At 33.5% G+C, this 72,089-nt stretch overlaps 5 protein-coding genes, 2 long non-coding RNA genes, 1 other non-coding gene and 1 pseudogene across 9 annotated transcripts; 5 read left to right on the top strand and 4 right to left on the bottom strand.

Annotated features, from left to right (window-relative positions):
- Positions 1-3,188: 3,188 nt before the first annotated feature.
- Positions 3,189-3,296, bottom strand: LOC148766917 (U6 spliceosomal RNA). Its single transcript, XR_016034582.1, has one exon. It is a non-coding gene; the product is annotated as a U6 spliceosomal RNA (small nuclear RNA).
- A 22,080-nt stretch (positions 3,297-25,376) lies between these two features.
- Positions 25,377-27,875, top strand: LOC148766916 (putative LRR receptor-like serine/threonine-protein kinase At1g67720). The gene is made up of 4 exons (XM_088825859.1): positions 25,377-25,381; positions 26,195-26,234; positions 26,326-26,399; positions 27,401-27,875. The coding sequence occupies exons 1-4, from the start codon at positions 25,377-25,379 to the stop codon at positions 27,873-27,875; spliced, it is 594 nt and encodes a 197-aa protein (XP_088681985.1).
- Positions 27,876-27,908: 33 nt separating this feature from the next.
- LOC105970733 (putative LRR receptor-like serine/threonine-protein kinase At1g67720) lies at positions 27,909-30,982 on the top strand (annotated as a pseudogene). Its single transcript, XR_016034212.1, has 12 exons — positions 27,909-28,078; positions 28,157-28,228; positions 28,313-28,381; positions 28,606-28,677; positions 28,786-28,854; positions 28,965-29,128; positions 29,226-29,463; positions 29,616-29,742; positions 29,837-29,902; positions 29,981-30,167; positions 30,264-30,396; positions 30,488-30,982. The product of XR_016034212.1 is annotated as a putative LRR receptor-like serine/threonine-protein kinase At1g67720 (transcript).
- Positions 30,980-33,280, bottom strand: LOC105970694 (putative glucose-6-phosphate 1-epimerase). The gene is made up of 8 exons (XM_088825196.1): positions 32,616-33,280; positions 32,359-32,433; positions 32,167-32,214; positions 31,829-32,004; positions 31,620-31,754; positions 31,450-31,552; positions 31,251-31,356; positions 30,980-31,146 (listed from the first exon to the last, which is right to left on the bottom strand). Exons 1-8 carry the CDS (start codon positions 32,859-32,861, stop codon positions 30,980-30,982), a joined length of 1,056 nt encoding a protein of 351 aa, XP_088681322.1. The 5' UTR covers positions 32,862-33,280.
- Positions 33,281-35,491: 2,211 nt separating this feature from the next.
- On the top strand, positions 35,492-36,563 carry LOC148766915 (uncharacterized). Its single transcript, XR_016034321.1, has 2 exons — positions 35,492-36,189; positions 36,345-36,563. It is a non-coding gene; the product is annotated as an uncharacterized LOC148766915 (long non-coding RNA).
- On the bottom strand, positions 36,508-38,579 carry LOC105970739 (SNARE associated Golgi protein family). Its single transcript, XM_012995565.2, has 2 exons — positions 38,122-38,579; positions 36,508-37,091 (listed from the first exon to the last, which is right to left on the bottom strand). The coding sequence occupies exons 1-2, from the start codon at positions 38,439-38,441 to the stop codon at positions 36,662-36,664; spliced, it is 750 nt and encodes a 249-aa protein (XP_012851019.1). The 5' UTR covers positions 38,442-38,579; the 3' UTR covers positions 36,508-36,661.
- A 5,205-nt stretch (positions 38,580-43,784) lies between these two features.
- Positions 43,785-44,752, top strand: LOC105970716 (uncharacterized). The gene has a single exon (XM_012995540.2). It carries the CDS (start codon positions 43,948-43,950, stop codon positions 44,641-44,643), a length of 696 nt encoding a protein of 231 aa, XP_012850994.1. The 5' UTR covers positions 43,785-43,947; the 3' UTR covers positions 44,644-44,752.
- Positions 44,753-50,823: 6,071 nt separating this feature from the next.
- MCM2 (minichromosome maintenance (MCM2/3/5) family protein) lies at positions 50,824-56,542 on the bottom strand. Its single transcript, XM_012995556.2, has 17 exons — positions 56,068-56,542; positions 55,781-55,959; positions 55,250-55,428; positions 54,944-55,133; positions 54,621-54,840; positions 54,319-54,526; positions 54,106-54,240; positions 53,822-54,013; positions 53,540-53,712; positions 53,105-53,293; positions 52,903-53,019; positions 52,305-52,389; positions 52,046-52,198; positions 51,815-51,940; positions 51,534-51,716; positions 51,286-51,447; positions 50,824-51,200 (listed from the first exon to the last, which is right to left on the bottom strand). The coding sequence occupies exons 1-17, from the start codon at positions 56,310-56,312 to the stop codon at positions 51,084-51,086; spliced, it is 2,853 nt and encodes a 950-aa protein (XP_012851010.2). The 5' UTR covers positions 56,313-56,542; the 3' UTR covers positions 50,824-51,083.
- Positions 56,543-67,346: 10,804 nt separating this feature from the next.
- Positions 67,347-69,061, top strand: LOC148766914 (uncharacterized). The gene is made up of 2 exons (XR_016034466.1): positions 67,347-67,784; positions 68,825-69,061. It is a non-coding gene; the product is annotated as an uncharacterized LOC148766914 (long non-coding RNA).
- The last annotated feature ends 3,028 nt before the right edge of the window (positions 69,062-72,089 follow it).

Raw genomic sequence — 72,089 nt, 5'->3', positions numbered from 1 at the left:
GGGGGAGAGTGTTAGAATCTCGGTGGGATTCTAAGTCCACAACACCAAGTGGAATCTTATGGAGATGTGTATTAATATGAGGAACATATTTTCCTTAGTTATCACATTAGATAATTTGAGACGAAATAAATTATCTCTCCATATTAATCACCTCAACGTGTATCTCCAATAGAGAAGGAATTTCAAATTTTTAATATTGTGGTTATTGTCATTAATTGGTTTCCTTGTTTGATATGGGAATTGGTTTCCTTAGTTCTTTGTTGCTCTTCCGGAGTCTTTTTATCGAGAGAAAAATTCACATAGAAAATATTATTTGCGCTCGTGTTTATTGCTCCATTCTGATACGTGATAGAAAATATATCGGCTTCAAGACTTTGTGGTGAAGACACCAAGATTCAAGGATTATCACAAGTTTGCTTCTTCTATACAAAAAGAAGATCGGTTCTTCGGGAGAGGGGCTTAAACAGATCTCGGGAGGAGATCGCTCCGCCGACTGAGGGATTAAGCGTTGAAGGGAGTTCAACCGAGCGGAGCAAGGGACGTGCTGCAAATTGAAGATTTATAATTCAGCGTAGTATACAAGAACGGCGTCAACAAAGAGGGAGTCTTTGTATTTTGATTAAGTCCTACTATTGTATTCGTAAAACTAAAAATTAGTAAATTTTATTTGCAGGTCCCCGTGGATGTAGGGTACAATTGTATCGGAACCACATTAAATTTGTGTCTCGTTTATTTCTGTTTTTACAAACTGTTTCACGAACTGTTGCAACACTTCACGCTATAGTAACGAAAAACTGAATCTGACACAAATAATTTAATATGCACGAAATAAATTCTATCAACTCTGACTTATCAATCAATGTTTCACAATTGATTGTTGCATCTTCACATACCAAGGTTTTTGCTTCTATATAAGCAACAGGTCGCGGTTCCACTCTTTGATTCCATTGGTTTTGGAGGTTTAGATCTTGCTTCCGCGTAACGTATTTGGATCTCTTAACAAGTTTTACGGGGTTCGTATTAGGACGTGAAATTTGGACAATAGCTTCACGACTCATGGATATACCATTCCTTTGAAGGAGTTGTCTATCTAGTCAGTAATTACGAAGATATTGAAGTCGGAGCAGACCTGAAATTTCAGATCTGAAAACAGTTTCAACATACGCACCGCTGCACCACCACCGCCAGTCTAATCAGTAGAAGTGGGAATAGCATCTTCTCGAGTGGGAAGTTCGAGTGTTTTTGTGCATGTTTATTTAAGCATAATTATGTCCTAGTATTGTAGTTCGTGCTTCATGAGTTTTTTTGAGTGAGTATTGTTGTGCATTGTTTTTTACGTGTATTTTTGTTCATGTTCTTATGTGCGAGTTTCTTTGCGCTTCCTTGATGCGTATTCATGTCCTAGTACTGTAGTGCGTGTTTTCGTAACTGTTTTGGCGCATGTACTTTTGCAAAAGTACTATCTGTATTGTTTTGTATGTGAATTTTTGTGCATGTTTTCATGTGTGAGTGTCTTCGTGCATGTTTGGTGATGCTTATTCAAGTACGAGTATTGTAGTTTGTGTTTTCGTTAGCGCTTTTGCGCATGCACTTTTGTTGCGACGTTTCTAATATTGTCGCCATATTGCGACGATAAAGTATCGAAAACATCGCAACATGCAAAAACCCAACTAAATAGAAAAACCCTTGCGACGAATATACAGAATCGTTGCAACATAGCAACGAAAATTAAACCAGCGTCGCAAATGTCCACAAAAACAAATTTCTTACTTGATTTGCGACGATATATTAACAAAATGTCGCATATAATAATAATTGAACTTTTAAAATGAAACCATTGCGACGGATAAAGAAATTGGCTGCATTTCTATTGAATATTTAATTTATTATTCGCGACTAAATATAGAAACGTTGCAGCTGAAAACCAAAAATTTGATAAAAAAATCGGTATTACTGCAACGAATATGTACAAATTGTTGCAACATTTTATGGAAAATTAATTCCCATTTAAACAGTTGCGATTAATATTTATAAACGTAGCAAAGGAATGGACAAAAAAAAATCATGCTTCTGTTTGGACGAAAGACGAGAAAAACATCACAATATTTGTCAAATTTATTAAAAATATGAAATTCACCAAAAAAAAATCCCGCTTTTATTTTGAGCCAGATATGAAATAATCCCACCTTATGTTCGACGAAAGTGAAACAACGTCGTAACCACTAGCCTATTTTTAATTATTGCGACGATATTTAATGAATAAACGTGGCAAGAGTTTTAAGTTAACCCTAAATTAACACATCTTCAAATCCTCTTTCCTTATTCTCTCTCTCTCTCTCTCTCTCTCTCTCTCTCTCTCTCTCTCTCTCTCTCTCTCTCTCTCTCTCTCTCTCTCTCTCTCTCTCTCTCTCTCTCTATTATGCACCCACATCGGCACTGTTGTTCCCTCCGCCGTCGTCGACGGTATCCCCGTCGTCGGCATCTCTCCTTCATTTTGATTAGTCCGAGTGTGTTTGGGCAAGTTTATTCATGCCTAGTTATGTTCGTCCTAGTATTGTACTTCGCATGTTTCATGAGCGTTTTTGCACGAGTACTATTGTGCATAGTTTTGTACGTGTATTTTTGTTCATGTTTTTGCATGCGAGTTTCTTTGTGCTTCATTGATGTGTATTCATGTCCAGGGCCGGCCCTGGACCAGGGCGAGCGGGGCCCAGGCCCAGGGCACATTTGTAAATGGGGCCCCATATTTTTAATTATATATTAGTAGATATTTTTATAAATGGGGCCCATTTGAATTCCTATTTCTATTTTCAGCCCTCATTTCTTCTGCTAACAAGAAAGACCATCATTTTTATTTAATTTTGACTTTTGAACTCCCTCCCCTCTCCACAAATGTTTTTACCCAATTTCTTTAATTTTTAAATCTCACCCCCACTTTCTCCATTTATGTCTTTTTACTCCAATTTTATTTTCTCATTGTTGAACCCGAGTATCATTTTATGTTTCTGTTTTTCTATAATTTATACTTTAATTGTTTTTTTAATCATTGTTGGTTTTTTATTTCCTAACTTTAAACTAGTTTTGTCAAAGTATTTTTTTTTCTCTAATATAATTTTATTAAAAAAAACAATTGGCTAAAAAACACTATTTCATAATGAGGCAAACCCATTAAAAAACTTGATTACCATAAAAATTTGGACCATATCTCGATTTAAAGGTCTCATCCTTGCGCAAGCCCATGCTAATCTTCTTGATACCGTCCCAATTTTATAATTTTATTATTAAATATGTTTATATTTTACATACATATTTTTCAAAAAAATCGGAGATATTGTGCTGAATCCTGTATTATTATACTTTTTTTGGGTACCGAACCCCGTAATATTTAGGGCCACAATTTTATGTTTTGCCCAGGGCCCCAAATACACCGGACCGGCCTTGTTCATGTCCTAGTATTGAAGTTCGTGTTTTCGCTACTGTTTTTGCGCATGCACTTTTGCACGAGTACTTTTGTGTATTGTTTTGTATGTGAATTTTGTACATGTTTTCATGTGCCAATGTCCTTGTGCATGTTTGGTGATGCTTATTCGTTCGTGTTTCCGTTAGCACTTTTGAGCATGCACTTTTGTGTGAGTGTTTCTAAGAAAAGTTTTGTGCGTGCATGTTTGTGCATTTTTTTTTCTTTGTGCGCCTTTTTTTTGTGCATGTTTGTTGATGCGTATTCATGCCCTAGTACTGTAGTTCGTGTTTTCATGAGCGTTTGTGCGCATGCACTTTTGCAATATTACTGTTGTGCAATGTTTTGTATGTGTATTTTCGTTCATGTATTTATGTGCGAGTTTCTTTGTGATTTCTTAATGCGTATTCATGTCCTAGTATACTAATTCGTGTTTTAATTTTCGTTGTGTGCATGCACTTTTGCACGACTACTTTTGTGCATTATTTTCTACGTATATTTTTGTGCATGTTTTCATGTGTGAGTGTCTTTATGCATGTTTGGTGATGCGTAATCAAGTTCTAGTATTCTAGTTTATGTATTCATTAGCTTTTTTGCGCATGCACTTTTGCGTGAGTGCTTTTGTGCATTGTTTTGTACGTGTATGTGTGTGCATTTTGTTACATGCGAGTGTTTTTGTGCATGTTTGTTCATGCCTATTGATGTCCTAGAAATGTAGTTCGTGTTTCATGAGCATTTTTTCGCAAGTATTGTTTTACATTGTTTTGTACGTGCATTTTTGTTCATGTTTTCATCAGCGAGTGAGTTTGTTTGTGCTTCCTTGATGAGTATTCATGTCCTAGTATTGTAGTTCGTGTTTTCGTTACCGCTTTTACATTGTTTTGTACGTGTATGTTTATGTATTTTGATTAGTGCGAGTGTTTTTGTGCATGCTTGTTGATGATGTATTTGCGCAAGTGTTTTTTTGCATTGTTTTGTACGTGTATGTTTGTGCATTTCTATTAGTGCAAGTGTTTTTGTGCATGTTTTTTTATGTGAATTCATGCCCTAGTACTGTACTTCGTGTTTTCATGAGCATTTGGGCGCATTCTTTTTTGTGCAATTACTGTTGTTCATTGTTTTGTACGTGTATTTTTGTTCATGTATTTATGTGTGAGTTCCTTTGTGATTTCTTGATGCGTATTTATGTCATAGTGTCGTAGTTCGTGTTTTAATTTGTGTTATGCGCGTGTACTTTTGCACGAGTACTTTTGTGCATTATTTTGAACGTGTATTTTTGTGCATGTTTGGTGATGTGTATTCAAGTTCTAGTAATATAGTTCGTGTTTTCATTAGCACTTTTGCGCATGTACTTTTGCGGGAGTGCTTCGATGCATTTTTTATACGTGTATGTGTGTGCATTTTGTTAAGTGTTAGTGCTTTTGTGCAAGTTTGTTCATGCCTATTTGTGTACTAGTATTGTAGTTCGTGTTTCATGAGCGTTTTTGCGCGAGTACTGTTATACGTTGTTTTTCACTTGCATTTTTGTTCATGTTTTGATATGCGAGTGAGTTTGTTTGTGCTTCCTTGATACGTATTCATGTCCTAGTATTGTAGTTCGTGTTTTCATTACCGTTTTTGCGCATGCACTTTTGCACGAATACTTTTGTGTATTGTTTTTTATATGAATTTTTGTGTACGTTTTCTCGTGCAAGTGTCTTTGTGCATGCTTGGTGATGCTTATACAAGCTCTAGTACTGTAGTCCGTGTTTTCGTTAGCGCTTTGCGCATGCACTTTCGCGAGTGCTTTTGTGCATAGTTTTGTAGGTATATGTTTGTCCATTTTATTTAGTTCAAGTTTTTTTGTGCAAGTTTGTGGATGTGTATTCATGCCCTAGTATTGTGGTTCGTTTTTTCATGAGCGTTTGTACGTATGCAATTTTGCGTGATTATTGTTGTGCATTGTTTTGTACATGCATTTTTCTTCATGTATTTATGTACGAGTTTCTTTTTTATTTCATGATGCGCAATCATGTCTTAGTATTGTAGTTCGTTTTTTAATTTTCGTTTTGCGCATGCACTTTTGCACAAGTACTTTTTTGTATTCTTTCGTATGTTAATTTTTGTGCATGTTTTCATGTGCCAGTGTCTTCGTGCATCTTTAGTGATGCTTATTCAAGTTCAAGTACTGTAGTTTGTGTTTTCGTTGGCTCTTTTGAGCATGCACTTTTGCACGAGTGCTTTTATGCATTGTTTTGTACGTGCATGTGTGTGCATTTTGTTTAGTGCGAGTGTTTTTGGACATGTTTGTTCATGCCTATTTATGTCCTAGTATTGTAGTTCGTGCTTCATCAGCGTTTTTGCGCGAATACTGTTGCGCACTGTTTTGTACGTGTGTTTTTTGTTCATATTTTTATGTTCGAGTTTCTTTGTTCTTCCATCATGTGTACTCATGCCGTAGTATTGTGGTTAGTGTTTACATTACCACTTTTTAGCATGCACTTTTTAACAAGTACTTTGTGTATTGTTTTGTATGTGATTTTTTGTGCATGTTTGGTGATGCTTATTCAAGTTCTAATGTTGTAGGTCGTGTTATCGTTAGCGCTTTTGCGCTTGCACTTTTGCGCGAGTGCTTTTTTGCGTTGTTTTGTACGTGTATGTTTGTGCAGTTTTTTAGTGCGAGTGTTTTTGTGCATGATTGGTGATTCGTATTCATAACCAAGTATTGTAGTTCGTGTTTTCATGATCCTTTGTGCGCATGCACTTTTGCGCGACTACGTTTGTGCATTGTTTTGTACGTGTATTATTGTTCATGTATTTATGTGCGAGTGTTGTTCTACATCTTTAGTGATGCGTATTCAAGTTCTAGTATTATTGTTCGTGTTTCATTAGCGCTTTTGTTGTACTGCTTTTTTGCATTGTTTTGTACGTGTATGTGTGTGCATTTTGTTAAGTGGGAGTATTTATGTGAAAGTTTGTTCATGCCTATTGATGTCCTCGTATTGTAGCCCCTGTTTCATGAGCGTTTTTGCCCGAGTACTGTTGTGCACTATTTTTTACGTGTATTTTTGTTCATGTTTTTATGTGCGAGCTTGTTTGTGCTTTCTTAATGCATATTCATGTCCTAGTATACTAGTTCGTGTTTTCGTTACCGTATTTGCGCATGCACTATTGCACAAGTACTTTTGTGTATTGTTTTGTATGTGAATCTTTTTGCATGTTTTCTTGTGTCAGTGTGTTTGTGCATGTCTAGTGATGCATATTGAAGTTCTAGTATGAGTTTGTGTTCTCGTTAGCGCTTTTGTGCATGTAATTTTGCGCGAGTGCTTTTTTGCATTGTTATTTACGTTTATGTGTGTGCATTTATTTAGTTCTAGTGCGGTTGGGCAGGTTTGTTCATGCCTATTTATGTTCTAGAATTGTTGTTTGTGTTTCATGATATTTTTTCCGCGAGTGTTGCTGTTCTTTGTCTTTTAAGTGCATTTTTTTTATGTTTTTAAGTGCGAGTTTCTTTGTGCTTCCTTGATGCATATTCATGTCCTAGTATTGTAGTTCGTGTTTTCGTTACTATTTTTTAGAATGCACTTTTGCATGAGTACTTTTGTGTTTTGTTTTGTATGTGAATTTTTCTGCATGTTTGGTGATGCTTATTCAAGTTCTAATATTGTAGTTCGTGTTTTGGTTAGTGCTTTTGCGCATGCACTTTTGCGCTAGTGCTTTTGTGCATTGTTTTATACGTGTATGTTTGTGCATTTTGTTTAGTGCGAGTGCTTTTATGCATGTTGATGCATATTCATGCCCTAGTACTGTAGTTCGTGTTTTCATGAGCGTTTGTGCGCATTCACTTTTGTGCGATTACGTTTGTGCATTGTTTTGTACGTGTATTATTGTTCATGTATTTATGTGCGAATTTCTTTGTGATTACTTGATGCGTATTCATGTTCTAGTATTGTAGTTCGTGTTTTAATTAGCGTTTTGCGCATGCACTTTTAAACGAGTACTTTTTTTGTACATTGTTTTGTACTTGTATTTTTGTGCATGTTTTCATGTGCGAGTTTCTTTGTGCATGTTTGGTGATGATCATTCAAGTTCTAGTATTATAGTTCGTGTTTTCATTAGCGCTTTTGCGCATGCACTTTTGCGCGAGTGCTTTTGTGCATTGTTTTATACGTGTATGTGTGTGCATTTTGTTTCGTGCGAGTGCTTTTGGGCATGTTTGTTCATGCCTATTTATGTGTGTGCATTTTTTTGTACGTGTATTTTTGTTCATTTTTTTATGTTCGAGTTTCTTTGTTCTTCTTTCATGCGTATTCATGTCCTAGTATTGTGGTTCGTGTTTTCGCTATCGTTTTTGCATATGCACTTTTGCACGAGTACTTTTGTGTATTGTTTTGTATGTGAATTTTTGTGCATGTTTTCATGAGCCAGTATCACTGTGCATGTTTGGTGACGCTTATTCAAATTCTTGTATTGTAGTTCGTGTTTTCGTTAGAGCTTTTGCGCATGCACTTTCGCGCGAGTGCTTTTGTTCATTGTTTTGTATGTGTATTTTTATTCATGTATTTATGTGCGAGTTTCTTTGTGAATTCTTATTGTGTATTCATGTCCTAGCATTGTGGTTCATGTTTTAATTTTGCGTTTTGTGGATGCACTTTTGCACGAGTACTTTAGTGCATTGTTTTGTACGTGTATTTTTGTGCATGTTTTCAAGTGCGAGTGTGTTTGTGCATCTTTGGTGATGTGTATTCAAGTTCTAGCATTATTGTTCGTGTTTTCATTAGCGCTTTTGTTGTAGTGCTTTTGTGCATAGTTTTGTACGTGTATGTGCATGCATTTTGTTAAGTGGGAGTGTTTTGTGCGTGTTTGTTCATGCCTATTGAGGTCCTAATATTGTAGTTCGTGTTTCATAGGCGTTATTGCCCGAGTTCTATTGTGCGGTGTTTTCTACGTGTATTTTTGTTCATGTTTTTATGTGTGAGTTTATGTTTTGTTTATGTGTTTTCTACGTGTATTTTTGTTCATATTTTTGTTCATGCTTTTGTTGTAGTGATTTTGTGCATAGTTTTGTATGTGTATGCGTGTGCATTTTGTTAAATGGAAGTGTCTTGTACGTGTTTGTTCATGCCTATTGATGTCCTAGTATTGTAGTTCGTGTTTCATGAGCGTTTTTGCGAGAGTACTATTGTACAGTGGTTTCCTATGTGTATATTTGTTCATGTTTTTATGTCCGAGTTTGTTTGTGCTTCCTTGATGCGTATTCATGTCCTAGTATTGTAGTTCGTATTTTCGTTACCGTTTTTGTGCATGCACTACTGCACAAGTACTTTTATGTATTGTTTTGTATGTGAATTTTTCTGAATGTTTTCTTGTGCCAGTGTCTTTGTGCATGTCTGGTGATGCTTATTCAAGTTCCAGTATGGCAGTTTGTGTTTTCATTAGCTCATTTGCGCATTCACTTTTGTGCGGGTGCTTTTTTGCATTGTTTTGTACGTTTATGTGTGTGCATTTGTGTAGTTCATGTGTGGTTGGGCAGGTTTGTTCATGCCTATTTATCTCCTTGAATCGATGTCCGTGTTTCATGAGATTTTTTGCGCATGTTCTGTTATACATTGTTTTCTACGTGCATTTTTTTCATGTTTTTATATCGAGTTTCTTTGTGCTTCCTTGATGCGTATTCATGTCCTAGTATTGTAGTTCGTGTTTTCCTTAACGTTTTTTAGCATGCACTTTTGCACGAGTGTTTTTGTGCATTGTTTTATACGTGTATGTTTGTCATTTTGTTTAGTGCGAGTGTTTTTGTGCATGTTTGTTGATGAGTATTCATGCCCTAGTACTGTAGTTCGTGTTTTCATGAACGTTTATGCGCATGCACTTTTGCGCGATTACAATTGTGCCTTGTTTTGTACGTGTATTATTGTTCATGTATTTATGTGCGAGTTTCTTTGTGATTACTTGATGCGTATTCATGTTCTAGTATTGTAGTTTGTGTTTTAATTAGCGTTTTGCGCATGCACTTTTAAACGAGTACTTTTTTTGTGCATTGTTTTGTACGTGTATTTTTGTGCATGTTTTCATGTGCGAGTTTCTCTGTGCATGTTTGGTGATGATCATTCAAGTTCTAGTATTATAGTTAGTGTTTTCATTAGCGATTATGCGCATGCACTTTTGCGCGAATGCTTTTGTGCATTGTTTTGTACGTGCATTTGTGTGCATTTTGTTTCGTGCGAGTGTTTTTGGGCATGTTTGTTGATGCCTATTTATGTCCTAGTATTATAGTTCGCGTTTCATCAGAAATTTTGCGCAAGTACTGGTGTGCATTGTTTTGTACGTGTGTGTTTGTTTATGTTTCTATGTTCGAGTTTCTTTGTGCTTCCTTCATGCGTGTTCATTGCCTATTATTATAGTTAGTGTTTTCGTTACCGTTTTCGCTCATGCACTTTTGCACGAGTACTTTTGTGTGTTGTTTTGTATGTGAATTTTTGTGCATGTTTTCATAGTTATATGATATTTCTAATGAGTTAAATGCAAAATACTCCATGTGTTAATCCTAAAGTAAAGACCAAAAACCCCCCTGGGATACACAAAAAAGTGACAAAAATCCCCCTGATAAGTGTTCAAACAAGCATACTCGACCCATTTTATTTTTATCCGTTGACCGCTAGTGAAAAGACGAATAAACCCTCAGATAAATATGTCCAACCTCTAAAATTTTATAACCCAAATGAAGTTTTTAAAATTTTCAATTCATTCCCTAATATTTTCAACTAAGCCCTCTTCCCCAAATGAAAAAAAAAAACATACAGACACACAAATACACACACTTTGATTTTAATTCTCTGTGCACCTCACCTCACCCTACCCTACCACTGCCATCGCCGGCTCCGTTCATGGACTGAAACTTCTCTTTGTCAACCAAGCTTCTCAACCCCTAACAACAACGAATTCCCTCTCAACTCAAAATTTCTTACAAAATTATTCCAAGAAAAAGAAAAATTCAAAGTCATGATCCACAATTTCGACACCATTACACGTTGTCTCGCAACAATAAACCTTCTTCTCTCCTCAACAAAACAATCACTCAATTCTAGATTTCTCCACCCATTTTCTCGAGGCCACCCATTTCTTCGGTTTCGCCCAAACTGAAGTATACCTCCAGTTTTTCCATTGTCGTAGTTATTGTACTAAGTTTCTTGAGGTTTTCGGCGAACCAGCGGCCTTGGCAGGAGGGGAGGTGGGTGGGGGTGGGGCAGTTTGGGTCCTTGGTAAGAAGATGATGAGGTGGTTGTGTATGCCATTTTCATTCTTTTTTTCTTTTTGAATCTGTTTAAATATAATTTATATTTTTTCATTGTATTTGTTTAAATTTAAATATTATTAAAAATTCATGGGTAGTTTAATTGTTTCATGAGTATTGATTCAGAGGGGCAATTTTGTCTTTTCACCCACAAATTGTACAAAAATCGTACAAGTAGTCCCACACACCGTGAGTGAATGACACGCATAAAGGTTAGGGGGTGTATGGCTTTGACTATTAATTACAGGTGGATTTTTGCCAATTTTTTTATTCATTGGGGTTTTTGGTCTTTAGGGTTAACACAGGGGGGTTTGGCACTTAACTCTTTTTCTAATATTAATGCTAATCATAAAAGGCTAATGTCAAGGCTAATTATGATCATAATCCTAATTTGAATTGTAATCATAATCATAATCATAATTCTAATCATGATCATGATCCTAATCCTGATCTTAATCCTAATCATTATCTCAATATTAATCTTGATCGTAATCTTAATGTTGATCATAAGGGCTCGTCCGGTTACCTATATTGGATTAGATTGGAATAGATGAAATTGGATTAACTCCCTTATGACTAATTAATTATTTAGTCAGTAGAACCTTATAGCAGTAACCGAACGAGCCCATAATACTAATACGAATACTAGTATAATATTAATTAATATGCTAATGGTAATTTAATATTAATTATAATATACTAATGCTAATTCTAAAGCTAATTCCAATGCTAATATGGTAATGGTAATACTAATATGCTAATGCCCATAATAATACTAATCTTAATATGTTAATACTTAATATGCTAATGCTAATACTAATATAGTAATATTAATAGACTAGTGATAATGCTAATATTTTTGAAAAATATTATTAGAAATACTTCAACTTTATCTTTATTAGAAAATATTATATACTCTATAAGTAACATGTTTAAATTACATATTGGTTATATATTATAAATTATTTACACTTTTAAGAAACAAATATATAAAAATCTAAATTGTTTCTATTCAAATATGGCAAGAGTTAGCAAATAAGAACATTAATTGATTCGATATAATTGTACAATCAGATAACTAATTGTACAGTTTGCTTATTATTAACTTCAATATAAGGATTATAACTAAAATATTAAAATTTCATTTTATATATTATATAGACAGTTATTGTTCATATTATTTAGTATATGTCAATATTTTATATAAATTCTTATTAATGTACACATATAGATGTCATAATAATCTTTCATTACCCATATATTAATATGCACATGTATTTATAATTTTGTTTTACATATTTGACTTTTGATTAATTTTTTCCTTCATTTTCATTGCCAATTAAGTATCATATTGAGTAGGGATGATTTAATAAAATTGATGCATACCATTAATTATCCTTTGGACCAATCATAATAAAATCGATATTGATGAATATATACCTTTGTATATATTGATTTCTTAAGATCTAGTGAGAGAAAAATATAGTGAAAATAAATAGGGGTTATTTTACATAGGGGTGGGTTTGGTAGGGCAACCGTACCAAACCCGTCGAATCACTACCACTACCGAACTTTAGGTATTATAAAATCCATTACCATTGCCCTACCAAAAAGTTCGGTATACCGAAATTCGGTATACCATAAGTTCGGTACGGTAGGGTATGGTAATGATAATTACCAATTTATTTTATCTACTATTTAAGTTTAAATTGAATATCATTTTTTCAAAGCAATTCAAGGTATGCATGTTTAAAATGTACAAAACTAGTTTTTTAAAATATAAGTATTCTAAATATATGTTCTTAATTTACCCAATATAAAATATTTCTTAAATAAAATTATAACATAATTTTTTTTAACGTCAATTATATCATTATTAATGAAAGCAACTTAAAATAGTTTTGACATATCTAAAGAGTATAATTAATTTTAACTAATAGTAGTTAATTAGGATACTATATTAACTTTTTAAATATGATATATGAATTATTAAAATAAAATTTTATTTATTAATAATGTTTCGGTACGGTAGGGCAATATACCATTTTAATAATATTGAGTGCCGTTGCCCTACCAAAACATTTCGGTAGGGTACGGTAATAATTCGGTAGAAATATTTTGGTAGAGAATCGGTAGGGCTCGGTAGGACAACGGGTTGGTAGGGCAATTTGGTAAAAAAAATCCACCCCTAATTTTACATACCCCCTAGCCACCAAATAAAATAGGGATAAACCCAAGCCCAAATCATCCTTTGACATATCCCCCGGGGAAGCGAAAGTACTATACTACCCTTATGTGCAATTTTCGGCCAAACTGCATTCAGCATTTATGGTCCTGCGTTTATCATTTTCGCTGATTTATTTATTATTATTTTCCTTTTTTTTTTTTATAAATATGCTTGTTAAATATATATATATATATATATATATATATATATATATATATATATATATATATATATATATATATATATATATATATATATATATATATATATATATATATATATATTTTTTTTTATTTTTTTTTTTATTTTTAAATTAAAAAAAAAAAAAATTATTTTCAAAACAATATGTTTACAGTACTGAAAATAACTACATGTAACTATAGTACCTATAGTAATTCATAGTTATGTTCGATTTTTCCCCATATTTTTAGTCGATCAATTGTATACACACACGAATACTGACTTATACAAAATAAATTCATAAAACCCCAACAAAAATTTAGAAATTTAAATATTTTTATTATAAATCACATCAGAACCAATAAAATACAAATCGAAAATACATAAATATACGCATATGTAACTACATGTTACTATAGTAATGTATAGTAATGTATACAGTTTGTCAAACACTGCTTCACATGTGACTTCAACCAATTTTTTGACACCTTCAAGGAGAGGATCAATGGCTTTCATAAGCTGCAATTGCAAAATCAAAACAAAAAAAAATTACTTAGTTGCAAATCAACAAAATTTGATGAAACATCAAAACACTCAAAAATTAACAAACACTAAGAGATCGAGAGATAGAGAGAGGTTATTGCTGGTAAATGCTACAAATTTTATATCAAACATACAGTGAATCCTCACCCCCTCTCGCCTCCTACCAAAACCCTAGGCGCCGCTACTAACCACCCACAGTTTCGCGCACCCACAAATGCAGAAAATTATAGAAATAAATCTGTAAACATAAAAATAAACAAAAATATTACCATCAAAATATAGAGCTCGACGAGAGGAATCCAACGGTGGGTAGCCCGTCGAATTTCGACTGATGGAACACAAAGAACTCCTCCGGCAAGACCACCGTCGTCGAATGAAAAAAAATTGCAGAAACAGATCTGTTCTCCAAACTGAATGAAATCACCACCAAAAGAAAGAGCTCGACGAGAGGATTCCAACGGTAGTTAAACCATCGAATTCCGACCACCGGAGAGAGAGTTATGGCTCCGGGAAGCAATTTCACCGGTGGGAGGTTTGTGGAGGCGGGATTTTGAATCTGGGAGAAGAAGAGAGACCGAAATGTGAGTGTCTAGTGTTTAAAACTGATTTTAAAAGGGTATTATAGGTACTTCAGAGGGGCCCAGGGGGGTATGTCAAAATATTTTCGAAATTAGGGGGGTTTCCCTTAGAGTGTAATCCACTCGGTAGTTAGTTCTATATAATTTGGGAATGAGTGGGGTCTACAAAATAATCCCAAATAAATATTTATTAAGCGAAAAACACATAGTGAAATCGTATATTATACAGATTTATTAATAATAAATGTTTAACAAATCACTTTAAACAAAAATCATAATATTTAAAAGAATAGATTTCCATAACATCATCCCGTTGGTTAAAATAAAAGGAGTACATGTTGCTACAAACAATCTTGTTTGATATACAAAATTTTATCCAACCCTTGGTCAATTGAAAATACTCTTTCCCGTGTCTTTTTATCTAATACATAACAACTTGAACATGAGTTGCATACTCATAGCGGAGGTTAATAGTAAAAAATCCTTCAATGCAGAAGATTCAACAAAAGAATTACTCAAAGTCTACAAATACGATTGAATAAAAAAATAAAATACAAAAATAAGTCAATTATTTAAACATATACTATAAAAAGGGCTAAGATGTTCCAACCATTATCTGCATGTGATGCTAATGCAAGTCTTTTTTATACCTCCTCTCCATATTTCCGCAAAACTAAAAAGAACGAACCAAACAATGATCAATAAGTCATCAATAAATGCAAAAATAACAACATTCAAGGAAAATAAATAACCAAATATATAAAATCAAGGCATGTAAATGGGATAATTATAGTTTTGGTCCCCCAAGTCTGCACGTTTTTCACTTTTGGTCCCCCATTTACCACCGTCGACAAAATACACACTAATGTTGTCATATTTTAACACATTTAGTCCCTCCGTCTGTTTGACAGTCAAGAAGTAACGGTCAACTGTTGAATTTGGGATTTTTTATAGATAAAAATTTCACTCAGACCCCTGCATTCTTTTAAAATATTCAAAAAATCCCTAAAATTTATTCAACCATAATTTAACCCCAATTTCATCATTTAATCAATTTTGACAAACGACCCCGATTTTTACCACCATTACCGCTAACCATTGACCGACGTTAATTTTTTTTTTCTATTTTTCGGCATTGACTTTTTTATTTAATATGGATTTTGACATTGTTCACCGACATTGTATTCTCGATTAACAATGTTGACTTTTTTTTTTATTCTTCTTGATTTTTTATGAACTTTTTCCTGTGATTTTTTTTCCGATCAACACAATTATTGTATAACACAATAATAATACTACATTAACATCTAATATCGTAATATTAAAATTACAAACTTCTAACAATTTTTTTTATCTAAAATTCTAGGGCCTAAATACAATTTAAAAAAAATTCTAAAATCCATAATTTGTTCCCCTCAATTTTTTCTTCGTGGAACCGACAGTGCATCCCAAATTTCTTCCCAAAAAATTATGAAGAAGATGAATTAGGCATGTGCGGAGTAATTTGGAATGAGATAACCACTCTAGTACAACGGTTTTTGGGGCTAACACCGGCCGTTAATTTTTATCTAGTTTTTTTTTGTCTTAAAATTTTTCCGTTATTGAGATGTGTTGACTTTTTCCTTTTTTTTGACTTTTTTTATGATATTTTTTTCTGGCCGATTATCAGCTTTGAATTTTTTATAAATTATATTTTTCCATTACTCAATAGTTTAAATTAAAATAAAATAAAAATCAAGAAAAAAAATGTCAACGTTGTTAACCCGACATTCAACATCGGTCAACAACGGCAAAAAATGATCAATCGAAAAAAGAGTCAACCGAGTTAAGAAGAAAGTCAACGTCGGATTCCCAATGTTGAAAAATCAGGGTCATTGGTTAAAATTGGTTAATTGATGAAATTGGGTTTAAATTATGGTTGGATAAAATTTTAGAGGTTTTTAGAATATTTTGAAATAATACAGGGGTCTTAGTGCAATTTTCTTAAAGAAAAAACCCCAAATTCAGCCGTTGACCGTTACTACTTAACGGTCAAACAGACGGGGGATCAAATGTGTTAGAATGTGACAACATTAATGTGTATTTTGTTGACGGCGGTAAATGGGGGACCAAAAGTAAAAAACGTGCAAACTTGAGGAACCAAAACTGTAATTATCCCCATGTAAATTATTACCGGAACTCGGAATTGAATATAAAACCAACAATGAAGAAAAAGAAAATGAAAAAAAAATAGAACTTGATATAACATGAACCTTTTTTTTTTGGCCGGTGTGCCGGGTCAAGAGGAATATAATGAATGAATGTGATAGGTTAATTTATAGTGTTGATGAAAAATGAAGTAGATGGTTAAAGCGTAATCAGCATATAATTATCATAATCAATTAACATAATTATACAATATTTTTGTAATGGTAAAATTTATTAGTTAATCATGGAAATTATTCGAATTAGTAGCATTATCAGCATATAATTATCAAGAAATCAGCAATAATTAATTATTTAATTAAAAATAGCAAATTTCAAAATCGAATATAAAATTAGGAAAATGGGCAGTTGTTTAAATCGAATAATTTAAATATAATAGTATGTGAAAATTATAAATATTGCATTTAACTCTTATGTGTTTTAAATCAAAATATTGTTTATTAAAGGGAAACTCATTAACTAATAGAAATATACTATTTTGATATGTAGGAGAGATAAAATTTGGAAACCAATCATGTGAAATGAATTCATTAATAATATGGGTGATTCTCCTAAGTGGGGTGTTTTGCAATTAATATAAATATTGTGCGTAAAATCTCCTCAATTGGAAAATTATAAATATTGCAGTTAGCTCCTACGTTTTTTTAATCAAAATGTTATTTATAAAAGGAACTCATTAACCAATTATAAAAAAGGGGCAGTTTGCTATAGCTCCCTCTATATTATAATTTAGGTTTTATTAGGGAAAACCCCCTTATTCATATTTTCTAATGAGGTAGATCCAATTTTTTTTCCCCTTTTTGAGATACACCCAATTTTGCCAACTTGGCAAAATATATTATATAATTTCCCTTTAATACCCCTGTTTTATTATTAAACGACATTTATTTCCTTTAATACGTGATTTGAGATTTGTTGATACGTTGCCTAAAATCACGGAATAAATTTACGTGAGATCATTGGCCGTTATATCAAATCGTGTACAATATTTTTTGAAGATTCTTTTCATCGTTCCAACGGGTTTTATCGTCTTTGAAGATTTCTGCACCGTCGTGGAAATAGGATCGATTTTTGAGCGTTTGTTAATTGTTGGACGTTGTTAAGCGGGTATGAATGCGTTATTCGTTTTTATTTTTTGCTCAATGTCCATGATTGTCGTGTACGGTGGTTAGAAATTTTTAAGAATTGTGTTGATACTTGATTATATTAAGTAGAACGTTTTTTAACAAAATTATTCCGTCATATATATATATTTTTTTTTTGGCCGATGATGTTTGTTTGGAAGAGGATTGACAGAGTTAGAAGAGGATGGTTCACGCAGATCGGACCAGAGTTGTTTTATATGAGCTTCGTAGTTGGTTTATGCAATAATCGGAATAATTGTCCGTTGTGGCCGAGTTCATGTTTTTATCCCGATCGATAGTTGGTTTATTTGTTTATAACAGCCGATTTAAGTGTGCTGGGTAGTACATTAAAATATAGTTCATAGTCTTTTTTAATTTAGCGTATGGATTTTGCATTTTAAGTTTATTTTTGATGATATTAATGTATTATCATTCAAATGTATTTGCAGTCTATTTAATCATTTCTTAGTATTCTGCATTTTTAATTTTGTTTCATGATTTTAGGTTTTTTCGATGGCGAATTTCGTACGGATTTTGTTGAGGTTTGGTGGGTTGGTTGCTATAAAGAGGTGTTTACGATGTAATGGCTCGGTAACTTCGGTTAAGTGTTAAACCGTTGTAATACAATAGTATACTATTATGAATACCGTATGATACTACCATTTTCATTTTATTATACTATTATGAGATTATTAATGTACTAGAGTTTTTTAACTCGACATATTGGTTTGATTGTGTTATGATGTGTTTTATGTATTTAATCAAAACCCTAGATTGAAATTATGAGATTATTAATGTACTATTTTATTGGTTATGTGGAATACTTTACGTTGGTGTTGTTCTCAATGTTCTTGTCATTTCAGTGGTATATTGTTTGTAACACAATTTCATATCACTACTATAACCGTAATATACTATCATAGCAGATTAATGTACTATATTGAAATTATTAATATACTATATGTGGTTGAATAATACGGGATCCATAGTCAATTAACGAGATCCATAGTCGAATTAGATCAATAAGATAGTCTATTACATGATATAAGGAAAATTACCCTAATTGATTAGTATTTCAAACAAATTAAACATATTATTCAGTTTCCATATATATTATTATTTTTTCATATATATTATTATTTACCCTAATCGTTTTCATATAATAAGGAAAATTACCCTAATTGATTAGTATTTCAAACAAACATATTATTCAGTTTCCATATATATTATTATTTTTCCAATAGTCAATTAACTAAACCCATAGTCGAATTAGATACATGGGATAGTCTATTAAAAGATATGAGATAGTCTATTAATTTTAAAAACAAATCCGCCGCCGTCACTTCTCAAATCTAGGGTTTTGATGATTCTTCGGCCCATAGTCGATTAACGAGATCCATAGTAAAATTATACCAGTGGGATAGTCTATTAAATGATATGGGATAGTATATTAATACAGATGTAATTCGACTATGCATCTCGTTAATCAACTATGGGCCGAAGGATTTGATATTATTTCAAAAGGTAAAGTAACGGGATTTGTGGGATTTGATTGAGGGTAATTATGTAATTACGAAAAGTTTGGGCTTTTATCAAAATGGCAATTTTAAATTTGGATCTACCCCTATTATTTAAATATTTAAGGGGGTTATATCTAATAGACCCTATAATTTATGTGTGTAAATCCAAGTCAAAATTTTCATGTTTTAATAAATTAATAATATTTATTGTGGCCAAAATACCCTTAGTTTAAAGCAAACCTAATCCTAAAAAATCTCTCTATCAAAACAAATTCCCCAAAATCTCTCTTCCAAATATTAACTAAAAATTAAATTAATTCATAAAAAAAATATACAATTTACTTTACTAACTCGTACTATAAAAACGCTACCGATAACTCCGGAACTTCCCGCGACGCCTATAACTCTGTGAACTGCAAATATCAAACTGAAAATTAGATTTCGTGGTATTGAATTGCAAACAACGAAATACCTATGATTTCGTCAAATACAAACAGCAAACTGAAGAAAAAAAATCCAGAATTTGCATTATTAAATTGCAAACAACAATTACCTATGACTTTGCCAAATGCAAACAGCAAACTGGAAAAAAAAAATCATCATCATTAAAAACACCAACAAAAAAATTGTTTATGAAATACGTTGCAAATAACAAAAACATTAAACAAAGTGTTTGTAATATGTAACTTAAGACATACCTTGCAAATTGTAAACCAGAGGAATCGAATCTCAACAACAAACGCAATTCTTCAAACAAAAAAAAAAGGACTATATACTAGACTTGACCACGGTTCGGTTCGGTTCGGTTCGGTTCCGGTTCTGATGTTGGAGGAACCGGAACCGAACCGAAAAAAACCGGTTCCTTGCGGTTCGGTTCCCGGTTAGAACCATAGAACCGTCCGGTTCTTAAGTTTTTTCTTTTTATTATATATATATATATATATATATATATATATATATATATATATATATATATATATATATATATATATATATATATATATAACCTAAAAAAAGCTTTAACCAAAAACTTTTAAAAATAGTTCCTTTTTTTAAAGTGGAAAGTATATTTAAAAAACTTAATTTTTTTTAAATACGTAAATTTTTTGTTTAATTTGACCGTTCGAAATATTTTTCTTAATACTTATATATATATATATATATATATATATATATATATATATATATATATATATATATATATATATATATATATATATATATATATATATATATATATATATATATATATATATATATATATAGAGAGAGAGAGAGAGAGAGAGAGAGAGTTAATATTTTCTATTTTTTTTTAAACCGCGGTTCTAACCGTCGGTTCTCGGTTTCGAAAATGAGGAACCCGAACCGAACCAGTTTTTTCGGTTCCGGTTCTGGTTCCGGTTTCGGTTCTTACCGAACCGGTGGTCAGGTCTACCTATGCCTATATTCATCTAGCAATTAAGATCTCTATCCATATAAGTTCAAAATAAGGGGTGTGTACCAAATTTCCCCTATAAAAAAACACAATTTTGACATGTAGGAGAGATAAAATTTGAAAACCAATCATGTGAAATTAATTCATTAATAATATGGGTGATTCTTCTAAGTGGGGGTGTTTTGCAATTAATATAAATATTGTGCATAAAATCTCCACAATTGGAAAAGTATAAATATTGCAGTTAGCTCCTATGTTTTTTTTAATCAAAATATTGTTTGTAAAAAGGAAACTCATTAACCAATAAAAAGATATTATTTTGACATGTCCGAGAAATAAAATTTTAAAACCAATAATGTGAAATTATTTCATTAATAATATGGGTGATTCTTGTAAGTTAGGTTTTTTGCAATTAATATAAATATTGTGCATAAAATTTCCTCAATTTAAAAACTACAAATATTGCATTTAGCTCCTACGTTTTTCTTAATCAAAATATTGTTTGTAAAAAGGAAACTCATTAGCCAATAAAAAGACGTTATTTTGACATCTAGGGAGATAAAATTTGAAAACCAATAATGTGAAATTATTTCATTAATAATATGGGTGATTCTTACAAGTGGGGTTTTTATTGCAATTAATATAAATATTGTGTATTAAATTTCCTCAAGGCGGCGGATATATGCAAGCCCATTTTTGTATTAGTTCAAACATAAAAAATAATAATTTACCCTTAATGAAATTCAAAACCAAATACAAAATACAAAATATTAAAAAAAAAATTAAAAAAAAAAATAAAAAAAAATAAATCAGCATTACAACGCCGATTTTTACTTGTAAAGTCGACGTTGTGTCGCTGATTTGGTTAACAAAATCGGCATTATGACGCCGATTTTCGTGTACAAAATCGGTCTGGGTAAACCGATTTGGGAAGCCAACGAAAAAACACAAAAAAAATATCGATTTCAATCTCAATTTTATTTCCAAAATCAGCTAAAGCATTGCAACCCAACAAGAAATAAGCATAGATTAATTTTCATCCACGCATATTTATGAAGAATCGGTGCTCAATTAATGTTTTAGAATTTACAAAAAAAAATGTAGTAAAAAAGACTTATTTGTTGGTGGTGGTGCGGTGGTGGTAGTGCGGTGGGTGGGTCGCTGGTCATCATCGGCGTGGTGGAAGCATCGATGGTCGGCGTTGCGGCGATCTGACGGCAACCGTCATTACTTTGTTTGTTTTTTTTTTTTGTGGTAGTGCGGTGGGTGGGTCGCTGGTCATCGTCGGCGCGGTGGAAGCATCGATGGTCGGCGTTGCGGCGATCTGACGGCAACCGTCATTACTTTGTTTGTTTGTTTGTTTGGTTTTTTTTTTTTTTGACTTTTTGGTCTTGAACAAATTAAAAATAGAGTTTGTTTGTATTTGGGTATTATTTGTGGATAAGGGTATATTCATCCTCTTTGGTCTTGATATAATAAAATTAGATTAATTTACGTGTTTGAACTAATAAACCCCTTTATGTGCGGTTTGAAATAATAAAAAAAATGGGTTTGCATATATATCCGCCGCCTTTCCTCAATTGGAAAATTATAAATATTGAATTTTGCTCCTACGTTTTGTTTAATCAAAATATTGTTTGTAAAAAGGAAACTCATTAACCAATAAAAAGATATTATTTTGACATGTCCGAAAAATAAAGTTTGAAAACCAATAATGTGAAATTATTTCATTAATAATATGGGTGATTCTTGTAAGTGGGGTGTTATTGCAATTAATGTAAATATTATGTATTAAATTTCCTCTATTGGAAAATTATAAATATTGAATTTAGCTCCTTATACGTTTCTTTTAATCAAAATATTGTTTGTAAAAATGAAACCCATTAACCAATAAAAAGACACTATTTTGACATGTAGGGAGATAAATTTTGAAAACCAATAATGTGAAATTATTTCATTAATAATACGGGTGAGTCTTACAAGTGGGTTTTTTTTGCAATTAATATAAATATTGTGCATAAAATCTCATTAACCAATAAAAAAAAATATGTGCATTTATGTATGTACGTTTTTATTATTAAACAATTGATTAAAAAAAAAGAAATCCCATTAACCAATAAAAAAACATTTTTTTGAAATGTAGAATAGATAAAATTTGAAAACTAAGAATGTGAAATTAATTCATTAATAGTCTAAATGATTATGATAAGTGGGGTTTTTTTGAAATTATTGAAACAATGTGGATTCAATCTCCTCAGTTGAAGAACTTTGATTATATATCTTAATTTTATATATAATACAGATATAGATGACCACACATTTCCATTGTACATGGAAATGAGCAATATCAAAAAAAGCTCAACACTTTGATTTTGTATCTTAGTTTTACATATAATATAGATAATCACACATTTCCATTGTACATGGAAATTAGCAATATAAAACAAAACTAATAATTGTATAGAGAGATGAGGGATGTTTCTAGTGAAATTAGTAAAAAAAAAAAAACATTATATTGCTAATTTTTATGTACAATGGAAATGTGCGGTTATCTATATAATGTGTATCTTAGTTTTATAAATAGGGGCGAATGGCAAAAATGCACAAAGTAACTTAATAACTTAATGCACATTGATCCAAAAAAAAAAAACAGTCTTTCAAATAAACTCATCCTCATGTCTTTAGTCAAAAATACCCTCCATAATATATTTTTTGTCAATATCATACATATGCTCTAACTTCCTTAATATTACACATTGACCCCGGATTTAAACAAATATATCACATCAACCCCCATTTTAATAATTTTTTGAAAAAATATTTTTTTGTTTCAGAAAATAATTTTTTCTGAATTTTTTTTCCGGCCTGATTCCGGCGTTGACCGCCGGTCTCCGGCGTTGATTTTTTTTTTTAAATTTTGTTTTTTCTTAGAAAAAAATATTTCAATTAATATTACTGTCTTGGCTGCCAAATTACTGTTTCAGACAGTAATATTACTATCTGGGACAATAATATTATGAATATTATTTTTCCGAACAGTAATATTATTAATATTAGTGTCCCAAATAGTAATATAATTGAATGAGACAGTAATATTACGGTTGGAGACAGTAATAATTACCGTCGAAGACAATTAAAATTCAGGCGAAGACGATAAAATTAATTAATACAGTAATATTACTGTCTCAGACAGTTAAATTACTGTTGGAGACAGTAATTTAGCAGCCAAAACAGTAATATTAATTAAAATAATTTTTTTTTAAGAAAAAATAATATTTCAAAAAAAAAAAAGTCAATTAACAGTTAAATTACTGTCTCCGACAGTTAAATAACTGTTGGAGACAGTAGTTTATCAGCCAACATAGTAATATTAATTAAAAAAATTAAGAAAGAAAAAGTTAATTAACAGTTAAATTACTGTCTCCGACAGTTAAATAACTGCTGGAGACAGTAATTTACCAGCCAAGCCAATACAGTAATATTAATGAAAATATTTTTTTTTAAAGAAAAAACAAAATTTCGAAAAAAAAAGTTCAACGCCTGAGACCCGACGATTGACCTACCGGAAAAAAAAATCAGAAAAAAATAAAGTTTTCAAAAAAAAATTCAACGCTGGGGACTGGCGGTCAACGACGGCTGACCGGCAGTCTCCGGTGGTGGCAGGTAAAAATTGAAATTAGGGTTAAAATTGGTTAATTGGGTGTAAATCATGAAATTGAAGTTGAATTGGGTTTTAATGAATTGAGGGTAATTTTGGTATATATAAAAGGATATTCCTTATTTGCAAATAAGTTTGAATGAGCTCGATTGATTTGAAAGATAAAAAAATTGGATGTTCATCTTTTAATTAAGTGTCGTTGTCATGGGCCAATTTGCCATTTGCCCGACATAATATCCCCGATAATTCAAGACATGGTGGCTCTGATACCACTTGTTAGAAAATTTATCGTACATACATACGAATTCCCAAGAACCAACATGCTTGTCAATGAGAATTAAACATAAACATAAACACGAAAGCGTACCTTACAATACATCATGGAATTGAATCTTCGAATATCCACTGAATTTAGGATTCCTTAATTATCTCTCTAATGATGGATTTTAGAAGAGACGAAATGGTTGCGTTTCTTTGGGGACCACGACCCTTTATATAACTATAGAGTCCAGTTATATTACAACTGTGATTCAACCCCATCAATAAATCTGTAGAGTCCAGTTATATTATAACTGTGATTCAATCCCATCAATAAATCACAATTAAGCCCTAACTATCTCTACACATTAGGCCCATAATTATAGTTTAATACCTATAAGTCCAACGAAATAATCTTTATTAGATCACAATTAATTTAAAATTTCTTTTAGATAGTATACACATTTACGTCATATGAGCACACATAATTATTGAAATAATTCCAACATTTCTTTCCCATTTTTCTTTGTGCCATTAATTCCTGAAATGACAAGGTTTCGTTTCCATCTGCCAATTCCCAGAAATTAATTTTTTTTTTTCATTTTGATTTAGTTTTCACCACCAAGTCCCAGAACGTTGTGGTCCGAAATCCACCTCTTCCCTTCGCCTACAATTGTTGCCCTCGCCCAGTACATTTGAGTTATTTGCTTGAATTTGAAATTTTTGTTCCTTGCTATTGAATCTATTCAGGTGCAAATTGACTAAGTTATAGTTGATTGATCTGCTGTGGGAGTTCGATTCTTTCGTACGTTGTAGAATCTCGATTTGTTTATAGGATTTGTGATACTTTGGTGGGGTTTTGGATGTGGTGCAATAGGTTATTATGTTGTGAGAAATGAGGTTTTCTATTTCAGCGAAATGGGGTGTGTTTTCGGGAAAGAGGTTCGATCGACCGGTCCACCTAGTGGTGAACTCGTAGTAGGGAGGCAGAAAGCTAATGGAGAGAGAGAGAGAGAGAGAGAGAGAGAGAGAGAGAGAGAGAGAGAGAGAGAGAGAGAGAGAGAGAGAGAGAGAGAGAGAGAGAGAGAGAGAGAGAGAGAGAGAGAGAGAGATTTATCTGTGCCATCAATCAGGAGAGAGAAAGTAGTAAAAACGGCGAAGAGCGAAAAGACGAAAACGCCGGATGCATTTTTTGGTGCGACTGAGTATGGTGTAGGTGTTGACTTGTGGAGCGCCGGATGCATTTTAGCTGAGCTATTTGCCGGAAAATCCATCTCGACTGGGAGAACAGAGGTAACAAAATTTAGTGGCATCTTTTTCGGTTTTTTTTTTTTTTTTTTTTTCGTATCATGTGTGGATTAGTGAGTAGCTCCGTTAATTTTCTATGTATGTTCTGCACGAGACAGAATTCTTCGATTTTTCACTACTGCATCATGGTGCAATTGCTTAGCTTCACATGCCGACATGCATGATTATATTGATTGCTTCTTTACGTGTATTTTTTTTGGGTAAAAAAAAATTAGTGGTTAAATTTCAGACCCTTTTGTGACCATGTATTAACTGATTCGAGTAGTTACTCGCACCGTATTTTTGGTATCTTTTAATTTGATCGCCTGTATAAAAAGGGTTTTTATTGTATGGAAAACGATTGGGTCGTTCATTGGATTAGTGCTTCTCTTTCCTTTCTCAACGTGGATTACTGTGTAAGCTCCTTTTAATGAAAATTGATGGGACAGTGCTGTAAATACAGAGTGCTACCGAGTTCCATCGAATAAAGTAAGTTGTGCCAAAAAAAAAAAGAAAAAAACCCGAAAAATGATTGATTGCAAACATAAGTTCTTTTGTTCTTTTATTTTGACTACTGCAGTATGGTGCAATTGTTTTCTTGGGTAAATTTGGGGTTTCGTTATGGTATAGAGGAAATCTTGAAGTTACCTTAGGGTATTTTGTATAGCCACTGCATTTTATAAGATCTAATTATTTAATTAATTATTCGAATTGTAGGTTATGAGCTGCTGGTAAAACTCAGACCGATGCTGTGAAGAAAACACGAACACTCCTGTTTCATGGATTCCGACCTTCTGTGGCTTTTATAGGTATGTCTTCCAACTTTATTTTGCTGGCCAGCAAGGTTTGGGTAAAGTGCGCTGAGCTTGTTGTGGTTCATTATTAATGGAAATTTTTGTACCTCTTGGTTATATGCGTTCTCTTTTGCCAACACTTCTTTGGCGTTTTTGGTTACGATCAAATTTTGAGTCTATATGCCAGTTCCATTTGTTCTCATATTTCTTTGTTATGATGGAAACTTTTTGCCTCTTGCTTATCAGTGTCAATGTTTTTTTTTTCAATTGTGCTGGCGTCTTTAGGCTTTCTTGTATAGTCGAATACTCGTCATTATTGTGGGCCCCTTTTTTTACCAATGTTCTTCGCAGGTTTGTTCAATGTACACCTTAATTGTAACAGTACAGGGTGTTATTTCTTAGCATTGTTGCTTCAAAATGCGATGGTTAAAATATTGCATATCTTCTTTGCATCTGAAATTTTCTTAAATAAATTTGTGCCTCTAAGTTTTCGTCTACCCGTGACACGTTGAATCTATGTCGTTTCAATTTTAGTAATACTGTTTTGACTCAGGACGTGATTTTGACCATTTTCTAGTCTTATTCTGGCAAAATTCAAGATGCAGAGATTGTAGTCGGTTCAGTAATAACTGTATATGATTATTAATTTCGATACTGAAGTGTTATATGTCGTTTCAATTTTAGCAATGCCGTTTTGACTTTGACTCAGAACGTGATTTTGACCATTTTCTAGTCTGATTCTGGCAAAAATTCAAGAAACAGAAATTGTAGTCATTTCAGTAATAACCGACTAGATATATATAGAACCATTTCGACAATGCACGAAAAATCGAATGAAGTTCGTTTTTTTTTTTAAATTAGGTATCCTGCTGACCCTTACGATCGGATATGGGAATCGGATCTCGATCGAAGGGCGAATTTCTTAGTGGCTGTCAAAGTGATGCAAACAGCGGTGATTGGAACTGGAGGGAGCATAAGCTACAGGCTGAATCTAGAGGATTTTCCGGCCAACGCACGAGCGTACGTTTACTTTGCGGAAATCGAGGATTTGAGAATGAACAATACTAGGAAATTCAAAATGGAGCTGCCTTACATGCCGGACTATAGCAACGCGATAGTGAACATAGCAGAAAACGCTAACGGAAGCTACACGTTGTACGAGCCTAGCTACATGAACGTCTCGCTGGATTTCGTTCTGACGTGTGAGTGCAAGAAAACACGAGACTCCACACGAGGACCGTTGTTGAATGCAATGGAGATTAGTAGATACGTGGAGATTGCCGCTAAAACCGACGAAAAAGACGGTAGGATAATATATAAACGTGATTTAATTTAACTATATATATTATTTAGTTACCTAAATTGATCAAGTGTGTGTGTGTGTGTGTGTGTTATTACGTACCGACATGCGTGGCCTCGATGCGCTGCTAGCTATGTCTGAACAAAGTGAATGGGCGGAAGAAGGCGGTGATCCTTGTTTACCGACGAATTGGGAGTGATTGACTTGTAGCGCCAGTCACCCCCGAGAATTACCAAGATGTAAGTCTTTTTCTATCTCGATTTTCCTGCACAATAATAACGGTTACATCATGCTACAACGATGATTTGTTTGAACAGTTTTTTGTCAGGTAAGAAAGTAACGGGCGAAATACCGCGAGAGGTTAATAGCATGGGCAGGTTGACGGAATTGTAAGAGTGATTTCATTTCCGAGTTAAAATCTTATTTCTGAATCAATTATTCATTACTGATTTTTTGCTTCACTTTTATTATAGGTGGCTAGATGGAAACTCGTTTATCGGGACGATTCCCGATATGAGCGACCTTGTCAATTTGAAAATTCTGTAAGTTCTTCAATCAATTCGTTTTATCTGGTCGTGATCATGTCAAAAAAAAAAGTATACATGAATAGGTGGCTACAAATCCGTGTCAGAAGATTGAAACTCGAAACGCCCGACATATATAAGACATACGAGCTAGCATAAAAAAAATAAAAAATAACCAAAATTAACGTAAGCTAGTTTCGCACCGTTTCTTTTATTAATCTCGTTTCGTTTGTGGTGTGCAGGCATCTAGAGAATAACCAACTGACTGGTTCGTTACCTTCGTACCTCGGTAAACTGCCGTACTTGCAAGAACTGTAAGTATCAATCTAGATAATCTTTTTCTTTTCTTTTTTAAATCAACTTGAATTATAAGTCCCGGTGTATTTATTGAAGCCGCGTTTGCGTGGTGTTATTTCCGGCAGGTACGTACAGAACAACTCTTTGAGCGGTGAAATACCTTCGCCGTTGCTAAGAGGAAATTTAACTTTCAGGTTTGTTTCGAAGACTCTCGAATGTAATCGATTAAAATAAACTTTGCCATGTAAAAAAACTACAGAAAATAACAAAATGCCGTACTTTATTTTTCCCTCTTTTTTGGCAGCTACGAAGGCAATCCGCATCTTAAACAAGCAACGAAAAAACGTAACAGAGTAATACTTGGAGCTTCGATCGGCATAGTGGCTACACATATTGTCCTATCAACTTTAAGCATTTTGTTGCTTCGTCGATCTAGGTCGAGGACAACTCTACGGAGAAACGAGAAAGGTTAATTTTTGTACCTCGAATATAAAATATATCATTTCCAAGTTTCGTTCGTAAAATTCAAAATTTTTATCTCGTGCGAAAAAAAAATAAAAAATAGGAAATTCGTGGCGTGCGACACCAGGCCTTTATCAGGTTACTCAATTGCGCGCGACGAAGGTGTGGCATACTACATTCCTCTATCGGACTTAGAAGAAGCTACGAATAATTTCTCGAAGAAAATCGGTAAAGGAAGTTTCGGACCGGTATATTACGGAAAATTAATGGACGGAAAAGAGGTGGCGGTTAAAACGATGGCTGATTCGTCTAGTCACGGCACCAAACAATTGATTACCGAGGTTACTTATTTTTTCGACCCCGTTACGAAATTCGTCAAATGTTTATTTCAAGAATGCATATAATATATATAACAAACACTTGCAAGACAAATATTTTGTTATCGGATAATATTTTCTTACGTAATACTAACGAGGTACTATAACACTTACAGGTGGCATTACTGTCGAGAATCCATCACAGGAATTTGGTTCCGTTGATCGGATATTGCGAGGAAGAGCATCAACGCATGCTTGTCTACGAGTACATGCATAACGGAACTTTACGAGATCATCTAAATGGTTTGCACCCCTTCAATAAAAAAATTGAATAAAAAAAGTTTCGATATTTTGAGAAATGATAATAAACTACTAACTCAAAATTCTTCTTCGACAGATTCCGATAATCAAAAGCACTTAGACTGGCTAGCACGTCTTTGAATTGCTGAAGATGCAGCTAAAGGTGGAAACTGTTTTTTCTTTTTTCGTAAAAAAAATATATTTTTAGAAATGTCGTATAAATATCTTGAAAAAGTTACAGGTTTAGAGTATTTGCACACCGGATGCAACCCTAGTATAATTAACCGAGACGTGAAAACGAGCAACAGTCTCCTCGATATAAACATGAGGGCAAAGGTATCGGATTTCGGACTATCGAGACAAGCTGAAGAAGACCTAACGCACGTATCGAGCGTCGCACGAGGGACAGTCGGCTATCTTGATCCAGAGTAAGCTAAACAAAAATAATAAAAAAAAATCGCGGCTTTGCATTTATGTTGTCTTAAACGTCGAAACTAACTAATGTCGTGTCTTAAACAAAACAGGTATTACCCAAACCAACAGTTGACCGAAAAAAGTGACGTGTACAGTTTCTGAGTTGTTCTCCTCGAACTTATCTCCGGTCGAAAGCCTGGCTCGACAGAGGAATACGGTTCCGATTGGAGCATTGTTCATTGGGTATAAGCTCGTTGCCGAAACTCTGCTGCATATTTTTTTTTCCATCCGAATTTTTTCTTTCTAAAAATCATTTATTTTTTTCGATTTATAGGCAAGGGCATTGATTCGGAAAGGAGACGTAATCAGCATAACGGACCCCACGTTAATCGGAACAATGAAAGTCGAATCGGTTTGGAGAATAGCGGAAGTATCGATCCAGTGCGTCGAGCAACACAGCACCGCCAGGCCAAGAATGCAGGAGATTATACTTGCCGTACAAGATGCGATCAAAATCGAGAAAGAAACGGATAAGTTAGATTCTATCGAGAGTTCGAAAGGACAGTCTTCGAGAAACACACTACTAACGAGTTTTCTCGATATCCAAAGTCCCGACCTCTCTAACGGCTCCTTAGTCCCTTCAGCTATATAAGGAATTAGCCATTTTTTCGATAAACTCGAATGTTGTTTGCGATTTTTTTACGTGGTAAAATTGTATTATTCTTCAATCCAGAAAAGTACATAGCAAAAAAAGAAAAAAAAAATGTATTCAGTAAACTAACAAACTGTAGTTAATATTTGATATAAGATGCCCATCAATTCGAATTCAGTGTAAGTCACCGGCAGAGAGAGTTAGAATCACTTTCCACGAGTCATTCGTCCTCAAAATAACATCCGTCTCCTTAGCAGCAGCCTCAATAGAAATTGTGTGCGTATACTCGTCATCTCCCATATCAATTAATCTACTTGCATCATGCCATGGATTATACACAACTACAAAAAAAAAAAAAAAAAAAAAAAAAAAAAAAAATTATAACGGAAGTTTTATTAAATAATACGTTGCATTGAAATACGAAATCACTATCAAGTCTGCTTACCAATATTAGGTAGATCATCGGAACTTTTACTAATCGTAAAAGTTCTTCCAGCCTGATTGTCCCTAACAGAGATATGCTCGCCGGTATCTAGATACATCCTATGCAGCTAAAACGAAAATCGCAGTCAAGTCAACAAGCATATAAATTCATAATCATTGGTAAAAATCAGAAGAATTAATTTATTTTTATACAAACACACTTTATCATCGATAACGATAGGCTCATCCCCTTCAGTAAATCGATTGCCGTCCTGCAAAAGGTCTAGATACACCACTTCCTCTAATCCTTCAATCTCCGTATCACTGGAAATGGGATTATTAATTTATTTCATTTTATAATAATAAAAGAAAAAAACATTAAATCGATTACCTAATATTTAAGATAGATAAGCAGGTGTGAAAGGCAAATTTGAACGAGATACATTTCCCGCTGCGATTTATTACACGACATGTTAAATCCAAATTTCCGGTGGATCCCAAAGTAACACGTAACTGGAGCTCCAATCTGCAATTTTTAAAACATGAAATGTAATTTAGTTGATACACTTGGAAATTAATTAAACAGTAACTGATAAGTACCCATAAGGCCAGTTTCGGATGTCTTCTTGATTAGAGTCAATAACGAGATCAACAAACGCCGCTGCATTGAGTTCGAGTCCTGTATGGCTGAGATTTGGTTCATTCGTCAGATCCTCGATTCTCCAAGGTAAGGTTCGAGCAATGCTAGGCTTCTCCAAATCTCCATTCTCGTGATACTGATCATGTAGTTAATCATTTAAACGATCTAAATTGCATATATATAATATATATATTTATTTATATATATATATATATATATATATATATATATATATATATATATATATATATATATATATATATATATATATATGAAAACGAATAAACCCAATAATTACGTAAATCGCGATGCCTCCTCGAATTCCGTTTGGAAGTCTGTAATTCGCCTGGAAATTAAAATATGTTAATTTTTATTGCTGAAAGTACTAAAGAAAATATATACATACTGATAATAAAAAATCCACACAACATTAGTTAATTAGTAAATAATTGTAATTAGGTAGTAATTAAGTTCCAGGTATAGAAAATACCCTCTCGCTCAGAAACAACAACTCTTCGCCATTATTGTCCGTCCAAGATATTACTTGACCTCCGGAAAGAAGAATCTACACACATATAGATATATATATATATATATATATATATATATATATATATATATATATATATATATATATATATATGTATATATATATATATATATATATAAAAAACAAATTAAAACCGGCAGAAATCCAATTGCGTTCCGTTCGAACCAGAACTGAGAAACTTTTGAAATCAGACTAACCTCGGCGGTGAAGCCCGCAGGATGACGGAGAATGACGGAAGGGAGGAAGTCATCGTTAAAGTGTCGGACGTTATCTTCGCGAAAAGGCCACTGCAATTCTCGCGGCGGCGAAGCAGGCGGCGGCGAAGGAGGCGGCGAAGGAGGCGGTGAAGGAGGCGGCGAAGCAGGCGGTGGCGAAGGAGGCGGCGAAGCAGGCGGCGGCGAAGCAGGCGGCGTAGGCGATGAAGCACTAGATGACTCTGACATAATATGTGCAAATTGTGTGCGTGTGTGTGTGTGTGTCGATGAAGAAGCACTGTGTGTGTGGGGGGACGAAGAAGAAGAGTGTGTAACCGCTGCAGGTGCGAAAATCGAAATACTGTGTGTGTGTGTGTGGGGACGAAGAAGAAGGGTGTGTAACCGCTGCAGATCAGAAAATTGAAATTGAAAGTGGTGATTTCCAAGTGTGTGAATTTATAAGAACATTCCCGCTCTCTAACTGAAATCGATAGATACAGCTCTCTAACTGAAATCGATAGATACAGCTCTCTAACTGAAATCGATAGATACAGGGGTATATACATGGTTGAACCGGATCGGGAGAAAAAGAAAGAAAGGTGGAGAGGGAAATTGGGCAGGGAAGAAAGAGGGAAATTGGGCAGGGAAAAAAGAGGTATTTGAACAACATTTTTAACACAAAAAATATACAGGGGTATATACATGGTTGAACCGGATCGGCACAAAAAATATACAGGGGTGTATACATGGTTGAACCGGATCGGGAGAAAAAGAAAGACATTTTAACACAAAATCCGGGAGAAAAAGAAAGAAAGGTGGAGAGGGGTTTGGGGTTCGAACCCAGGTTGCCCGAGTGGGTACTAACCACTCGGGCAAAGTTAAATATTTTAACGTTAATCTTAACTACAAGTATAAAACTATAAATAATACTAAAAATAATTATAACTAATGTTTAATAAATTATTAATCGTCATGTTGATTATCATTAATATTAAAAATCTCCCCTAATAACAAATGCATATATATTTAATTTTGAAAAATATAAATAATTATGATTTAATTTAAAAGAAAGATTGAATTTTGATTTTTTTTTTAATTTTGAAATTGAAAAGTTTATCATATTAATTATTATTAAATAATTTTAATTAAATAATTAACGAAATTCAATATAAGAAACTTTTTAAAAAATATATATAAAATCACGGTTCAATACTTCAAAACATCTATTATTAATTACTATATCAATATTTGAAAAATATAAAGTATTGAATCAATTCAATATATAAACAAATGCGTTGACTTATTACAAATTCACTTATGTTATTAAAATCGATAGCGTGAAAAAATCGAATGAAAAATAAAATAATATGTTTATTTAAAAATATATATTATAACTCATTTCAAATAATTTAAATCGATTAACCTCAATTGTTGACAAGAACTTATTAATATTACTGAGTATTTTATCATAAGATGATTATTTAAAAATATAAATGATGTTTATTTTAACAAAAATAGATTATATCTCATTTCAATTAATATTCTTACTTTACAAAATAACATTATATATGACTAGTATAATCAAAATATTATGATGTAATTTCTCTTTTAATAATTGGTTTATATTTGTTAATAATTTAATTAAAATTATTTAATAATTATGAATATCATAATTAACAATCTATTTAACATTATTTATTATAATCATTTTATACTGTTTGTTTATGTGATATATATTTCGTGCAAGTAATTTCTCAAATATGTGTATTGTCTCAGAAATATTTTTTTTAAGAATAAGAAAATCAATTAACAGTTATATAACTGTCTCCAGAAGTTAAATAACTGCTGGAGACAGTAATTTAGCAACGAATACAGTAATATTAATTAAAAATAATTTTTGTAAGAATAAAAAATTCAATTAACAGTTAAATTACTGTCTCCGACAGTTAAATAACTGCTGGAGACAGTAATTTAGCAACGAATACAGTAATATTAATTAAAATATTTTTGAAGAAAAAAAAAAGTCAATTAACAGTAAAATTATTGTCTCCGACAGTTAAATAACTGTCGGAGACAGTAATTTAGCAGCCAAGACAGTAATATTAATTAAAATATTTTGGTTAAGAAAAAAAAAAAAAATCAACGCCGGAGACCCGGCGGTATACGACAGTTGGCCGTGAAAAAAAAAGTTTTTCAAAAAAAATCAACGCCGGAGACCGGCGGCCGGTTAAAATTGGGGTCAAAATTGAAATTAGGGTTAAAATTGGTTAATTGATGAAATTGGGCTAAAATTGGTTAATTGGTAAATGATGAAATTAGAGTTGAATTGAGTTTCAATGAATTGGGGATAATTTTGGTATATATAAAAGGATTTTTTTGCAAATAAATTTGAATGAGCTGGATTTATTTGAAAGACAAAAAAATTGAATGTCCCTCTTTTAATTAAGGGCCCCTGGCATGGGCTTTTTTGTGGTTAACTCATATATATATATATATATATATATATATATATATATATATATATATATATATATATATATATATATATATATATATATATATATATATATATATTACATGTGTGAAAACCCTAACCCTTTACACAAGGGGAACTAGAAGATGTGCATGCCAATAATACAATATTTATCTATAATATATATTAGTAAATATACGACTAATAGGGACTAACCAATTGGATTAGAATGGAATCTTGTCTTTTGTATTCTTACTAATATGGGATTGTGTTCTCAATTTATAGAGTGGATAAAACAATGTGTGTCTACTTGTGCATTCTCTTTCCTGATTTATATATGGTTCCCCATTTGGGTTCATAAAGCCTTGTTGAAGCATTAGACAGGGATTGATTGATAAAGCCTTATCTCATTTCTTATTTGTCATTTACATCCATTTCCTATCTCCTTAATGCAGATGATCTTCTCATTTTCAATAGAGCTTCCCATGATGATGCCCTTTGCATCAAATATATTGTTGCTAAGTTTTCAGAATGGTCCAGTCAAAATGCGCTTTGCCCTCCCTCTTAGAATAATTCCTCTTGAATTCGGAGAGACATTCTCAAAACCAAAAAACTTATTGGTCAAAGGTGCTTGCTATCATATCTCCAAAAACTCTAATATTTGCATCAATCTTGATCCTTGGATTCCTTCTCTCCCTACTTTTAAACCCCTTCTCATTCCTCATGATCTCTATCCCTATATCTGTCTTGTCAAAGATTTGATTGATGATCACTATCTCTTGGAATTTTAATCATCTTTTTCCTCCTCATCTTGTTATTGAAATCAACAAGATTCAAATTCTTCATGTATCCAATTAAAAGAAGCTTTTCTGGATTCCCTCCAAATCAAAAGTGCCTATTTAACTCACCAGTCCCACCGTTTCTCTCTCTCTCTCTCTCTCTCTCTCTAAATTTTCTCATTTCTCCTCTTTCAATTGGAACCTTTTATGGAATGCCAAGATCATAAAATTTTAATGTGGCGCATTGTCCATAATATTCTTCCAACTAGAGATAAACTCAACTCTCTCTTCCCTGTTGATGATGTATCTTGAAGCCCTTTATAATGTAATAGCTCTTTCGAATCCGTGGACCATCTATTTCTCATGGTTCCGATCCATTGCCTCCCGAAGGACAATATTATTTTTGTTGCTGTTACGTTTAATCTTACTTGGAAATATCGTAATGCTATTATTCATAATTCTCCTACTATTAATTTTCAGGAATTATCTGCCAAGGTTAGCTCAAATGTTGCCTCTCACTGGAAGCCTCAATTCATGAAGTCTACCAAATCAACCTCCTGATTATCTTTCATTTATCAAAAAGAAAATGTATTATTACCAGATTAAACAGCATGACATGTTTGGTCTTCTGTAACCCAATTGCTTAATAACGTCACCTCACCATAAAATTAAAATTAAAATTAAAAAGTTTAATAATAATCTCAAATTACCATAACTTGTTCGTAAAGATTAGAGACCGACACAACAAAAAATCGGGCATACACTACAAGTAAATAGTAAGTAAAATTAGAATGTGTTCATTTTTTGTTGACGGCGTCAACATTTTGATCATCAGAAATGGAGATGGCGGAGGAATACTTTTTGATCCTCAAAGAGATAAGAATGCTGGATGAGATTCCAATAAGTGGAAACACATATGAAGAAATACGAGACTTGTTGGAATCCGAAGCCGAAGCCGATGATACAGCAGCACTTGCAAGGCTGCCGATTGAAGTGTTCTGCAAAATCATGGGTATGCATCCAATGACCGTTGGAAGCAAGAAATCGACGACAAACCCAACATTTGTAGCAGCCAATCCATAATTTATTACATACGATGGTACAGGTGAAAAACGTGCCAGAAGAACAAACTTCCACCCATCTCTTTCAACTCCCCTTGACAGCATGTTAAAGTACTTATTCTTGTGCACCCATTCAACTGCTGTACCTGAACTTCTCAACACTAGCCTGTACATAAAACCACGTAGATGTATAAAGATTAATAAGCCGAGAGGACAACTCAATGCAATGTTTCAAAATGTTGCAGATATCAAATTAGTGAAATCGAATGTATTATTACAAAGAACCTTTAGAATTGGACCAGATGGATAAACACAGAGAGGAAATTATGAGAAAATTATATGGGAAAAGAAAACGATAGTGTATTTGAAACAGCCGAAGAAATAAAATCTCCTTACAAAGACTGAAAACGTAAGAGAATGATAGATACAAAGAAACTACCCTATCATTTGTGATTTTTTCTAAATGATAGATACAAAGACTGAATCAATTTGATGCAGACCGAATTAATTATGATGGTAGTAATAGAAACTGGTGCAATTTTTGGAAGCACGAGATCGATCTAAAAGAAGTTTAGAATGAAAAGAAAAAATGTAAACTTGGTAGCACTCAGCCCACAATAAAAACTTAACCTCGAGTTTAGGAAAAGTAACTAGTTTAACCAAAAGAACAAGCTAGTGATACTAACCAACTCCAATTTCAATTCACTTCCAACAGAACCAAATATAGAAATTCATTTGGGAAATATGCTTATTGAATTAAGGGCACAACTAGTCCAAGCAGAGCATGTTGTCATGTTAAGAAATACAATTATTTGTCGATCATCAAATTATATTTAACCCACAGAGCATAAGTGGTGAATACTGATCTGTTTCGAGATAAAATCGAGCTGAGAAAGATAGTACAAGAACTAGCAGCAACATATCTTAAAATCACACTCTCACGTTATAAATAAAAAGACAACAAAAGTATTGCAAAAAGAGAGGATAATATAGAAAAATGGTCAATTAGCAGGCCAGTTGATAATATTCTGCTAATTGATCCAAAAAGGAATGGCTGATCAATTCAAAGACTAATCATTTACAATTTTCCTTCACCATGAATAAATAAATAAATAAATAAATCAGACCCAGTAGGGAGAGAGAGAGAGAGAGAGAGAGAGAGAGAGAGAGAGAGAGAGAGAGGTTGGGTACACTACCTGCCGATCCAAAAGGAGAGGGATGCACCGAGGACCTTGGCCGAGAAGACGCACAAAAGGGCAGGCAAGAAACCGAAGAGCATAGAAGCACCGGCCTCAAAGAAGACGGCGTAGGGGAGGCAAAGCGCCAGTGTGAGAGTGTGTACTCCGACGTAGATGGGGATTGCCCAATATCCCATACGATCCGACATTTCTCTCGACCACTGCATCACCGCCGACTTGCTCCCTTTATCCAAACCCACCTGGCTTCTCATAATAACCACTCCGGCCAACGCCGCCACCGCCGCCGCTGCCACCCATCGCCTCCCCACTCCTCCCATTGTTCCGCTCTCTCTCTCTTCTCTCTCTTTTTCCTTTTGGGGATAACTGCGGTGCTTCTGGAACTGCGATGACGTGTATCTGGTGCGGCAGCCAATCAGCTTCTTTCTAAATCACACCTCAGTAAGCCCAACTAGTTTACTCATAATTTCAATTGCACCCCCTTAATTAAAGTAAGTCTATATCTGGGCAATTATAAAATATTTTTTTCATACAAGTACAAAAATTTAGATTTTAATTGAGGGAAAATCGACTACAAATTTATAATATTTAATTCTAGAGTATAATAATCCTATTGTATTACACGCTATTGATATACCTAATTGGCTCAGTCCAATTGGTCTACGATTTATTCATCTATTGGGCCACGAGCCTGATTAAAATACATACAAATAACTCATCAAACTAGGGTTGGGCAAAAATTACCAAATACCGATTACCACGGTATACCTACCAACAATTACCGAATAAATACCGAACTATCGGTTACCACTACATTTGGTACGGTATCGGTACCGTACCATTATCTTACGGTACGGTAGCGGTATTGTATCTTCAATACCATGGTAATTCCGTACCGTACCGCAACTTTGTATTTTAAAAATTAGTTAATATATTTTACCCTTTATATTGTAAATATAAAAAATATAATCAACAAATATTATAAAATAAAAATAAAAAACAAGAATAAATATATGATCCATCATATATATATATTATATATACATAATTCTATTTTTTTTATTATTTTCATATATTTATGCAAACTCAATATTTAATTTGGTTCTCGTTAAGGTTGTTTATTTCACGTACTTCTTTAGTTCAAAGTCCAACTAATCTCTTATTGGTGGAATATTTTTTGCCATAATTTTCTTCTCCCTTTCTTTCCCCCCTAAGTTCCCACCCTTTTGTTTCATTTGCATTATTACAACATAATTTTTTTTTATCTTACTTAAACCATGAAACTTTTTTGCTCATTAGTTTCTACAATTTTTCTATATATATCTTAGTAATCATTAGTTAATTGAAGCAACATAGTCGTATAATTATATTCATGTAAATTGCTTGATTACCATATTCATTTGCTTAATTTGTTGTATTTATGCATTTAATTAGTATTTATCTTAATTATTGTATCATCCGAGTTCATCAACAAAATGATGTACGGTAGATTACCACGTACCGATCATACCGTACCGAAACTAACGGTATACCGGATAACGGTATACCGCAATTCTTGGTACGGTAACGGTATAGAATTTTTCAATACCGAAAGATACGGTAGGTACACGGTATTGAACAAAATGTTCGGTAACCGTACCGAAACCACCCCTACATCAAACCACTAACAATGTCAATAAATAATAACTCAAATATAAAGATTAATTTTCCAAAGGCAAACGGAAATCAAACTAAATAGTAGTGGGCATATACATCTACCTCAAGCATAAATAAACTAAGTCTTCCCCCGCGTTGGGGGCAACTATCCTACCAAGCTAAACTATACTACTCTAGACATCCCTATCACGAGCAGTAGACGCTCGTGTGGTGGGGTCATCAACATCATCCGCGATCTCGGTGCCCGTCTCATCGACCTCCTCCACCTCCTCTCCCTAATCGGGAATGCCCGACTCCATTCCTCGAATGATGCTGTCATCGATCTCGCCTACCTCACGAAGGTATCGACGACAAGCCCTCACTAAAGGCGTATAGACCGCCGCTAGCGCCTTCTCCTCGATCATAGCTCGACAGGCCTCGCTCTCTAAGAAGCGGCGCTCCGCCTTCTTCGCGACTACCTTTTTGTAGGCAGCCCCTCCAAACGTGGCAAGAAACCTTTTTCTTATCTCCTTCTCCGCCTCATACTTCTTCTTTAGCAAGTCATAGCACTTGTTGAGCTCCTCAACCTCACGTCCACTGACCTCGAGATCATCCGCCTTCTGAGTGAGCTCTAACTGAACCGTCTCCAACTGAGCACGTAGTTCCTCCTCCTTCGCCTCACAACGAGAGAGCTTATCCCCCTCCCTCGCCTTTGTTTCCATGAGGAACCTCCAACTAGCTCGTGCCTACTTTGAAATATCAACAAATAATTATACAGGCACAATGATTGAATGGAAATGAACATTCAATTAAAATAATCACTTACCCGACACATGTCTCCACCAGCCAAAGCAAGCATATGAGGGGGACTCTTGGCGGGCATTCGGCCATAGTCATACTCTCCAATAAGACTCTTTGTCTTCTTCATCGCCACGCTATGATCCGCCACCTCCCACAGGGACTCCTTCTCATTTCGGTTCACTCCATAAGTGAACAACTGCTTGCTTCCCCCACCGTGAAACGCGTAAAGCATTTTTGGATCTACTCATGCGAGCTTCAGTGCAGCCTCGTACTCAATATCAACCATCTTGCCCTTCCCGTTACCAACCACGGGATCGCGCACCTCCCGGTCGCCACCATGGCTACGATCATCTACACTCGCGTGAGGGGTCTCGACCCGAGTCACCTCCCGGGACTTACTACCTGTCCCCCTGATTTGCAGAAACTTTCTTCGGCTGCTTTGAAATCCATTCACCTTGACACGGAGTGCTGCGAAGTCAATGCGATCACCTGCGCAAAACAATCAACCATTACTATGATAGAGATAAATAGCATAAACAAAAAATCAATTAAAGCATACATGCATAAATAAATCACATTAACTACACTAAAGGATATATGCCGCTGACCATCCGAAATCAGAAGCTTCGGATCGAACTATACATCACACAACCTCGACTCCTTGATCCGCTTCGCCATGTTCTCCGTTATCTTGAAAGTCTTGCATACAAGATTCCAGAAGGGGAAACATCGAACGTAGGATCTCTCACATAGAAAAAACAGGACTTCCAATCCCCCCACCCCATCTTAATACTGCTAGTATTCTCTCAACTATTTCTACTATCCACACAACTGACTTGAGCGTCGGAGGGGTTTCTGCCGGATCAACCCCCAAGCTTACGTGTATTCTGATCGCATGTATCTCAGGATCATCTAGCTCATGAGCCAGTGACTCCCTTGCTTTTCCAGCTCATCCTGTCACAATTAATCTAGGTGATCTATCTCTAGCATCATCAGTTATATAACACCTACGCCTCATACTTCAAAAAAAAAAAAAACTTGATAAATGCGGTACCATTTTTTCGAATACGGTATGCGATAATTGACTCTCTGTTCTTCCCTCATCTCTATAGAAAAAACAATTATGAAGATGGCAATGACAATGTTTTGGGAATACTTGAATGATTGCGGAATTTGATCCTATAATGCAAGAACACTTTCGACTAATTCGAGAAAAAAAGATTCATTATCACTATCTTAGTCATAAGATTCAAAATAATTTGATGTGTTGCTTAGCCTCAAAAGTCAAAGAAGCAATAATTAAAAAAATTAAAGAGGCAAAATATTTTTCAGTAATTCTTGGTTGTACATGAAATGCAAGTCACAAAGAATAAACGACTCTTATAATAAGATGCGTAGACGTGTCAAATTTTTCAATTACAATTGGTTTAGGAATTTTCAATGAATTGCAAGTTATCTTACAATCTTTAGAACTTAATATTGGTGGTGTGAAGGGTCAAGGCCATGATAATGGCTCTAATATGAAAGGTAAACATCAAGGTGTGCAAAAACAATTGTTTGATATTAATCCTAGAGCATTTTATATGTCATGTGGTTCTCATTGTCTCAATTTAGTTGTTTGTTATATGGCAAATTCTTGTGTTAGAGCAAAATTATTTTTTGGAGCATGTCAATGTAAATACGATGTGTTTGCTAATTCTGCAAAGAGATGACATATTTAATTGAGTATGTTAATGAATTAACATTGAAATCATTGTCTAAAACAAGATGGAAAAGTCATATTGAATCTATAAAGGCAATAAAAACTCAAGCCTCCAAAATTAGAGAAGCATTGTTTAAGTTGGTAGAAATCAGTGAGGATGCAAAATTAAGCAGAGATGCAGAAACTTTAGCAACTGATGAACTTTCAAGTTTTGAGTTTATTTTAAGTTTGGTTATTTGGCATGATCTTTTACATAAATTAGTGATCAAAAAATTACAATTCGAGTTCACGCGTCTTGATATTACTGTAATACAATTGGCCGAACTTCTTTCATTTTTTGAATTATATAGAGAAAATACTTCTGCGATAATTTAATGCAAAAAATATAGCTTACGGACTAGAAGTTGAACCTATTTTTCAAGAGAAACGTAAAATTTGTAGAAAAAGAAACTGTGATGAGGTTTCGAATAATGAAAGAGAAAATCAATCTGCTAAGAATCTTCAAGAATTGATTTTTTTTTTTTTTTTTTTTTTTTTTTTATCGCAGATCCTGCTATAGGTCAATTGAAGAGCAGGTTTGAACAATTGCAACACTTTGAATCTATATTTGGTTTCTTATTTGATGTTGCGAAATGATTTCATTGGATGATGGTGATTTGATGAATGCTTGTGTGAAACTTGAAAATGCTTTGAATCATGATGATGCTTCTGATATTGATGTAAAATATTTATGTTCAGAACTAGAAGTGTTACCAGTGATTTTACCAAGTGAATCATATGATAGATATAAGCATGGAGAGCCATTTAAGTATTAGAGATCGTAAAAAAAATGGATATGTTTCATGTCATGTTTGCTTTTAGAATATTGTTGACAATACCCGTAACTATAGCATCTGATGAGAGAAGCTTTTCAAAATAAAAATTATTAAAATTCTATTTGCGTACCACAATGACCTAAAGTAGAACGAATGCGTAGCAATTTTATCTATTGGAAAAGATATGTTGAAAAACATTCAATATGATGATATCATTGATGTTTTACTTCTAAATATGCAACTCGAAGACATCTTCTATGATTCATCTAACTATTGTTTTATTTTTGTAGGTAAATTGGTTACCTTAAGAATAATAGGGTACTCTTGTTTGTTAATTTATTTTATTAGGGACACATTTTGTAGTGTTCGTCCAGGCATTCAAAACCGCAGGACCGGCCCTGATCATATTCGGTACGCGGTTTGATTCGTAATCCGCTGATCGTTAATGGTGCAAGCTTCACCTATTTTTACTGACAAACAAAACAAAAAGGAAAACCTCACCGACTTCAGTCTTCAAACGAACAACAAAATTTGAAAAGTAAAGCGCAAAATAAAAATAAATAAAAATGAAAATAGCAGGATTTGCAGTCAATAGTCAATACAAATATTCCGTACATGAATCGTGGTCCATATATATTTTTCTCTGTCAACAACTCCATCCTCCGCACCCCCCCAACCCTTACCCCCACCCAACATTGATATATACATACTCTTTCATGTATCTATATTAATATAGTCCAGCTGTACGTTATTAGTCTCTTGTTCAAAATCCTAGTGTTTTGGTCATCCATATAAATATAGTTGTATCTCTCTAGTCTCTATAGAATAATTGATTTGAAGCAAAAGTTACCAAATATATACATACATAATAAAATGGGAATGAGCAGCAAGATTAATCAGATGATGACCGCTTCATTTCCGCGGTGCATCCACCGCATCTCCTGCGTGCATCTCCCGCCGGATGACGCCGACGCCAAAAAGGGAAGCCGCCGCCGCGGCCGCCATGGTTCCACAATAAATCTGATAAAATCAGACGGAGGCGTAGAGATCTACAACCGACCCATCAAAGCGTGGGAGGTAATGGAGGAGTTCCCAAAGCACATGGTATGCCGATCCGACAGCTTCTACATCGGACAGAAAACACCCGCCCTCTCCCACCGCGACCGCCTCCTGCCGGGGCACAACTACTTCCTCCTTCCGGCAAACTTCTTCCAGTCAGCGTTGTCGTTCGCTACATTCGTCCGGTGCCGATCTGCTTTCGCGGCCGGGCGAACGAGACCGCCGTTCGAGTTGGAGAAGAGTCCGTGTGGGGGTCTAAGAATCAAGGTCATCGATGAAATGATCTTGAAAAATAATAAAGAATTAGAAGAAGGAAAAGTAATCGGAGTATGCACCACCCCTCAGCTGCGGAAAGATTACGATCTGCTTGTCCGGCGGCGCCACCACTGGAAGCCTAAGCTCGACACTATTTCAGAGAAGAAGAAATATCATAATCATAATAATAATAATAATAATAATAATAATAATAATAATAATAATAATAATAATTCGGTATTATTATTTGTATGATTATAATTATATAAGTATTAGTGTGTTGTCAATTCATGTGTATGTAGAGTCTGATTGTATATGTTATAGGGAACGCTTATCAATTCAATCGATGGTGATTAACAGATTAATAGATCAAATTGAACACCGTGGATTGGAGTAATTTGTATGTATATATAATTATATATTCATGTATTTTGAGTCTTTTTTTTTTTTTTTTTTTTTTATCAATTTTAGTTTTTTTTCAAGTGTAGTTACATATAATTGGAACTCAACGTTTGAACAAAGTTGAGAATGACAATTAGTTATCGGTTTAAACCACCAATAAAACTCAATTAACAAGACCTAGTGGTAGCTAGAAACATTCAGGGCCGGTTCTGACTATAGGCGAGAGAGGCGGTCTTCTTGGGCCCCCGATTTTTGAAAAAAATAATAATTTGTATCATTTATATATACGAGTTATAGCATTAAAGGGTAAATTACAAATACCCCCTGAGGAATGGTCAAATTACAAAACCCCCCCTCTTGTTTGGATAATTACATCTACCCCCTCAACTATGATTTTTTCTTAGACCTCCACCTTTATGGTGCCAAATTCAACATAGTCATCTAGATTCCGTGAAATGTGCTCTAGTTTGTACTATTTTTGTGTAAAAAATACAGTTTCCGATGCACCACAAACTGATATATACAAGCTAAAAATCACACATTATGATCATCTTCCTTCATAATGTAGAGTTTGAATGGGATAAAACGGGTACAAAAGTGATAATATTCCATATAATCTCGAAGATTCCACTAAATTTGATGAGTTGAGGGGGTGGTTGTAATTATCCAAACAAGAGGGGTGTTTTTGTAATTTGAACATACCTCAGGGGGGTGTTTGTAATTTACCCTAGCATTAAATGATATTTAAAATATATAAATAATTCAAAATTTTGAATAACAATAACTACATTAGTTTACATAGTTTAAGTATTTGTTTGAAATTTTTACACTTACTCTTGCATTTGAACTCTTGCATTTGATGTGAATGAAATGTCTTTGCTCAATCATAATTTATTATATACTCAATTCTTCTACAAATTTTAGTCATGTTTTCTCTAAAATTCTACATACTGTGCTAATCAAAAAATAACTATTCAGTCGGTGCTTGTTAGAATAAATTAATATGTACATTATTATACGATACGAAAATATGGCTCAATTTTCATAAATTCTTAAAACTCGCATAAGTCCCCAATATTTCGGGAACGATCTTGCAAACACTGATATGAGAAAAATAGGTCCAATATATGTAAAAAAAATCAGGAAAGAAACTATAATTGTCAATTATGGAAGGGAAAAATAAAACAATGGAAAAAATAAATTGAAGGGAAGGGAGCTGAGCCGGCATTTGGCAATAGAGAAGCAAATTTAAAAAGGAGATGTATCGGATGTGTGGTGAGTGGTGGGGGAGGAAATAGATAATTCATAATAGAACAAAGGACAAAAAAGGAGTCAAATGGGGTCAGAGATTGATTAATTATTAGCTATATTCATTTCATTCAAATACTCTTCTTAATTCCACCCCGCCCGCCATTTTTAAAAATAAATCTTCGCACGTGCGTTACAGTGCCAGCCAACACAGACACACCCATTTTGGTTCTTCTTCTTCTTCTATAATTAGGTTTGTGTTTTGACCACCCTCATTTGACTATAAAATACTACTAGTAACAAGTATATTAAATTATTAATTATTTATTTTCCAATGCTAATTTCAATTTTCATATCCGTACAACAATTATCTTTTTATTTTATTTTGTTTTTCTTATTAGTCGGCGGCTGCGTATATATATGGTGTTAAAAAAGCATTCAACCTTCTTTCCGTACGTTACGTTGATTTGATTATGAAGAGTTACGAGTGTTGATATGTAGCTACAGACTTATCATATTTATATTATTAAAAAAAATGCTATAGAATTATTTCTTGAAGAATTTTCCTGAGATTTTATTGGTGAAGATGGATGGAAATTTATGTGTTGTGGAAAATCAAGGATGTATATACTTGTATGATTATTATTGCATGCTATTATTATAATAAAATATATCCAATTATTAGCTCCAGATTGGATTTTGGTATAATTCGCCTCAAGAAAATGCAAAATAGGCAACGGTTTTTTTATCGATGAAATTAATTTCATTGCCCATAGTTATATTTTAACAACGAAATATAGTATTTGTGGCTAAATAATAACGTTTTTGTAACAAGATATTTTTGTTGCCTTTGAATCCCATAGGCTACGAAAAATATTGTTGTGAATAATATCATATATATTTCGCAACGACCTTAATGTAAGACAACAACTTTATTTGTTGCAAAAAAATATTTCTTTTTGCTACGCTACAAAATTGTAGTAAATACATTTACAAAGGCAACAAATTTACTTTGTTGCCAATAAGTGACGAAATACAACGAAATCTTTTGTTGTAAATGCTCCAAGTGTTTTTATTTGTCAACAAAATATCATTGTTGTCAATTTAAAAACCAACTTTTTTTTCATGTCAAATTTGTTGTTCATATTTTTTGTTGGAAATCGACAATTATTTTTTGTTTTGTTTTTGCTTCCACTGAAAATTATTACACCGGGAAAGGAGTTTCGACGTGTAAAATTGTACTATGCATTAGTTTTATTTTCTCAAACAACATTTATTAGACTTGGTATATGATTAATTTTTTTGAATTATCGGAAAATCCGCATATCAATGATGTACTCAGTACCTTTAAAAATTGGATGATTTTTTTTAATTTTCAGTGATGGTCAGAATATAACTTTTTCAAGTAAAAATCTAACGGGACCAATACCCTTAACCAAAAAATGGTTTTATTTAATTCTGGAAAAATCCTTTAGTAGAATAATATTTAAATAATATATTTTATTTGCATTTTAAGAAAATAACTTGTACTTTAGAAATTAATTTATGTTGGAAAAAATAATTTGCAACAAGAATTTGAAATTTAAAATCATATTTGTGTGTATTTTTTATATTATTTGGATTAATGAGAGAAAATATTTTTTAAGGTCTTGAAAATGTTATTAAATATAATTTTAATTTGAAGTTTTCAATAAAAAAAAAATAAAATAAAAATGGGAATTATGGCTGAATTTGATTTTAGTTCCCCAAGTTTTGCAAAGGGTGATGCTGGCATTTTGTGAAAAATGATTGATTTTGGCGATGAAATTATGTTTTAGGGATGACATTAAACAAAATAAAAATCACAGGAATGAATTTGATTTTAACTTCCAAGCTCATGGACTAAAATGAATTTTACCCGTATATATATAGTGATCAGAAAAATATTATTTATTTATATTAACTAGCAGTAGCAGTAACTCAAGATTTTTTGTTAAGTCAATTATTTATATGATTTTAAAATTTACTATATATATACATTTATTAATAGTGGATGATTAATGATAGATGTTATATTTATAATTGAATTTTATTGTAAATTATTTTTTTTTACTATAAAATATACATATAGTTTTTGTTATGACATATTATTTATTTATATAACTATTTAATCATTTTACCTTGTCTATTTAGTTTTTATAAATTTATTTTTAGTTAGTTTACACAAATGTAGTATGGCCCCGGCGGTTTGAAGGGTTTCTAACTTCAAATCAACCAGGGTCAGTTTCAATTATAAAGTGGATCGGCGGTCCAAAGATCGGGTCGGTGGATGCGGGCCGGTAGTCCAAAGGTTACGTTGTGTTGGTATTGCATATATCTTTTGCAATGAAATAAATTAGTTGCGTATACTAAATGCGCTGACGACGAAATAAATTTATTTCAATTCATTGTGTATACTAAATACATTGGCAACGAAATAAATTTATTGTGTATAATAAATGTATTGACAACAAATTATAGTTGGCAATGGAACAAATTTGTTCTGGACGGTGACGAAATATTTGTTGGCGATAGTAATGTATCCACAACGATATTTGGTTTTTCGTTGCCATGAACTTTTTGTGACAAGGATTTGGCAACGGCATGGCAACAAAAAATATTCGTTGCGAATTGTATTGGCAACGAAATTTTATCCTTTCAAGAACAGAATATTTCGTTGTCAAATATGAGATTTCTTATAGTGTATATAAGTTTCAATAGCTTGGGACCAGGTAGATACTTTATATCATAAAATCCCCTTAGCTTGTATTGTATTATCAAAATTGAACCTTGGCATTTTCATTTTATTGCATAAACTCACATGTCTTTTTTACCTTTTTCCAAAAAAATTCCTATGATCCTATCCACCAGACAGTGGGGAAGTTAGTGTAGGGCCACATATGCCATGCCATGGCCCCCTCTAAAATTTTAATTTTTTTTACTACTATGTATGTATTGTATAGTTTTTTTTGCTTTGCATTGTTCTTCTAGAATGAATGGATCTAACAAGTAGGATAAGAAAGTTACGAATTGCAACTTGGAACCAGGGGCGAATCCACCATTGGGAAGTGATGGACTCAAGCCATCCTCAATTGTAAAAACTTCGACTGTATTACGCCTTTATATGCTATTAAGTCCACCAAATTTCCATTGTTAAGTGCACCTAAAATCCAAATAAATGCAAAAAAAAAAAAAAAAAAATCTTTTCCTATCTTCTGATTTTGTAAAAAAAAAAAATCAATTTTTTATTCGAGGGCGCAACCCCCGAACTCCCCAAAAATTAAACCCACTACGAAGCAACATCTTAGATTCATCAGTGTTGGAACAATAATTGTTTTCATCACTTTTTTTACATTATCTTTTAATACATGTTCGGTCCCCCAATGATGAAATCCTGTCTTCGCCACTGTCCATTTAAATTTGTTTAAATGAATATTCATCTTGTTTGAAATCTTCCTCGTGGTGATAACATGTACAAAAATCTAGGCTGATTTTCTTGTGGGCAAATGACAAATATGCCCATGACAATGACACTTAATTAAAAGAGGGACATCCAACTTTTTTGTCTTTCAAATAAATCCAGCCCATTCAAACTTATTTGCAAATAGGAAAATCCTTTTATATATACCAAAATTACCCCCAATTCATTGAAACCCAATTCAACTCCAATTTCATGATTTACACCCCAATTTAGCCCAATTTCATCAATTAACCAATTTTAACCATAATTTCAATTTTGACCCCAATTTTGACCCACCACCATCGGAGAGCGCCGGTCTCCGGCGTTGACCGCCGGGTCTTCGGCGCTGACTTTTTTTTTTTTTTTCTTAAAAAAATATTTTAATGAATATTACTGTCTTGGCTACGAAATTACTGTCTCCAACAGTAATTTAACTGTCTCAGACAGTAATATTAATAATATTACTGTTTGGGAAAAATAATATTCATAATATTACTGTCTGAGACAGTAATTTAGTAGCCAAGACAGTAATATTAATTACAATATTTTTTTCTAAGAAAAAAAATCGAAAAAAGAAAGAAAAAAAAGTCAACGCCGTAATCTGGCCGGAAAAAAAAAATTCAGAATTTTTTTTTTTCAAAAAAATATTATTTTGGGGGTTAATGTGATATATTTGTTTAAATCCGAGGTCAATGTGTAATATTAAGGAAGTTAGAGCATAATGGATGAAATTGATAAGAATTATATTATGGAGGGTATTTTAGACTAAAGACATGAGGATGAATTTATTTGAAAGACTGCTTTTTTTTTTTGTGGACCAATGTACATTTAAGTCCCATGTGATGTGCCTATTTGCCATTCGCCCTTTTCTTTTATACAAAATTTCCACATTTCATTTTATTTTTTCTCTCCACGAAACTCCTACAATTAACACTTACATGAATTATCAACGAAAACGAAGATTTTGTGCAAAGGAAAAATAAAATCCAGAAAGCATTTTATCAAATGATTTGGTGCTTAGTATTCTTAACAAGAGAGAAATGGTTTATCCCAATTTACTTTGATAAAAGTGATCAAAAGACACTACTAAGTACTGATATTGGAAAATTCAGAATCTGAATAAGCAGTTAACTTAGAATCAATAGCTAGTCGTCTTCAAACTTCTCTTCCAGAGCTGCTGCTATTTCCAAGTACAACAATTGTACGTACATTGAAGCAAATGCTTTTTTTAGTTCAAAATCCTTTTACATTAAAAAGCTAAAAGTGAAAACCAATAACTTGTCGAGAGAGAGCAGCAGCAGCAGTCATTGCTAATTTTTCAGTATTAATTAATATACACGAAATGTAACATCATCAAACATAAGATGAACATTAATTAAATTTCGTAGACATCTTCCTTGTAAATAATTTCGTACTAAACAATCCTCGCGTAATAAATATACGTGAAAGATAACAAGATTTAAGATGAAGCATCACTAAATTTAGATTTAGACTTAGACAAGACCTTCGTTACAAATAATACCGTACAAACAATCCCCGCATAGTAACAGAGTCCTTAAAATGCATATCAGTGGGCAAGACGATGCCTTATTATACCTCTTGCCTCGTCCAGCTCAAAGTGGGCACTAGAAAACTCTGAGCTATTGAAGAAAGCTTTGAGATCACTAATTCCGTAATCAAGTGCCTGCATCGATTTTATTTATATTAACACAGTTAGCTTTTTTCACTTGTCGAAACAAAGAAAAATTCTCGAAAGATTTAAACTATACCTTGCTTTGCAGTTCTTCCACTTTTACATCAACATAAGAAAGATTTGCAGTAGAACCAGACACAATATCTTCAAAGTGCATAGAATCCTTCACAAGGCCGCGCAGTAAGTGCAGAACAATCGCGTTGAAGTCCTTTTTGAATATCATATATCTTTTGAAGCTCTGCAAAACAATTTCAATTCATCAGAGGGGCTTACGAATGAACAAGTAAAGTGGCTGATTTATTTATTTCTATAAAGTCCAAGTACCTTGTGCAAAGCTTTCTGAACACCAAATTTCTGAGTTGAGATGAATGAATCGAGCAGAACCCGAATAGCCATGTCTACGTCCTCTTGAGTAACATGTTGCCTAAGGTGCATTCTTGCATGGGCTTCGGACATTCGTATCATTGATTCTATGTGTCTCACTGCAATAGGAATTCCTTGTCCATGCTGCAAAAGTATAACAAAACAAGAAACATTATCCATACTGGATTAGTTTGCATATTCATCATTAGCATATTTACTTAAATCTCTGAGTTGAATCTTACTGATGATTCTTTGCGTAATTCAGCATAGACTAGCGTAAGCTTGTCTAAATCTGCATCATGCAACCTTGGGAATACGTTAAGCTTTGCAAAGGTTAGGTATTTCTTTAGCAGCTGTTGGGGAATTATCTGCACAAGAACAAAAGAAAGGTATATTATTAGTGAAGCCTGCTAGAACACATTTAAAATGTCGGTAAATGAGGACAAAGGTAAAAAGAGATTCTGTTTGTCTACCTCTGAATCTGTTTGTCTAGCTGAAGCTTGTCCATCATCCTGTGAGTTGTTCAAATTCCGATCATCAAAATTGCCACCTTTCGCCTGTGACTTGGAGTGACTATCAACTACGAATTGTGCAAGCATCTCATCAATTACTGGGTCAACCACATCCTGCATACAACAATGCATCATTTTTCCATTTTTAACTCTTGGAATAATAAGATGATAATATAAGAAAGCCATTAGATTAAAATGAAATTCAAATAAAAAGGCAGACCTTGACAACACAGAGAATATCAAAACGGGAAATAATTGGATCAGTCAATTCCACGTTTTGCAAGAATGTCTTTGAGGAATCATATCTGCAAGCAAAGGAAAAACAATCCTTAAACCATCAAAACCCTCTCTTTCACTTCCACACAAAATAAAATGGATATTAATTATTTTGAGATACTTGATAGTATAGAAATAAAAACAAGAAAATTGGCAAAACACTACAATGATTATGCATAATGATCCATTTATCGCTTGTTTCTCTGTATAGCCTTTTAGGAAATTATCACAAGTTCTATGTTGGATTTCAATAATCCATTTGGAACCAAATTAGAGGGAAGAAAGTTAGCACATAAAGCAACGACAAAAAGGTCTAGACTTAAACATGTTCATACTTAACCCACACATGATTTCTTAGGATTTCATGTAATTGTGAGCTATCTTCTTCAACTCCGAATGCCCATGTTGTGGATAACTCTCTAACTCTTTAATCCATTTAAATCGATGCTCCATTAAATTAATATCATTTTTTAGGCAAAAACAAAGAAACTTAAACAGGAAGGTTTATGATTCAAAATAATATGCATTAGAATTCGATATACCTTCCCCCAATAGGATTTGCTGCAGCAATAACAGAACACCGAGCCTGGAGAGATGTGACTATGCCAGCTTTAGATATGCTAATACTCTGCTGCTCCATTGCTTCGTGAATGCTTACCCTGAATTGTAGAGATATGTTTAAGACATATGCTTAATAGGTACGCGGCAATGCATGCATAATTATTCAATCTTTTTTTTTTTAACCTGTCCTGATCATTCATTTTATCGAACTCGTCAATAAGACATATGCCTCTATCGGCTAAAACAAGAGCCCCTCCTTCTAAAGTCCACTCCCTTGTGACTGGATCTTTGTGAACCGCTGCTGTCAGTCCTACAGCAGAAGCTCCTTTTCCCGTAGTGTAAACAGCCCTTTGTCCAGTCTTTTCCACGTACCTAATAATTTGTTATAACAAAATTAGATTATGACTTCCACGAAAGAAAGTCTGTCAAATTCATTTAAATTAGAAATGACTATAATTAGTTGATTTATGGTTCGCTAAATTATCGAAAAATAACCTAAAAATGTTACTTACCAATTTGTATCCTAATCTTAAATTATCCAAATAAGTATTGTGATGAAGAGTTTAATATTATAGCTCCTAATTCTTTCAGTCGAAATGCATTCATAAATATTCTTACTTGAGGAACTGGGACTTGGCAGTTCCAGGATCACCGAGCAGGAGTACATTTATATCCCCTCGTAAACGATGCTTCCCTTCGACATTTTTCTCTTGGCCACCGAACATAGCAAGAGCTATTGCAGTCTTTATGTCCTCATGACCGTAGATCGATGGGGCTATTGACTTGACAATCTGAATTATTTGAAAAGCAAATCGAAAAAAGGTAATGAAAATATGTTGGAAAAACATTTATAACAATTCGAGCACGTAGTGAAACCAAATAAATTGATAGTGGACCTACTCGTTCTCCAATTCTTGGGTCTTTAGCCAATTTCTCAATTTCTTCCTTGTCCTCTTGCGTAAGCTTGTAGGCTGAAAAGAGATCCTGCTTCTTAGTAACGTAATTCGCTTCAATCACAGTCGCGAATACTGGAAATCCATTCTTTGTATTCAACGACAAGTCGAAATTGTTGGTATATATGCCAGTCACCTCCTACATTTTGAAAAGAAACATGTCACATTAGTCGAGATACTCACTTAAGGTCATCCTGTAATGCTAATAAGAGGTAAGGTTTAAGGATTTACAATCTCTTCTCCAGGTCGGGCACAATCGATGAGATCATTCAACAGTATCACTTCCTTGTATCTTGGAAGTCGACCAGCCGGAACAATTCCAGGGCTTTCTTGGAGAGTTAATTTTTGGTAATTCCTATACACAGTCTGAAGAAGAAAAATAAAACATTTAACTAACACAATTTTAGGTGAATTTAATGTGAAGAAGTTGAATGAGAGTATCACCTGTTCAACGTTAACAGTAAACGGTCCTTTTGATTGACACTCTGGACAAGAACCAACCTTCACCTCTGAATATGAATTTTGGAAAAATGGCCCTAAAATTGCCCCACATTTGTTACAGTCATATTTAACTTGCTGCAACTGGGGAAAAACTCCAGAACGACGAGTCACAACTCCACCAATGCGAATCATAGTGTTCAAATGTATCTGCCTGCACATCACAAAACGCAAATTCTTTTTACAGAAATCACAAAACCTACACAGAATTCCTCAGAGCAGTCATTGTTGGGCTCCAATGTATTTACCTTATGTTGCGTATCTGATCATACACTGGGAGGTTGGTGATGCGCACATATATTTTTTGACTGATTTTATTGTAATTCGGATGCAACTGGAAAACAATCTTATTAGCGACATCTTCCATAACCTCAAGGACTGACTGAGGAGCATCTGCAAGCCAGATTGCAATGTTGGGATGGATATAGATGAACTGTTTGTAATCAATCTCAAGGCTACACTTGTTGACTGCACGAAGAAATGAATTAGTTTGTTAAAGGTTGAACTTTTATAATAGAGATCGCTGGCCTACTAAAATTCACACACAAATTACAGAGAGGAAGCTTCTGACCTGAAACCATTTCACTGATCTGCCTTAAATACTCGAAGTCTCCATTCTCACTCTTCGGATTCACATACGTGAGCAAGAAGTCCTTGAATTTCTTGCCAATGAAACGCCTAACTTCATCTCTAGTAACCCACTCTCTTAGGGTACCTTGAACCCTGTACATCTCAAACTCACCTTCATCGTTCTCATCATCCTACAGTAAGTAATTCAAGTTTCGTTTTAAACCGATTATGAAATTAATCAACACAGCTAAGTAAGCAGCATTCACAACAAGTTAAATAAGATATGAGGTTTAAGGCAAATGCATACATCGTAAGGGTCGTCATCTGTTTGATCAGTCATGGGCACATCATCCCTAGAGTTCCCGCGTTGTGATCTACCTGGCGAACTCGGAATTCCGTCTGTATCATCTGTACTTCTTGGAGTGTTTGGTGGTCTAAAGTCAGCTCTCGTTCTTTTCGACGGTCTGTAGTTATCGTCATCAGTGTCTGCAGTTAGATAATTCAAGATTCAACTTAGTCAATCCACAGCATGATTCAGACATCACCAACTCACGAAATTTAATATCCCAACATATATGTAAAATAATGTTGACAATTACACACACTTTATTGTGACAATACTGTATCAATTCAAAGCAAGACTTATCGGTCATTGGTCCTCAGTACATAAACAATTCACAAAGATTCATGCAATTAACACACGAAATCTAATTCGTCACTCTTGCTTACAAACAAATGTCAGCTTGTTTGGTTTATGGTTACTCCTAAGAGATTCTGAGCAGACAAATTTAAATTATCTACAACAAAATGGAAACAGCCAAAAAAAAAAAGTGCAAACCTTGGTCATGAAGAAGTTGGGGAAGCTTGCGCTGAGAAACGCGGCCTTCTCGGGCATCAAGTTCAACCTCGGCGGCTCGGCGGTCGGCCATTATCTGATCCAAATCTCTTTCATCCTCTGCGGAATCGTCAAGCCCTACTCTTTCGTACTGGTCCTGCTCACCCATCCTCCGATAATCACTAAAATCAAATATATCCGTCAATTTTTAATTTTATTTAAAAAATATATATAAAATAAAAGATAAAATCATTGAAGGGTAGGGCAGCGAATCAAAGAGAAATACTGACTCCATGAAATTGTCGTTGAAGAGGTCCTCTCCGTCTTCTTCTTCTTCATCTTCAATATTATCGTCTCTTATAATTTCAGGATCTACAGAGGCTTCATCTTCGTCATCGGTGTAATTCTGGCTGGTGTTCAGCGGAAGCTGGTCGGTGTTGAAACCTACCGACGTGGGAGAATCTGGAGTGGACGGAGGGTTCGGATTTACGCCATCACCGTCGCCCCTGGATGAATCGTCGTCGTCCCTCGCCATTGTCACTCACGGAATCCTTGATCTCGAGGACTGTGTTGTGGTTTGTGTGATGAAGAGAGAGAGAGAGAGAGAGAGAGCGCCTTGTGCCGGAGAAGGAACGCTCAACTGCATTTAGGGCACTTCGATTTTGGCGGGAACATTTCGCGCCATTCTGTGACTTGCTCTTACCCAGTTTAAAAGGCCTCTAACCACGGCCCGACCCATATTGTTATGTGACTGACTCAGCACTCAAAATACAAGTCCGTTGGGCTTTTTATTGTCAGACTCATTCAACTTATTTAAACTGAATTCCAAATGTATTTTTATAATTATTTAATTATTTGCTCAATGCTCAGAATTAGGGGTGAGAGTTGAAACCGACTTTCTAATTTCCGCTGGTTCCGATCCGAAAAGTTCCGATTTTAGAACAACTTTTTTTTTCCGATTTTTTTGGATTGGAATTGGAATTATATAAAATAAATTTGGAATTTCCAATTTCCGATCCGATTTAATTCCGAAATTAATTCCGAATAATTTCGATTTTTTTCCGAAAAATACACCTATAAATAGTATATATTTTATCATACTTATTTTCCGAAAAATACACCTATAAGTTTTGTTTTAGGATTTTGACATAATGAATTGTTGTTAGAAGTTTTATTGGATATTATGCTGTGTTTATTTTTATTTATGTTTTTGAACTGAAATTTAGTAGTTATTAGTTTTACTTTTATCCACGTGGATGCTCTTATTTTCGAAAAATTATGAACATTTTAGAAAATTTCGAATAAGTTTTGAAATTTTAAAGCTTATGTGCTTTCCGATTTTTTTCCGAAATTCCGAAATTTCCAGGCCTTTTGGAAATGGAATGACTTTTTAGATTCCGAAAATTTTGGAATTGGAATTGAAATTGATTTTATACTTCCAAATTTTTTTTGGAAATTTTTCGAAAAGGCTAATTCCGATCCGATCCATCCGACTTTCACCCCTACTCCGAATTCATACCATTACCAACTATGTTTGTTGACCACCTCATAATCTTTACATAAAAAAAAGGGCGAATGGCAAAAATGCCCATCACATGGGACTTAAATGCATTTTGGTCAAAAAAAAAAAACAGTCTCTCAATTGAACTCATCCCCATGTCTTTAGACTAAAATACCCTCCATAATATAATTCTTATCAATTCCACCTATTATGCTCTAACTTCCTTAATATTACACATTGACCCCGGATTTAAACAAATATATCACATTAACCCCCCAAATTTTTTTTTTCCAGAAAATAATTTTTTTTCTGAAATGTTTTTTTTTCCGGTCAGATTCCGGCGTTGACTGGCGTTGACTTTTTCTTTTTGATTTTTTTTCTTAGAAAAAAAATATTTTAATTAATATTAGTGTCTCAAACAGTAATATTACTGTTTCGGACAGTAATATTATGAATATTATTTTCCCGAACAGTAATATTGTTAATATTATGGTCTAAGACAGTTAAATTAATGTTGGAGACAGTAATTTAACAGCCAAGGCAGTAATATTAATTAAAATAATATTTTTTAAGAAATAAAAAAAAAGTCAATTAACAGTTAAATTTCTGTCTCCGACAGTTAAATAACTGCTGGACACAGTAATTTAGCAACGAATACAGTAATATCAATTAAAAATATTTTTTTAAGAATAAAAAAGTCAATTAACAGTTAAATTACTGTCTCCGACAGTTAAATAACTGCTGGAGACAATAATTTAGCAACGAATACAGTAATATTAATTAAAAATATTTTTTTTACGAATAAAAAAGTCAATTAACAGTTAAATTACTGTCTCCGACAGTTAAATAACTGCTGGAGACAGTAATTTAGCAACGAATACAGTAATATTAATTAAAATATTTTTGAAGAAAAAGAAAAGTCAATTACTAGTTAAATTACTGTCTCCGACAGTTAAATAACTGCCGGAGACAGTAATTTAGCAGCCAAGACAGTAATATTAATTAAAATATTTTTTTTAAGAAAAAACATAATTGTAAAAAAAAAAGTCAACGCCGGAGACCCGGCGGTTAACGGCAGTTGACCGGCCGGAAAAAAATTTCTGGGAGAAAAAAAATTTCAAAAAAAAAAAAAAAAGTCAACGCCGGAGACCAACGGCGGCGGCCGGCGGTCTCCGGTGGTGGCGGGTCAAAATTGGGGTCAAAATTAAAATTATGGTTAAAATTGGTTAATTGATGAAATTGGGCTAAATTGGGGTGTAAATCACGAAATTGGAGTTGAATTGGGTTTCAATAAATTGGGGGTAATTTTGGTATATATAAAGGGATTTTTCTTGTTTGCAAATAAGTTTGAATGAACTGGATTTATTTGAAAAACAAAAAAGTTGGATGTCCCTCTTTTAATTAAGTGCCCTTGTCATGAGCCTATTTGCCATTTGCCCTAAAAAAAAAAAAAAATAGAGGTTATTTTACAAAACACTCAATGAATTTCCCCATGGTGATAAATTCAATTTTTAATTCGATTTTTAACATAAATTCAATTAACGCAAATTACCCAGAATACCTCAATTAAATTCATTAGATTTGATTACTTAAATTACCCCACCTGATGTTCTTTGGATTTCTTTGTTTTTTAAAATATTTTTAATATTTTTTATTTTTATTTTCTATTTTTATTTTATATTAGTTTTTTTCTTATAATTTTCCTTTTTTTAATTTTGATGTTAAAAAAATGATTTTTTTCGATTTTTTTTCTTCAGTTTTTGTGAAAAAACAATGTTTTATTTGAGGGTTCATTTGATATACACCTAATATGAAAAGCGACTTACCTCTTTGGAGTTCCAAAATTGCTTTTTGCAGTTCATATTTTTTTTTCTCTCTCTAGACAAAATCACTCTTGTTAACAACAGAAGCTAATTTGGCATAAAATTATTTTTGTTGAAGTGATATACGAACACAAATGAGCTCATCGGATGAAGATTATGATACACATCACAAATAACTATAGTATACTACAAGTTCTATAGTCATATATATAGACACACACACACCAATATGCACATTGAGAATTTACATATATTCTCAATGCACATACTTTGTATTTATAACTTCAAGTTTTTTTATGAATGAAATACATGAATAGTATTCCTGTGAAATCTCGAACGGCTCAAAAACCCCTGTGTTACAATAAAACACTAAACTCCCCCAATTAACATTTTTAATAACATACTCGCCCTGTTTGCAATTTACACGTTGACCAATTTAAACGTTGACCACACGTGAAAATACAGAAATATCACAGGGTTTTCGCAAAATAAATTTCAAAAAATATGTAAATAAATCAATTAAAATAGAATTGACATTATATTCGGATTTGTAGATCCTTATCGATAGTACACTGATGGATTTTACCCTAGAAGCCATCACAAGTCGGAATTCCTCGCTTGTCCTGGCGGATCGGTGTTTTTATGTTTTTGTTCTTTTTACCTTCATTTCATCCTCCATTCTTGACCGTCTAGATAAATTTTAGTATAGTATAATTACGGTACTTGGTTGATTTTTAGGAACTTAATTCCCTGTGGATCAATATCTGGAATTCACTATTCTACAAAACGCGATACTGTACACTTGCGGTTTTTCATACGTAGGTTTTACGCGTGTCACTCGTTCAGTGAAATCCCCAGGATAATATTTTTCAACAAAAGTGCAAGTATCATCAACATTAAATGACTTATATGAATTACTAGGATCTAAAGCGAGGCTAAGAGTCAAGAGTTCCACTGTTTGATCACAAAATCTGCTATTCAACTCTTTCAAATGAGTGTCTATTGTGGTATTGAAGATATCAAAATGAAAATGATGCTCAATAGTAATATTAATATCTCGAGGTTGATGAATCGACTTTCCTCGGCCTACTTTGTAAGCACCATTCATATCAGACATCTCAATATCCTTGCCTTCACAAAATGATGTAATACCACTCGGAAAACCATCCCGTCCATAATCTCTTAATTTCTGCATATATCTTGAGACTTTTGATGTAAAGTTTACAAAGAACATCATTATTAGTTCCTATAATTTCTTTCATCAAAATCAGAATAAGACAAACTGAAAAGATGCATGGTAGAATAAGCAGAATCGGCATCACCACGTTGAGAAAAATTGGCGCCATCAACTATAATACCTTGAAGCACAATACCAGTAGTATTAAACATTTTTAATAAGCTACATATTAAATAAAAGTAAGAAACCCATGGAGTATTACCTACCCGTTGTAAAGTACCAATATGGTTAGCTCCTTTATCAGTCTCAAGCTCACTAATCGATATCAGACGAAAAATTTCAGCCCGTTGTGTAGTAATTAACTCACCATTTCGCTTACAATATTGACAATAGAATCCAACTTCGTGAAAAATCGATGCCCAAGAATCACTTCATTGGATGCTGTAACTAGAGCCAATTGAAGTCGATGAGCTAGACAATGCACATAGTATTCATATGGACAATCCTTCAGAATAATGCTTGTAACCCATTCCATTTACCACGCATGTTCTTGCCCCGTCATAACTTTGACCTCGAAGATTGTCCACACTTAATGCATGATTAGAAACAATAGTAGATAGCTCACACTTAAGAGTCAATGCAGTAGTGTCTTTCACACGTACAATTTAAAAAGAAACGTTCTTGAAGAACGCCAACTTTGTTGACAAACCTCAAAACAAGAGCCATTTGCTCTTTTTATGTATTCATCCCGTGCTTCGTCAACAAGAATACAAAATTTTGAATCACCAATATCTTCACGAATTTTGGTTCACTTTTGTTGCAATGATATGCAATATCTCCTTTTGAATCTTGCCAGACGTGCATTTGGCATTATGAGGAGCTTTCTCCAAAACTGTTTCAGATACTTTGCCAAAAGTTTCACCATTTCGATACTTCGGCATTATTATACTTTGCTGAAAGTTTCACCATTTCGATAAAATTTCCCGGATTCGTTGATTTTGGCCCTTCATCATGTCCCCGGGAATGGCATGATTGATATGCAAGCCACCGGACACAATCGATCGATGTTTTCAGCCTCAAGAAATTCTTAAGTATTTGTTTAGCACTTTGGTTCATCATAACATTGTCAATATGTCGAGATTGATTCATTAAATCCTCACACGATTTTACTGCATCAAAATATGTGGAAGAATGATCTCCCACGTGACTTAGAAAAGAACACTTTTTTTTTTTTTTTTTTTCTCGTTAACCTTTTTCCAATTGCAAAATCCTGCCCCAGTAAATGCATTTGCCCCAAAACGTGCATTTGGCTTACCAAAAAGATAACAAGGTAAACAATATGCAGCAGATTTGTTCGACCCTACACCCGGTGAAAAACACCGGGTGGGTCTTCTACTGCCACGCGTCTCTTTTTTGTATTTTATAATAGATTCCCCGCTAGGGTTTACCTTTAGGGGTTTTAGAAAAAAAAAAAAAAAAAGAACACCCGGTGGCAGCAGAAGACCCACCCGGTGTTTTTCACCGGGTGTAAGATCGAAGGAACCATATGCAACATCTGTTGTAGGTGAGTACTGTAACCATGTTGGAAATTGGGCAAACCAAGAGTGCTGAAATCTCCTTGGATATTTTTTATTATTTGCATAGGGATATTTGGATAAATAAAATTGAGGTTTTATTTTTTTGTTTTTTTTTTTTTTTTTTTGAAAAAACCACCCCTGTGAAATCTCAAATGGCTAAAGAAGTCCCATGTTAAAAATATTAGCAAAAAACCCCATTTGAAAATTAGTCAAAGCCAGAAAGGCCCCTGCGGGCTGATTGTGTGTTACACGCGCGGATTGTGCGACTCTTTGTTATATTTTTCTCATGAAAAGTCCCAAATGCCCTCTAAAATTATTTTATAACTAAACATAAATTTATTTGGATTTAAAAATAAATAATCCAACTTTTTGAATGAAATTGCAATTTAAAAAATTTCTTTACACAGCTTCCCAGCACCATTTAATCGTCACCATCAAACCATATTTCCAATACTGCCACCCATTCTCCCCACCGCGTACTTTAATGCCGACACCACATCGACGTTTACCAGTGCTCTAGAATTTCATCGGAATCTTCATCAAAAGCGAATTCAAGTCTAAAAGCCCTACTTGGGTTTGAGATTTTGGGCTTTCTTCAACATAGAGAAAGAAGAGGGCCAAGATTCGATTTTCAACAGGGCCGCCATAGATGTATGTCCTAATCTTTGAGACAGAGAAAGAAGGGACCAAATTCCCGATCCAATTTTTTTTATTTCGGATTTTTGGATTTTGGAACAAATAAGATTCACCCATATACACAGGGGCAGGTAGTTAATTTGTGAGTGTAGCTCGACCATAGAATCCGCCTCCGGTTTGCACCGCCACACCTTCCCCGACGCTGGTTGAACCTCCGTCGGTCTGCGGTCCTTATATTAGGGGAAAAATTTAAGAAGATTGTTGGAATTTTGGGAAGATTTGAAGGAGGGGATGGAAAAGAAGATGTTAGTGGAGGGGGAGGGGGGTACGACGACAAAAGAAGGGAGGAGAAAGGAGATGGAGAAAAAAACAAAAATAAAAATAAATTCCTGCCAGAGAAGATGACCGGAAACAAGAATCCAACCCAGAAAATGGACCGACGACGGTGGATATGTTTTTGGGATTTGGTTGTTTTACTTTATTATTTGTTTTTAAGTAGGGGCAATATATGTTAGAGTAGGTGACCAACAAGCCAATTTCTGGCTGTGGTCTTTCCATTTATTCTTGTAATAAATAATCCTTTTTGGTATTAATGATAAAACCCCTTGGCATTCTAACATAGATATAGATATAGTCGTTACATTTATTACAAGTACTAGTAATTGATCTTTTAGGATCGTGAGATATTTACTTAAGTATTATCACTGTTATCACTGGAAGTCAATATGATTGAGTCCAACATTCGTAATTTGGAATTATGAATGAGAATAAGAAAATGAAAAGAATAGGCGAACATCTTAGTGAGCTTTCTAAATTGGGAAGTTTTCAAATTTAGAAAGTCCACTGAATTAGGGTTTCCACTCTTAGAAATTGGAAATCGAGAATTGGCACTCGTAATGACGAGGACATTACAATGATTCCGAAAATAAAATCGTTATAATTTTCCGATCATTGAGTTGTGAGGAACGAACGAGTAAAGAACTAACGAACTTAAGTAGTTGGGCCCGGTCCAACTTAAGCTCGTTAGGGCTTTTATACAAGACACTATAAATACATCATTTATAGGTCTTGCACAACACACAACACACAATCAAAACCCTAGCCACTCGAATCTCACACACGGCCGTTCTCCCCTCTCCGCCACCGCCGCCGTTGCCGCCGATCGTCGCCGGAGTTGGCCTCACGCACCATAATACTTTTCCACTTGTCTTTATTCTTCCATTTTTCTGACTTTACATGTCTAGTGCCACGTAGCTAGTTGAGTTCGGTATACGAGGTGAAATCCGAGAGGAGGCAGATCAAGGAGTTAAATCGTCGCGAAGCATCCGCCGAGCAGATGTTCCACACCTCTTCACGCGCCGCCTGAAGACAGCGCGTGATCCACACGCGCCGCCGCTGCCAGCGCGTCCGCCTCCGTCGCTTCACCGGCGCCGCTCCCGACTGCACGGATTGGTTTCCGTGGTAGTTTGCTTCGATCCGAGTGCTCGCCTCACGCTTCGAGAGGTAATTTTCGGATCCGATATTAATTAGGTATTAATTTAATTAGATTAAATTATATGTTTGTATTCGCAGTATGCTTTTCGTGAATTACCATATGTTTCTCGTTTATATGAAATTCATGATTTACTGCGGGCATGCTATGTGATTTATTGTCGAATAAATTAATACACTTGATTGTTGTTTTAATTATCGCTGGAAGCGCAAATGTACGCAATTAATTGTTTAATACGAGTCGAGCTTGTGATTATATGAATTAAATCCGTTTATTTAATGTAAATTTTTTGTTTTCCGCTGCGTACACGTGCCCGATTCCCAACAGTTTAGTGATTTCACATGGGTCAACAACTAATTTTAAAATAAGGGGCAATATGCTTTTACAAAAATAACGTAAGGGGTTTCTTGCTAATATTTTTAATACAAGGGTCTTTTTAACAATTCGAGATTACATAGGGGGTTATGTGCAATTAGCTCATAAAATTGATATGGCCCCATTTTGATGTAAGACGGTCGAATTTCATCTTGTTGTTTAACACGATATTGCCAAAGTTGGAGGCGTTTTCCCGGACCACGTTCCAAAATTAATTCTTTGTTAGAATCAACTGCAGCATGCAGCAGTTTGTTCAACTTGATGAGCAAAAAAATGATCTTTATGAGCATAAGTTTCGACTATTTCTCGGTCATCAACAACAGAACTATCAACATTAGGTGTTTTCGGCACTTCATTGACACTCTTAAAAAGTATTCCAATTATGCTATTTTTTTAATGGTTTAATCCCACTTTCCACCCTTGAAATGGAGTCTTTTGGCACTTTGCACACTTGAAAGATAATAATAGCACTTTGCGCCCTTAAAACACAATAAATCATTCAGAATGCACCCTTAATTGAATAATAAAGGACAATTCATTTTTTAATGATTTTTTTTTTCTGGGGCGCAAAATAACAAATTAAATTGTTATTTACATCAACCTTCAACCTAATTTCGAGCGCACAAAGTGTAAAAAAAAAATCACACCGAATAATTGAAAAAATATATATTTTCTTACAAAATAAAATCAAATAAACTTTAATTACTAAATTATTCAATTGATAGATCTTTTTGTAATTTGTGGAAATATGAGGTAGAAATATTTATAAGAAAATGTGATTTTCAAACAATTTGATAAAGAAATAGCTGAAGAGTTTTTTTTCGTAAAATATTTTTTTGTGATAAAAAATATACTTTTTAAATACCACCAAAAATATTAAATTACCTTTATTAGCTTTAATAACTCACGTGGGGTGATATATTGTGTTTCGAGGGTGCAAAGTGCCAAAATGATATATTTCAATGATGCATAGTGGAATTAAGCCATTTTTTAAGGGTAAATTATATCCACACCCCTGAGGTATACTTAAATAACTTTAAGGTCCCTGTGGTATCGATAATTACACTCACCCCCTTGAAACGTAGTTATAAACTCTAATGGGATAATGCATTGGATTCGTTATTATGATAGAGTTCTAACGGACTATTGGTTTCAGGAAGTGGTGGAGACGAGAAAGAGTTATGGGTGATTTAAGAAATATTGGGGGAGCCATGTCACCCCATATCTCCCCATAACTCTATGTTATTTCCACCACTAGCTAAAAGTAATAGTTCATTCGAACCCAATCGGAAAAATGTATCCAATACATTATCCCGTTAGAATTTCTAACTACGTTTGAGGGGGGTGAGTGCAATTATCGATACCATAGGGACCTTAAAATTATTTAAACATACCTTTGGGGTGGGGGTGTAATTTACCCTTTTTTTAATTGCTTAGATTGGTTTGTAGACATCGCAATAACAAAACCTGCAATTACAATTAATTAAAACGAATTTACAAAATATTAAGCTCGAGGTAGCAATTAGTGATGAAAAAAATTCGGCCCAGACCCGTGAAGCCCGCCCGCAGCAAGCCCGTGGATTTAGCCCGCCCAACCCAACAATATAAGTCCATGTGCTGGGCATCAATTTTAGTCCGTGGCTGGGCTGGCCCGTGGCCCGTAATGGGCTCGTGGGCTGCTCACCATTGGCCCAAATTTATTTTCTCATTGCCCAAGAACGCAAAAAATCCGTCTCTCTCTCTTTCTCTCTCTCTCTCTCTCTCACTCTCTCTCTCTCTCTCTCTCTCTCATTTTTATTTTATTTTCTATTTTTCTTTTTTCCTTGAAAAGAGCTGTAACTTTTTATAGAAAATGTAACTTTTTATAGAAAACACAACAGCTCATTCATCACCCAACAGCTCTTTTCTCGTCAAATAGCTCTTTTTTTGGGCCTTCTAATAAACTCTCAAATATTTCCACACAATTCGATCAATCAACTCCCATCTATTCTCTATTATCAATTTGACATTATCCCACAGCTCTCTCTAATTTGCTATAGTTTTCTCTTAGATTCCAATAATATTTTCAACCATATCTCTAGATTACCACAATAGTATCTATATATCCAAAGGAGAGATTCTAAGGAATTGAAGAAAATCGAGTGAGAGTACGACACCCCAAAAGGGATTGCTTTTCAATTTCTTCAAACCAAGATTCAATTTCTCCAAATTGGGTAGCTTATTTATTTTTCAGTTTATTTCGAATTATTTTAAAAAAGTTATTATTGTTTACTTTAACTATATAATGCTTTGCTATTTGTGAATATATATTGTTAATTATTTGCAAATTAATTATTTTTATTTTAGTTTTTATTTTAAAAATATGGATTGGAATTTCAGCCCTCGTAGCCCCGTCAATGATAGAGTCGAAATAGATGGTCATGATAGCTTAATTGCTATGCTTAACGAATCTATGAACTATGAGCATCATACCGATTATGTTCCCGAACCAACTCCCCCTTATACCGATTTGGATTCCGAAACAACTCCATATTGCTCTAAGCCAATACCGATTATAGATGATGATGAAGAGGATGATAATAATGATTATGATGATGATGATGTTCAAACTAAAATGATGATTATGATGATGATGATGATGATAATAATACTATTATGATGATAATAGTATTGAGAATCTGGATTTTCGTAAAATAAAACAGAAAGAAAAATACGAAAAATAATAAATTCCTATTGAGCAAAATCTTTTGTTGAGAACGTGTTATAGAATAAACCATATTAGCTCATAAGATAAAGGGAAAATTAGTGATAACCCCCTATTTTTTAAAATATATATGAGGAAGTCCAATGTTTTTTTCTGCCCTAGCCAAAAACCCAAATTTTGAACTTAATTTGGTAGACCCCCCTAGACATAGTGATGTGACTGTTTTACCCTTAATGAACAATTTTAGTAAAATAATATAAGGAAATCACAATAAAAATAACTCCACGCAGCACAACTCCACACTGCCAAATCTCACATCAATCTTTTTCTCTCTCTACATCTCTCTCTCATCACTCCCAAGAACATATAGAAGAAGAAAAACACACACAAACACACACAAAAAAGAAACCAGATCTGCCAAGAGGAAAAAGCAGAAGAACACACACACAAACACACACAAAAAAGAAACTAGATCCGCCAAGAAGAAAAAGCTTTCAACCAACGCTCCGATAACAACAAACAACAAAGAAGAAGACATAATCAGCGATCTACCAGATGACGTCATCGATCCGTGGTGCTCTGTTGCTCCGCCGTGCTCCGCTGCTCCGCCGTGTTCCGCTGCTCCACACCGGCTGTTCCACTGCTCCGCGCACCCTCTTGTACCGCTGCTCCGCCACGGCCTTGTGCCGGCCGTCGTTGCTCCTCCCACCGCCTTGAACTCGGTACTAAACCATTCACTTCACTTTTTTAAGTTATTTTTTTAATTTATGAATGCCAATCTATTTTTAATTTATTTTTTGAAGATCTGAATTCTTATCACTATTTCACCTTATTTTATTGTTTTTTTTATGAAACCTAATGAATTCGAAAATTTTAAATTGTGTCAGATCTAATGGTGAATTTCAGATCTGGAATTGGTGGTGTTCAATTTGTATATATTTACTGCATTTATTTAAAAAAAAAACAGATCTAGTATATTTTTTAAGATCTGTGAACAATTAATATTAAAATATTTTTCTTTGGATTAATTTGATTTTTTATTATAAATCATATGTAATTTATTTTTTGTATTTATTTGAAGATGATTCAAAATGCCTAAAGTGCGAGAGCTTTGTTTGCCTGTAATGAAAATTTAACCAGTAATGGTTACTTACATGGGTGATTTGAGTCAGGTGAATATACAGTTATATTTAGTCATATACAGTCATATATAGTCAGTCACATGTAGTCATGTATAGTCATGACTACATGTAACTATACATGACTATATATAGGACTTGTAGTATAATATAGTCATTTGTAGTCGATTTTAGTTCAGTAAATTTATCTACAAAAACAATCATGTTTTTTTGTATTTTTCATGTAATTTGATTTTTTTATTATAAATCATATGTATTTTTTTTTGTATTTATTTGAAGATGATTTGAAATGCCTAATGTGTGAGAGCTTTGTTTGTCTGTAATAGAAATTTAACCAGTAATGGTTACTTACATGGGTGATTTGAGTCGGGTGAATATACAGTTATATTTTTAGTCATATACAGTCATATATAGTCAGTCACATGTAGTCATGTATAGTCATGACTACATGTAACTATGCATGACTATATATAGGACTTGTAGCTTAGTATAATATAGTCATTTGTAGTCAATTTTAGTTCAGTAAATTTATCAACAAAAAAATCATGTTTTTTTTTGTATTTTTCATGTAATCTAACTCGCATGTTCTATTTTGCTATTTAACTCGTATTTTTTTGTCGCAGGTTTTGCTTTTATTATAGTTTTATGACATGCAGAGAATAAAATTCGATGAAGTGCCTTTGTGAAGTTGGATTTATGCTACAGTACTCCAGACTTATGCCACTTATATAACTATAGATAATTGTATATAACTATAGTCACGTGTAGTAACATATATTTATATGTATGTTATGTGTTTTTTAATGTATAGTAATGCGTGTTCATGTTTTAAAGATTATATGCATGTGATTGTGTTTTTTTCATTTTTTTTACGTTAGTTGATTTATAATATCAAGATTAAATTGTGAATTTTGTTGTTGGTGTAGATTAATTTTGGGGTAACAAGGCAGTACATAATTACATATAACTATACATGACTGTGGTATACTGTAGTCATATATAGTCAATTCAGTACAGTAAATTATCCAAAAAAAATTTAAAAAATTAAAAAATTAAAAATTAAAAAATTAAAAAAATTAAAAAAATTAAAAAATTAAAAAATTAAAAAAATTAAAAAAATTAAAAAAATTAAAAAAAATTAAAAAACTTAAAAAAAATTAAAAATAAAAAAAATAAAAAAAATAAAAAATACAAAATACAATATATATAAAAAATAATAATAAAATAAGAATTTATATTTTTATTAAAATAATCTATAAAAATGATAAATGCAGGCCTAAAATGCTAAATGCAGTTCAACATTATACTGAATGTAGGGGCGAAAGTGCTGATGCAGTTGGGTGGAAATTGAACATAAGGGCCCAATGGTACTTTTACCTCTCCAGGGGGTTATATCAAAGAAAGAATTTTAGGGGTGGACCTAGTCCTATATAAGTTCCATATGAGGGGTGTATATCAAATGGGCCCTAAGATAAAATATATAATTATAATAGATGCCTTGCTGCCAGATGAGAATAAGTATTTGAATGAGAGTAAGTAGGAAAATGTTGAAGGTCAAAAGATTTTGCAAACAAAAGTAATTATTTTCATTTAGTATATGGGACTATTTATACATGATTTACAAATATCACTGCCATGCTAGTCTTACAATAGAGAGACACGTAGCATGCAAAACTTAGTCCATAAGGAATAGATATATATTACAATAATTATCATTTTAATACAATTTTATTTCAATATTGTTTTATTATTATTTTTTTCATTGGTTTGAAAAGAAAAATCGAATTACAATTCTACTTTATTTAGTCTTACTTCCATTTTAATAACTCCATTCGAAGTTTTATACAATTTTTTAATAAGTTAGATAATTATTTTTTTAAAATACTATGTTCTTTTAGTTTTGGTTTTATTTTTATATTTTAAAAAATTTCAGTTTGTGATATTTACTAGTAACTCACCCGTGCGATGCATGGCAATCAATTCTAAGTTAAATTTTTTAATGACGAAAACATGTCGATGATGTAAGTCAAATACTTTTATGAATGAAAAGAGGATGCTAATGTGATGCATGTGCTAATATAAAAATTAAAAATATACTTTAGATAAAATAATCAAATGAAAACTTTGAATAATTGATATATAATATGGTATAATCTAAGAAAATTAAAAATAATATCAATTCCATTTTATTAAAGTACCAAGATAAATGATAAAAGAAAATATAAAATACACAAAATGTGATACAAAAATAAGATACAATATCTGACACAAATGGTACAACCATCTCGTCCAATACACTCGGATCTTTAACAGGAAACCTAATTATCAAAGTAGTATTTTACGGCACAACATTGACATTGTCTATAACTCATATAATACCTTGCGTGTAACATGCACATTTTTCATTGTTCAAATGCAATCAGTGATACACATTACTAAAATACAAATCACCTAATAGTGGAACAAATAAATATATTATAACTTATACCAAATTACCTTGATTTAAAACAAAAAAAAAAAAATCAGTGGAGTGAACAATACAATTAGCATAAAGTTCAAATAAACTTAACAACAAAATAATTATACATATAAATAATACAAACAACAAATATGTATTTGAATCACAACATATAATATTTACGATGTACATTCATATTCTGTGAAAATCTTCCTTGTAGACAACATTGCAAATAATATTAGTTGCCTATTCTGGCTTGATGAATGTTTTTATGCCACCTCTAATACTAATACTAATACTAATACTAATACTAATACTAATACTAATACTAATACTAATACTAATACTAATACTAATACTAATACTAATACTAATACTAATGCTAATACTAATACTAATAGCATAAAGTGCCAATAAACTTAACACAACAAAATAATTATGCATATAAATAAAAAAAAAAACAAATGTGTATTTGAATCACAACATACAATTTTTATGATGTAGATTCATATTCCGTGAAAAACTTCCTTGTAGACAATATTGCAAGTAATATTAGTCTCCCATTCAGGCTTGATGAATGTCTTTATGCCACCTCTAATACTAATACTAATACTAATACTAATACTAATACTAATACTAATACTAATACTAATACTAATACTAATACTAATACTAATACTAATACTAGTACTAGTACTAATAGTAATAGTAATCCTAATATTAGTACTAATACTAATCATAATACTAATATTAATCTTATTCTTAATACTAATCATAATACTAATACTAATTATTAAAAGAATGAGTTTTTATTACCTATAGTAAAATAATATTTTTTGATACCTATGCTATGTATCACCTTAACGATGGAGAGGGATAAATACTCTTAACATCAATATTGAACCACCACTTTAGGATATTATATCAAAATTATTGTGAAAAGGAATCGAGCTTTTTTAGGATAACATAATAGGATATTGATGATTAAATTAGGGGTAATCTGTCATGAGGCCCTCAAACAATACATTATTTTAACTAAATGATAAGTTTAAATCTATTTTTTTAATTAAATCCTTAGTTTAAAATAATATATGACTCACATTCATAAAAATAATTTAATCCCTATCTTGTCCTTTTATCATAAATCTTATTAATTACATATTTTGCGTTCCTCCATCAGATCTATTCTTCTTCTTCTCTCTCTGTCTCGCTCTCTCTGGCTCTCTCTCTCGATCCATCACTCTCTCTCTCGCCACCACTCCATGATTGAGAAAGGTTGTGGTTATCACGACGACCACGACTGTGGAGGCGGCGCCATGGCGAAGACAGTTATGAAGGTAAGAATGTGACGGCTACGGAAGGAGGCGTTGTGGTGGTGAGGCACTGGGCCATGGAGGATGATGCTGGCCCAACGGTGGGGCTCGGGGTTC

The sequence above is a fragment of the Erythranthe guttata genome, chromosome 11 (assembly GCF_056151865.1).
Source record: "Erythranthe guttata isolate IM_541 chromosome 11, IM_541, whole genome shotgun sequence".
Taxonomy (NCBI): Eukaryota; Viridiplantae; Streptophyta; class Magnoliopsida; order Lamiales; family Phrymaceae; genus Erythranthe; species Erythranthe guttata.
This window is presented reverse-complemented; position numbering and strand designations above follow the sequence as displayed.

Excerpts from the sequence above, each read along its gene's own strand:
- LOC148766916 (XM_088825859.1), top strand. Across the intron at positions 26,235-26,325 it reads ACCGAGTTCCATCGAATAAA|TATGGTGCAATTGTTTTCTT; the intron begins GTAAGTTGTGCC and ends TGACTACTGCAG. Across the intron at positions 26,400-27,400 it reads AATCTTGAAGTTACCTTAGG|GTATCCTGCTGACCCTTACG; the intron begins GTATTTTGTATA and ends TTTTTAAATTAG.
- LOC105970694 (XM_088825196.1), bottom strand. The coding sequence starts at position 32,861 with ATGTCAGAGTCATCTAGTGCTTCATCGCCTACGCCGCCTGCTTCGCCG. Across the intron at positions 31,755-31,828 it reads ATCCGAAACTGGCCTTATGG|ATTGGAGCTCCAGTTACGTG; the intron begins GTACTTATCAGT and ends TAAAAATTGCAG. Across the intron at positions 31,553-31,619 it reads TTATCTATCTTAAATATTAG|TGATACGGAGATTGAAGGAT; the intron begins GTAATCGATTTA and ends TCCCATTTCCAG.
- LOC105970739 (XM_012995565.2), bottom strand. The coding sequence starts at position 38,441 with ATGGGAGGAGTGGGGAGGCGATGGGTGGCAGCGGCGGCGGTGGCGGCG. Across the intron at positions 37,092-38,121 it reads CTCTCCTTTTGGATCGGCAG|GCTAGTGTTGAGAAGTTCAG; the intron begins GTAGTGTACCCA and ends TTTTATGTACAG.
- LOC105970716 (XM_012995540.2), top strand. The coding sequence starts at position 43,948 with ATGGGAATGAGCAGCAAGATTAATCAGATGATGACCGCTTCATTTCCG.
- MCM2 (XM_012995556.2), bottom strand. The coding sequence starts at position 56,312 with ATGGCGAGGGACGACGACGATTCATCCAGGGGCGACGGTGATGGCGTA. Across the intron at positions 54,014-54,105 it reads CCCGACCTGGAGAAGAGATT|GAGGTGACTGGCATATATAC; the intron begins GTAAATCCTTAA and ends TTCAAAATGTAG. Across the intron at positions 52,199-52,304 it reads ATATTCTCTGTGTTGTCAAG|GATGTGGTTGACCCAGTAAT; the intron begins GTCTGCCTTTTT and ends TGTTGTATGCAG.